The sequence below is a fragment of the Rhinopithecus roxellana genome, chromosome 8 (genome assembly GCF_007565055.1).
Source record: "Rhinopithecus roxellana isolate Shanxi Qingling chromosome 8, ASM756505v1, whole genome shotgun sequence".
Taxonomy (NCBI): domain Eukaryota; kingdom Metazoa; phylum Chordata; class Mammalia; order Primates; family Cercopithecidae; genus Rhinopithecus; species Rhinopithecus roxellana.
In genome coordinates, this window is record NC_044556.1 from 118332866 (window position 1) to 118404954 (window position 72089).

General features: G+C 43.6%; 1 long non-coding RNA gene and 1 pseudogene across 1 annotated transcript; both read right to left on the reverse strand.

Annotated features, from left to right (window-relative positions):
* Positions 1-24553: 24553 nt before the first annotated feature.
* LOC104668963 lies at positions 24554-49250 on the reverse strand. Its single transcript, XR_748918.2, has 4 exons — positions 49184-49250; positions 48726-48800; positions 39153-39295; positions 24554-26718 (listed from the first exon to the last, which is right to left on the reverse strand). It is a non-coding gene; the product is annotated as an uncharacterized LOC104668963 (long non-coding RNA).
* Positions 49251-68665: 19415 nt separating this feature from the next.
* LOC104668986 overlaps positions 68666-72089 on the reverse strand; it is a 9427-nt pseudogene continuing 6003 nt past the window's right edge.

A 72089-nucleotide genomic window follows, 5' to 3' on the forward strand; every position in this document is an offset into this window, starting at 1 on the left:
ACAGACTCAGATGATGCTGCACTCACAAATTCTTGGTAGGGAGAACTTCTTGAACCTAAGCAGGGCTTGTCCTAGAGTCCAGACATGACAGAATGAGAGAAGGGTCTGCTGGGGCTCTTTCAGCATGAGGACGTGCTTCTCAACCTCCTCTTGTTCATGGTCTACATAGAGAATGATCGTCATGGTATGCCACACTGAGGTGAACTGAGGGGCTGCTGTCTGCATAGGGGGCTTGACTCTGCGGCTCTTGACCTTCAGTGCCAGCCCAGCAACCCTGGAGACTTCAGGGGAACGATATCTCCTGGCACACCAGTGGCCTATCTGCAGCATGCTGGTTGGAAACTCTGGTTTTGAGGAACCTCCTTGTCTTCCTCAGGGGAGAGAGAACTGAGCTACACAAACTTTTTTTGAAGAAGGCAGGCAGACCCCGAGGTCAGGAGATCCAGACCATTTTGGCCAACATGGTGAAACTACGTCTCTACTAAAATTACAAAAGGTAGCTGGGTGTGGTGGCGTGTGCCTGTAATCTCAGCGACTCAGGAGGCCAAGGCAGGAGAATTACTTGAACCAGGGAGTCGGAGATTGCAGTGAGCTGAGATTGCGCCACTGCACTCCAGCCTGGCGACAGAGCAAGACACCATCTCAAAAAAAAGAAAAATGACTTGGAGTCAGAGATAAAGGACAGTATTGAGTACAGCATTCATTCTGCAGGACTCTCTCTAACCCAGGCCACTGCATGTTAAACAATGTTTATTGGGTGCCAGCAGATGCCACACTGTGTGCAGTGAACAGAGTGTTCCACTGAATATTGAAGAAGAGGAAACTGTCATCTGAAATCTCTGAGACGGCCCAACCCAAAGGTGGGAGGGCTTCTGCTGCGTTGTTGGTCAGGACATTGGGGCCCTGGCTGTGGTAGGATGGGAGGCATTGGCACATCTGTAGCTCTGGCACCAGGAGCAGCTTCTCAGGGCTGGCACTGCAGATTCAGAGGAAACAACAGGAGGCCATGGCCTTGGCCATGCTGGAGGTTTTTCTCCCATGGTGTCCGTGGAGACTTTGTGCTTTGGCATCACCTTTGAGTTTCAGAGACCTCAGGCATTGCAGCAGGGAAGAAGAAAAATGGCTGATGCCTTGTGGTGGCTGAGAGGACCCTTTGGTGAGCACATGGAGGCATATCTTGGGGATTTCCCCAGTAGATATGTTGACTTAGGAGGGAGGTTGGGATTCTGTAATGATGAGTAAGGGCAGTGTTAAGTAATGCTAAAGAATGAATGTTTGTGCCCTCCTTGTCCCCAAATTCAGATGCTAAAGCCCCAATTCTCAATATGATGGTATTTGGAAATGGGGCTTTTGAGAAGGAACTATGGTTAGATAATGTTATGAGGGTGGGGCCCTGGTCTGATGGGATTAGTGGCGTTATAAGCAGAGACATCAGAGAGCTCGTTCTCTCTGTCTCCACTCACAGGCACTGGGGAAAGGCCATGTGACCACACAGTGAAAAGGTGGCTGCCTACAAGCTGAGAGATGAGGCCTCAGAATGAAACCTACCTGGCTAGTGCCTTGATCTTGGATTTCCTTGCCTCCAGAACAGAAAATAAATTTCTGTTGTTTAAGTCGTGGTCTACGGAATTTTGCTATGGTAGGTAGCTCGAGAGGACTAATACTAATACCATTAATACTAATAATGGCCAAACCTTGCCATCACTCTTATTTTAACTCCCAGGATGTGCAGCCCAGAGAAACATCTATACATGCTTGAAAGCAAAGCCCATTCTCTAGCAACAGGTATTCTTTAAGCCACAGCACTTATGGTGGGCAATGGGTGTGGGCAGAGAAGACCCTCATGGTACCTCAGCCGGACTCTCTGCTGGGTTCTTACAGATTGTGCCACTTTTCACAACAGCCTACAGAGTGGGTATCATTATCTCCACTTTACAGATGAGGAAAGTGAGATTAAGAGAGTAATTTCCTAGTAAGGATGGTATCCAGATTTGGATGCCTGTCATTTGATTTACACTCCACTTCCCATTCTCTTGAGCAGAGCTTAAGCTAGGGAGTAGAGAAGCTAGTATTGTATCCAAGAGCTATCTAAATTTGAATTTCATATTCTTTTCACTCTATCACTCTAATTCTCTATACTCTGGGAAAACAGTTTGTTTTTCAACTATTTTAAGTCTCTATTTCATTCTTAAAAGAATCATATTTTACTCTTAAAAATACATAGTTAAATGTTACTGGAAAGTAAGACCTACATTTTCAAGAATTGAGACAAAATGTCTCAATTGTCCTAAAACACTTGCTTCTCTAATGAAAATTTGGTTTGGATAATTTTTTTTTAGACAGGGTCTTGCTCTCTCACCCAGGCTGGAGTACAGTAGTGTGATCTTGTCTCACTGCAACCTCCAACTTCTTGGCTTAAACGAGCCTCCCACCTATGACCTCCTGAGTAGCTACAGGTGTGCACCACCATACCCAGCTGATTTTAATATTTTTTTTTGTGGAGGGTTTTGCCATGTTGGCCAGGCTGGTCTTGAACTCCTGAGCTGAAGCAATCAGCCCACCTTGGCCTTCCAAAGTGTTGAGATTACAGGCGTGAGCCCTGCCTGGTTTGGATGATTTTTACATGAAAGAAAGGGTCTGGTCAAAACACTGAGATAAGTGGATTGCACTCCCTATTACTTCACTTCTGTCCAAGAAGCTTCCATTTCTTGAGGGCTAGAGAAGGCAAGTTTGGGGAAGCTAGAGGGGGAACTGAAAAACAAGTGACTATATTAAATGCATTTATTGGGCCTAATAGCTGGTGAATTTGGTTGAAATTGAATGTAAAATAGAACAATTGTGAGTAAGAGGTTAAATGAAGCCATTTGAAGGGTGTTTTGGGGAGACTATCTTCATCATGATCATTATAAACACTGACAGTTACACAGCACGCTAAGTACTTTCCATATATTATTGTATTTAATCTTCACAATGGCTCTAAAAGTAGGTACTGTTAATATCCCCATTTAACAAGTGAGGAAACTGAGACTTAGAGATATTGTCACTGTCTGGTTAACTGTGAAAGATAAGGGATTTTGGTATTGCTGAGTGTTGCCTACATGAGTAGGGGGAATCGTGGTGTTGTGCCATTTGGGGGCGGTTTGGTTTTGATTCACTAAGCAGGAAGATGTTAGTGAAGTTTAGGGGCAGAAGGTGATGTGTTTAGAGCAGTGTTTAAGGACAATTAGCCAGCTCTATCCACAATGTATTGAAGCAGGAAGATTGGTGCTCTGAAGACCAGCTAGGAAGGTATTATGTGGTTCAGAGGAGAGGAGATGAGTATTTGAATTGAGTGGTGGCAGGAGGTCTGGGAATGAGGGGCTAGATGCCAGAGGCTGTCAAGGGAAGAGGGCACAGTCTCTGAATGAATACCAAAGTGGAAGATAGATGAAGGACTCAAAAGCTGATTTCAGGATTTCAGAGTTGAGCAATGAAGGAACTATGAGGCCTTCAGCAGAAGTGGAAAGTGATCAGGTGGAGCTTGTTTGGTTGGAAGAAGAGGAGTCGAGTAGGTGCCTTGAGCTTTAGTAGAGAATCTCTTGGTGGACCTATAGAGCAGACTGGCAAGAGGTCAGTTTTAGGGGCAGAGATTTGGGCAATGCCTGCAAAGTGGTGATAGTTGTAATCTTGGAAGTGTGTGCTTCCAGGCTGGGCTCCTAAAGCCATGGGGTTCAACCTTGAACCATCCCTTGGGGCTTGGCTTGCTCATCCCATCCCTCTATCTCAGGCCTGTCAGCTAGTCAGGTTGAAACCTAGTATGGGATAGAAAATAGCATCCTTCCTCAAGACGCTTTTCTGATATCTTTTACAAGTTTGTCAAAATAACTACACAAATCTAAAATGATTATGAGAAAATGGTGCCCCCTGGAGTTGTGCAATATGCACAACAAGCACTAGCCTAGTCATCCTGCATTAGCTCTTATGGTCCAGATATTTTGGCCTCCACATTCACCCCTCCTTCCAACTTTTCTGGCTGGGTTTGGCACACTGGCTTTGGACTGGGTACTTCTCAACCAAATCAATATCACTGGGTTCTCCACTATTATGTGCCTCAGGTATCAGGCTCTGCAGCTGCTTCAGTGTTTTCTAGGTCTCCCAGCCTCTCACTCTGTCCAATGTCATGAGACAGTAAAGATTGAGATAGTAGAAAGATAGTCAATATCAGGACTTTAGGGATAACCACTATTATATGTGGAAGAGACAAAGGGACAAGAACGCAGAAGTTGAATGACTCAGAGCCCCAGTGTTTGGAATCACAGTTCAGTACTTGTTCTATTGGCCTAGAGGCTTCCTCCATTTTACAAGTCCCAGGCAACAGTGCTTGATCTTAAAAGCAGCCTTAAATATCATAAAATGCAAAGGCTATATGTGTGTGGATTTATTTATTTATTCTCTAATAACTATTGTATCACTTAACTGATGTCAAACTAAATTGCAATTTCTCAACTGAGTACTGTCCCCCAGGTCAGTTCTCTTTTTGCCATTCTATACTCAGATGTCTCTTTTGTATGCAAGTACAGATTTTTCTCTGCTTGATTGGTAGACATCTAGAGACCAAGTGCTGCATCTGATTAATTTATTTTTTATAACAGCATGATGAAGCAGGCAGATAAGTGCTAATAAGGGGTATTGGTGATTACATCATCTTCCTGGGAAGAGGTCTAGATGGCTTCAAACACAGCTATTTGTTAACTTGTAGGTCAATGATATGGATAGTAGCCAATAGGGTGATGGGAGGATAATGAGTGGAGGGAGGTGGAAAGTTCTGTCTCAGGGAAAGCCATATTATCCACTCCTTTATATAGAAAAGTATTGGGAACACAATAGTTAATTTAATATTGATATGTGCTAACATACATATTATGGCAAATTTCCAAAATTTTCTTTCTGTTAAATCTAACTTTGATTCGTTACAACATATCAGGAACACCAAAGACACCTTGAAAGCTAATCAAATTGGCAAGTAGTAGAGCTTTGTAAAAGCAAAAAGTTGAGGCTACCTTGATTGCTGTTTTGGTAAAATAATAGTGGTTGTGCTGGATGGGAAGAAGCCGGTATTCTGAGGATTTAGGAAACGGATTAATAGCGTTCCTCCTTCACTTGCTAAGTTTAATGCAATGCTGTCACAGCAAATCAGCTGCTTTTGACTGTCTACCTGAAAGTAATTGAGTAACAATTTGATGATTAAGGCAGATGGTGTAGTGAAACATCCTATGTTATGTTTTCTTATAGGTGATATTCTAAGCATTCAGTTGGTCAGTTTCTGAGATTTTCTTTCTATCTTAGTTTTTTAAAAGTCAGAAAATGACTTTTCACATTCAGTTAGGGTATATAACAATGTTAACCTAAGGTTATGAGCTGAGTAGGTAGTTAATAAACATGCTTTTAAGTTGTAATGCTTTGAAATAGCATACTAAAGGGTTGCAAGGGAAAACTGGAACATCAGTGTGAGTTATTTTATGGTCATTTGTAGGTCTGTTTGTGACCCTGGCTCTTCCACACTAGTTTCTCTATCACCTTTAGTATATTACTCTTTGGCACAGGTTGTCTAATCACATTTCATTTTTGCATCAAAAATCCCTTGGTTTAGTGATTCTTAATCATGTTTATTTTGGAATGTCATGGACCTGAATTCTTTGAGAAGTTCTTGAAAACCATATACCTTTCCCAGAGAAATGGGCTGCATATAATTTCAGGAGGTTCAAGGTAGGGAAAACAAGCTAGAAATCCCAACTTATTTCATCTTGAGAACTTAAATTGCCAACCATATTCTTCTCCTTCTTTCCTTTCCTGAACCCCTTCATTTGCCCCTTCCTAAACCAGCAACTGCACAGAGTGGCGAGTAAGGACCTAGCTGATAGTTGGAGATCAATCTGGAGTAAAACAGATATCCACTGACTCTGTGTCAAGAATACTGTGCTAATGAAGGCGAGATACTAAATTTGAACCAAGCCCACTTCAATCGTGAATTCATATAACAAATAGCACTTGAGCACCCACTATATTCCTGGCTCTGAAACAGGTCTGAAAATGAACAGTGACTAAGATGTGACCCCCAAGGGGTTCAAGTCCAGTGGTGTAGATCAGCTTAGAAACAATTAGTAAAATACCAGGTGTTGGTTCCTTTACAAGGTCAGATAGCATCTTGAATCCTAACCAAGTGACCTCACAGATGCATAGTTTCTAATAAAAAAGGCTGACACAATTTCACAGGAAATACACCTAAAAAATGCATGTTTTATTAACCACAAGCACCTCTGTACAAATTTCTCTAGACATTTCCAGTGTTGGAATACTTCTGTTGCATAGGTTCCTGGAAATGGACTTGCTAGATCAAAAGGCTGGAATATTTAAATTTTTAATAGAGAGAACCAAATTGCCTTTCAGAAAAGGTTGTGTCAATTTCCTATAAAATTCCTGTCATTTATGAATGATAATTCTTGTTCAGTGATTAATTTTGCAAGAAATATTGATATTTCCTTACATGGGCCTCTGTGTAAGTTTTCTTTCACTTCTTTAAAGTCTTACTCATCTTCGTCTTCTTTTTTTGTTTGTTTGTTTTTTGCGATGGAGTTTCGCCCTATCACCCAGACTGGAGTGCAGTGGTGCAATCTTGGCTCACTGAAACCTCCGCCTCCTGGTTCAAACGATTCTCCTGCCTCAGCCTCCTGAATAGCTGGGATTACAGGTGCCCACCACCACGCCCAGCTAATTTTTGCATTGTTAGTAGAGACAGGGTTACACCATGTTGGCCAGTCTGGTCTCGAACTCCTAACCTCGTGATCCCCCCACCTCGGCCTCCCAAAATGCTGGGATTGTCTTGTCTTCTATGGGAGAATCCTGTCATAAGAATGACCTAATCCTCTGTTGCATCTCTGATGGATTGTTTTTGGAATCTCACTGGTCCTTGTCCTTGTCGCCTTCCCCCAAATGCTCACCTCCCAGTTTCTCTCCCATGGGCTGCTCTGGGCCTGGTCTCCATTGCTGCTGGCCTGCTTTGTCCCTATTCTCGTCGGCAGCAGCACATCAGGGCCTCTAGGAGTGAAATTTATTGTGCCCTTCTCTAGACCTTTGAAACAAAGAGCATTCCTGACTTTTCCCTTGCAGGAAGGGAAAGTGGATTTAGCTAAGCATGGATAAGATTCTGGGTTGAGGAGGAGAAAAGGGATAAGGAGGGAAGAGAGAGACAATGTATTTTTCATTTAGCAGTGGCATCAAGCTTTTCAATTTTATTTTGGTCATTAGAGATTTTTTTCTTTGCATGTGACTTTTTGTTGATGCTGGCTTGAAAGTGAGAACTCTGTGGCCTGGCCTTCAAGAATCATAAAGGTCAAGGCTACCACCAGCCCACTGCCCTTGTGCCAGGCATATAAAGTGCTACCATAGGTGCAAGGTTAGACACAAATGGCACCTCTGCATACATTTTTTTTTTTTTTTTTTTTTTTTGAGACGGAGTCTCGCTCTGTCGCCCGGGCTGGAGTGCAGTGGCCGGATCTCAGCTGACTGCAAGCTCCGCCTCCCGGGTTTAGGCCATTCTCCCGCCTCAGCCTCCCGAGTAGCTGGGACTACAGGTGCCCGCCACCTTGCCCGGCTAGTTTTTTGTATTTTTTAGTAGAGACGGGGTTTCACCATGTTAGCCAGGATAGTATTGATCTCCTGACCTCGTGATCCACCCGTCTCGGCCTCCCAAAGTGCTGGGATTACAGGTGCATACATTTTAAAAGGCATCAGGTGGAGGCAGTCCTGAGCCTTTTCTTCAGGCGAACTCAACTTGGAGCCAGATGCCTGGTTTGGTAAGAAAAGGGCAGGTTGTACTTCAGCCCCCACTTACATTCTTGGCTACATGTCTTCGTGCAGTAGCCTATGCAACTGCGCACAGCAGTCCTCACGGTAGTTTCCATACTTAGCTGCTGCTCTAAAAGCCTCTGTGTCAGTGGCTTGTAGTGTGCTCAGGGAGACACATACATGACCTGAGGACTGAGCAGAGGCCTCAGCCTCAACAAATTCGTCTTCCTTCAAACTTCCCCGCCTCGACTGACTGCCCTGGCTGCCTCTTGCCTAATATCTCTCCCATGTCCTGGAAACAGCCATATTGAGGTGTATGTCTTGTTTTAGTTAGAGCAAGTTTTGTGTTCAGCTTTGGTTGGTGCCCCAGCTGTGCTGGCACCTCTGAACCCAAGGCTTAACCTTGCTGGTGATAAGGCTGTGTAAGTTAATGCTAGCTGCCATAACAGAGACACTCCGAAATCCCAGCTGTCTACCACAAGAGAATTTTGTTTCTAACTCACAAAGCAATTCAATGGCTGTGTTCAATGGACAGTTGGCCCTCTGTATCATGGGTTCTGTATTTGTGGATTCAACCAACCATAGGTCAAAAATACTTGGAAAAAAAAAAAAAACGAAGAAGAATACAGTATAATAACTATTTATACAGCATTTACATTGTATTAGGTATTATAAGTAACCTAGAGATGATTTAACCTGTATAGGAGGATGTGCATAGGTTACACACAAATACTGTATCATTTTATAAAAGGAACTTGAGGATCCCTGGATTTTGGTACCTGTGGGGATCCTGGAAGCAACCCTTCTTGGATACTGAGGGACACCTGCAGTGATTTAGGGATCCAGGCTCCTTCTATCTCCCTGCTTTGCCATCTTAGCCTGAAGCAACAAGAGAGAGAAAAGGTGGAGATGGCCTCATTTTGATTTGAGAATGACCCATATCACTTCTGCTCACAGCCTATTGGTAGGAACTGGTCACATGGGGCCTGGGTACAGAGACTGCTGGGAGGAGTGCTTCTCCAAAACAGTTTTACAGCATGGAAGGGGATGGCTAAACTTTGGTGGCAGAAGGCTGTCTCCGCCACAGGGGCTGAGCTGAGAATGGCATCAGGATCTCTAGCTTCCTCTTCTCTGCCCAGTGGTTACCCTTTTCTTCTGTGGGGAGAAATCCTTATACTTATTGAGTGATGGGCTTTGCCCAGAGATTATGTTAATTGAGGCTTCAAGTAGGAAGGGAGGGGGGAGGAGAAAGAGGTTTTAACCTTTCTTGATCAGATTTGCCTCTGTTCCTGCTCCACAGAGCACAAACCCCTTCCCAGTCTCCCGCTACTATCCATTTTCTCATTCTCCGGATCCCAAAGCAGAGTCACAGATACATTCGCCTGGGGATCATTCGGGACCCCTCCCTGGTTCCCTGTCCTGTTTTTTCTTTTTCTTTTTTTTCTGATTTTGCCTTTTCATAAAGGCAGCTTCCTCCCTTCCTGTGTTTGCTGAGGTGGGTGGGAGTGGGAGGGCAGCTCTTGGAGTTCTGGAGAAGCTCTGGGAATCAACCAAGTCTGACATAGGCCAGTGAAGCCCGCGGGAGGCTGCGGAGGTGTCCTAGCTCAGTGACGTCAGGCGCGGCTGGCGTTGCCTCGGCAACCTCACCTGATCCGAATGCCGTGGGCGCGCACGCTGACTTCTGGGCTCACTGCTTTAGTGACGAGGAGCTAAAAATGAATCGCACTATCCCCAAAAAGCAACTTAATCATCAGGAGATACTCTCCAGTACTCATGCAACCCGTAGGTGGAGACTGATCAAGGGAGTGGATGATGTTGGAATAACCTGAAGGACACGTGGGAGACCAGGAATTCTTTCTTTTCACATAAAATCTTTATGTTCTTCCAGTTTCCTTTTTTGCCAAAAGGAAACTGCTAGTTTGCCCTGTAACAGAGATCTTCAGTTCCACCTGTTTCCCATGTAAAGTCTCATTGAATTACGTGGCCCATTACCAGTGAGGGTTCTGGAAATATCACAGAGGTGGGCACCATTAGATGCCAACATGGTAGAGAAGGGGAAATGCCCCCACTCAAAGCCCACAGATCCTCAGCTACCCACGTTCAACAAATGTGTCCTTTTTCCTCTCATGCTTGTTTCTTGAGCCGCTGAGCTGTTCCAATGTGCCAATTTGAATTATATGCAAGAAGCAGATCACAAGAACTAGTGGTTGAGACAGAATTGCTATAGTGGCCAAACACCTAGGCATTTGCCTGACACTGACCCCCTGGCTCTACCACTTCCTGGCTGTGTGATCTTGACCCAATTAATTAACATCACTGAGCTTCAGTCTTGTTGTAAAATGATAGAAATATCTACTCCATGGAGTTTTAAGGAATAAGTGACATAATGCATGTAAAGTGCTTTCACAGGTACTCAAATAAATGATGGTTATTTCTCCTCTTTATAATACTTCTTAAAATGCTTCTCGTCTGGGGCTGACATTTGCACACACTAAACCTTTGCACACATTAGAAAAAGTGCCTCAGCTGGCAGAAAAATTCAACAAAGGTCCTTCCTCCTCCAGCCTAATGCAGGCCTGTACAGGGTCCACATCAGCATGGAGCAGCCCTGGCTCTGAACTCCTACGTCTCTAGTTTCTCTGTAATCTTCCTGGAAGGCAGCTTGGAAGACTTAAGTCTAATAGAAACATTTAAAAGGTTCAAAATACATAAGGGATGGGGAAGATGACAGTTCTACATAGATTTAACCATCAGAAATCAGGTGTCAATTCAGCATTGGTGGTTTCCGCTCTCCTCTCACCACAGGCCTGCCTACTGCCAATGGCTACCCTGTCTGTTACAAGCTGCAGGCAGCATCAACAACTTGTTTTTCTTTTTCTTCCTTCTTATTATTGTATTTTAAGGTTGGCTTGCTGTGAGCTGGCACTGGATAAGGTGTGACCTTGTTACAGGTGGTATAGAATTTAGGAGAATTTGATGCCGGCTCTGAAAGCCCTTGCTCAAAGCTGACTCCTTGGGACTGTTTTCTCCATTGGAGTGTGGCTATGGTAAGTATTAGAGCCATTCACTCAATATGCATTTGCAGAGCAATATCATACACCACAGCCTGGGCTGGACTCTGGGATCTGACAGGTTGGACATAGTCCCTGTTCTCAGGGGACTTGTATTCTAATGTGGGAGAGGAAAGAAAGAAAAGTGGTCACCTGGTCTTGTATATGTATGTACACCTGGGAATCCTTGATTGAATGCTTGGATTTTATATAAGAATAACATCCAGTTAACATCTGGATCATTGTAACTTTCTCCAGAGAAAATTTATTTCTGCTTCTGGCAGGCTGTTAAACTAGGGGCACATCACCTTAATCCTGTTTGGGATTGAAATGATTCACAGCTGTGTTTCAGTTGCGTGAGAATTTTTCTATTTCTGAGTCACTTTTACTTCAAAGATGTGTCTGCTGAATAATGGCTCCCCGAAGACATCCATATCCTAATTAATGCCCAGAATCTGTGAATATGTTAGGATATGCAGCCAAGGAAGAATTAAAGTTGCAGATGGAGTTAAAGTTGCTAATCAGCTGGCCTTAAAATAGAGAATACCCTAGATTTCCTGGGTGGCTCCAACATAATCACACAGGCCCTTAAAAGTGGAAGAGGGAGGCGGAGGAGGAGGTCAGAGTGATGGACTGTGATGAGAACTCCATCTGGGCTTGTTGACTTTGAAGATGGAGGAAGACGGTCACCAGCTGAGGAATGCAAGCAGCTTCTGTAAATTGGAAAAGGCAAGGAAATAGATTCTCCCCTAAAGCCTCCAGAGGGAATGCTGCCACCTTGATTGGAGCCCAGTGAGATTCTCCTCAGACTTCTAACCTACAGAGCTATAGGTTAGCACTATACCTTTGTGTGGTTTTAAGCCATTACATTTGTGGTAATTGCTGCAATAGGACACTAGTATAAGGGGGTCCCTGCTGAAAATCTTCAGTGTTTCCAAGAGCATCCTCTTGGTTGGTCCTGAACAGCACATTTTGTTTCCGTATCTCTGTGAGGCTGCTAAAATCTTTCCCTTTTACCCAATGGTTTCTGCTTGCTGCTTACAAATCAGCAACTCCCTGGAGTGCAAGAGCTGTCCAGAATTCAGAATCGCTTCTCTGCATTTCCTTTCTTTTAGGAATCAGTTCCCTCAGGTTTGGGCTGCCTTGGTAACCCTGAACTCAAATATATGTCTCTCCAACCATGTGGCACCTACCAGCTTCTCAGTGTGTATGTAGCCTTCTGCTGCTTATGAATCAGCAGATATATATGCAATAAATAAATGTGAGCTCTTTGTTGCCATTATCATTAATTGAGTTTGGGAAATCCTGGCTCAGCCTAATGGCTTTGGGTGAGTCATTGCCCTTCTCTGGGCTTCTTTTCCTTCATCTATATAATGAGGGTTTCAGATTAGATTATCTCCAGGTTCTCTTTCAGCTCTTGCTATCTGCAATTCAGGAGTGACCTCTGTGTGCGGGAGAGCGATTTTGTGAGGGTCTGAGAGGTGGAGTCCCTGTGGAGAAAAGGGAACTCTTGTACACTGTTAGTGGGAATGTAGATTAGTACAGTTGTTATGGAAAACAGTGTGAAGGTGTCAAAAGAAATTACGAATAGGAACTACCATACAACCTGGCAATCCCTCTGCTGGGCATACACCCAAGAAAAATGAAATCACCTTGTAAAGATATCTGCACTTTCATGTTCATCGAAGAATTATTCATAATAGCCAAGATATGGACACAACCTAAGTGTCTGCTGATGGATGAATAGATAAAGACACTGTGGTACATTTTTACAATGGAGTGCTATTCAGTCTTTAAAAAAGAATGAGATCTTGCCTGTTGCTACAACATGGATGAGCTTGCAGGACATTATGCTAAATGAAATGAGTCAGATACAGGAAGAAAAATATTGCATGATCTCACTTATATGTGAAATCTAAAAAAATTTCTAATATACAAAGATAGAGAAAAAACAGTGGTTACTGGGAGTGGGATGGGGGAAGAATCAGTGAAGTGTAGGTCAGAGGATACAAAGTAGCAGATATTTAGGATGAACAAGTCTAAAGAGATAATGTACAACACGAGGACTATAGGCAATAAAATTTTATTGTAAATAGGATACACGCTAAATGAGTAGATTTTAGCTGGCTCTCCCCAAAATAGGTAACTGAGATGGTGAAAATGTTAATTTGCTTCACTATAGTAACTTTTTTTACTATCTATATGTATTCCATAACATCATGTTATGTATCTTTTTTTTTTTTTTTGAGATGGAGTCCCGCTTTGTCGCCCAGGCTGGAGTGTGGTGGTGCAATCTCGGCTCACTGCAGCCTTTGCCTCCTGGGTTCAAGCAGTTCTCCTGCCTCAGCCTCCTAAGTAGCTGAGATTACAGGCGCCCACCACCACACTCAGCTAATTTTTCTATTTTTTAGTAGAGACAGAGTTTTGCCATGCTGGCCAGGCTGGTCTCGAACTCCTGACCTCAGGTGATCTGCTTGCCTTGGCCTCCCAAACTGTTGGGATTACAGGCGTAAGCCATAGTGCCCAGCACTGTTATATATCTTAAATATACAAAATGAGTGTTTTTCTTCCTGGGCCTTTTTACACAATGAAATTTTCTTAAAAGTGAAGAAAAGGGTGAGGTCCTTGCCCAGAAAGTGATTCCAGTATCCTTATTATATTGATGAAATCGGCCTATTTATGCAGAAAAAAATATTAGAGAACCAAATAGCATATCATCAAATGATGAAACAATACAGTGCAGGCAGAGAGCAAGATTTCAATTTAGATAGAATGAAATGACACAGCCAAATATTATGAGCTCTTGTCTCTAGAAAAATAGCAACCGTAAGCCTTAATACTTTCACATCAGCACAGTTTGGTTAATTAATCCATGATTAATCAGGAAAGTTAATTGAATTCACAGAATTTAATGAACTAACATCATGATGGATTTATGATCCCAATGGAGTTGCAAGCTATCTAACATTGATTATTTGCACAAACTGTGATTTTGACCTGACAACTGACATTCTTGTAAGCAGTGTGGCAGTTAAATGGATGGCAGTGGGTTCCAGATTAAATAGGATGGCATTAGGTGGTATTTTTGCAGGATCTGCAGTTCAGTTTGCTTTCTGGGAAGGGAGTCAAGAAAAATGCAATAAAAGTCCTTGATTATATAAGTATTAGACCAAAACAAGGACTCCTCAGAGAGTTCTAACTCTTATCATCTTTGCCTCCTCAGTGCCCTAGGGCGTTGCTTGGCACATAGTAGATAATTAGCTAACTAACTGAATGAATGCATGCATGCGTGAATAAATAAATGATTTCTCCATCCATCTCTTAAATACATATTCAATAAATTACCCTGTTCCAGGACCTAAGGTAGGTACTGTATCTAAAAGGTGACAAATAAACCCAAGTCCCTGCCCTGGGAGAGTGCCCAGCCTCATCAGGGTAGCTGTCTCCCAACAAGTAATTGCATACAATTTGATGTAGTATCAGGTCAGTGACTAGAATGGGAAGGACAGAGAGAAGGATCTGAGGGAGGCTTTCACAGAGGAAGTCACACTTGATCTAGATCTTCATGCATGAATAGATGTTTGCTAGAAAGAGAACTGGGTAAACTGTGGTCCACAGAGAAGGATGGCATTACTGTTAAAGATGGAGGTGCAGAAGCAGAGAGCCTTTGAGGAATGCTGAGTGGCTTTGTACAGCAAGAACGTGGGAAGAAGCAGAGAGTGGAATCAGAAGGAGGATTGGAGCAAATTTGAAAAAGGAGCTGAGAATGCCAGTTTAGGGAGCCTTGACTTTATTTGGACCTAAAAGGGAGTCTTTGAAAGATTTTCAGTATGTGAGTGATATGGTCAGATTCATGTTGTAGGAAGGAATTCTTGTAAGTGGACTCAGGTGGGTTGGAGGAGAGAGAGACTCGTGGCAGACTGGTTAATAGTTGGTATAGACAGGCACAGTAAGACAGCAGCAGGTTGGGTGGGGAGGATAGGTGGCCATGGTGGGAAGAAGATAGAAGGGCAGAAGCTCTGGTCAAGTTAATTTCTCTGAGCATCCTTTAATCTGTAAAATGGGAAAAAATAATTCCTGACTCGTAGGGTTGAGATTTTGATGAGAAATTGCATGCAAAACTCTAAGTATATATTACCTGGCTTGTAATAAGCACTTAGTAGATAACAGCTGTTTATGATTCACCTGGAGAGCAATTATAAGAGCCCCAGTTAAGGTAGTAGCTATAGGGATGGAGCTCAGGGATGAAAATGAGAGATATTTAGGAGGTTAACTAGAATGCTGAGTCATGTTGCTGCCCCTGGAGCTGAAGACAGTTTTATGCTGACATTTGCTGCTGCACAGTTGGCTCTGCTGGCTTCATTATAAACTTCCCATGAGGCCCTGAGTCGTTTGACCTTGGGCCATCCTGGGTTGTCAGGTAGAGGCCACAAAACCAAGTCAGCCTCCAGCAAGAGAGGCCCCACTCTGGTTGATAGCAGCTGCACCTGAGCATCATTTCTCCTGTCCTGGCAGGAGCCCAAGGCATGTCTTGCCTATGTGCTGTGATGCATGGTGATCAGCTTCACTCCTGAGCAGCAGAGCCACATGGGCCCTCGACATGGAGTGGCAGATGTGATCTGCATTGGGAAGGAGGCTCAGGTGCAGATAGCGGCTTCTGTGAGCCCCAAGTAGGTACTACTCACAAGGAGAGGCTTGAGGGGTGCCAGGAAGAACCTCTGCCCACGACTTTTCTCTTGGTCTGAAGCCCTGCTGTTAGGAACCTAATCGTTTGTATGTAAATGCTCTTTGTCTTCCACTGAATGCAAATACCCCAAGGAAAGGTAGTATATTCATTAAGGGAAAGGATAATAATGGTACCAGAAATAATAATATTGTGACATCAAATATTTATGGAGAACTGTTCAGTATCACTAAACACTGTGATGAGAACCTTCTATTCATTGCCTCATTTAATTGTTCTGACAGTCCTATGAGGTGAATATTATTACACATGCAGAAATGAGAACTGTGAGAAGTTAAGAAACTTGATTAAAAACACACAGCATGCATCATTTGTCATGGGAAGTCAGGGAACCTGAATGGAGGGACCGGCTGAAGCCACGGCAGAAGAATATAAATTGTGAAGATTTCATGGACATTTATTAGTTCCCCAAATTAATACTTTTATAATTTCTTATGCCTGTCTTTACTGCAATCTCTGAACAAAAATTGTGAAGATTTCATGGACATTTATCACTTCCCCAATCAATACTCTCATAATTTCCTATGCCTGTCTTTACTTAAATCTCTTAATCCCATCGTCTTTGTAAACTGAGGATATATGTCGCCTCAGGACCCTGTGATGATTGCGTTATCTGCGCAAATTGTTTGTAAAGCATGTGTGTTTGAACAATATGAAATCTGAGCACCTTGAAAGGAACAGGATAACAGCGATTTTCAGGGAACAAGGGAGAAAGCTAATAAGAGAAATATCGCTGAATTCTTTTTCTCAGCAAGGAGGAACTGCCCTGGGAAAGAATGTACTCCCATGGGGAGGCCTCTAAAATGGCCACTTTGGGAGTGTCTGCCTTATGCAGTTGCAGGTAAGGGATGAAATATGCCCTGGTTTCCTGCAGGGCCCCTAGGCTTGTTAGGATTGGGAAATTCCAGCCTGGTGAAATTCTAGTCAGACTAGTTCTCTACTCTTGAACTCTGTTTCCTGTTAAGATGTTTATCAATGACAGTGTGTACCCAGCAGGACATGGACCTTCCATCAGTAATTCTAGTTTCGCCCTGGCCTTGTGATCTCACTCTGCCTCTCTGCCCTTGTGATATTTTATTGCCTTTGAAGCATGTGATCTCTGTGACCCACTCCCTATTCGTACACCCCTCTCCTTTTGAAACCCCTAATAAAAACTTGCTGGTTTTGCAGCTCAAGGGGCATCACAGAACCTGCCGATATGTGATGTCTCCCTTGGCGGCCCAGTTGTAAAATTTCTCTCTTGTACTCTTTCTCTTTATTTCTCAGACCAGCTGACACTTAGGGAAAATAGAAAATAGCCTATGTTGAAATATTGGGGGCTGGTTCCCCCAATAATCATTGAGAGCACTGTGGTAGAGAGACTGAGAACTAGGGCGAGAGTGAGAGCGAGAGCTGAAGAGACGTAGATGTTGGGTATGGGATGCTGAGTAGGTGTCCCTGCAGGGGAGAAAAAAGTAAGAATGGAAGGTAAAGGAGTAGCTAAATTCTGGCCAGGACCAGTCCTTCTTACTTCATAACCATTAAATTTATAGATTTGCTTCTCCCCATGCAATCAGTGCTGTCTTAGTTTGGAGGCACAGAGATGATCACAGAGCTCCTAAGATGGGTTGAGTTAAAGACTTTAGAGAGGACTAGCTTGACTGCCTAAGAGATTCAACTTTCTCTAAATCTGCCCAACCACAGCCAGAGAGAACAAAAATCCCTCAAGAGCCAGGGCTGGGGATTAATAGTGTTTGCACTCCCTATGCAAGGCACAAGGCATGGCACTCAGTAGGTGCTCAATAGATGTTGACCTTAAAACATTACCTAAGAAGTCCCACTGGAACTCAGGTTTGCTCACCTCAGAGCCCTGCATACTCCTCTGATTGCTCTCTCTGTTTCCAGTGATAAAGGAATCAGAGCTTCTTTACTTATGCATTCAGGAGGGACCACATGAGGATCAAATGGAACTGAACTGCATTGTTAATGATCACTCATCTGAACTATTTAAAATTTTAATCTTAAATTCTAAGTTTTCAATCAGAAGTGGGCAGAGAAGACACTGATGGACAAGGCAACTGGCCTGTTCTTCAGGGTCATGGTGACACATATATCTCAGACACAGGGTCGGAATGGCTTGATGGTCTCCAAGAGGTATAGCATCCCAGCAGTAACTGTATATAAACTGTAAAAACATGGGAAGCTCCAAAATGACACTGGAGAGAGCACTGGAAGTTAGAAGATTCTGGTTTTGCCACTAGTTGTGTGACCTTGGATATCATGTTCCCTTTTTGGGCCTCAATTTGCTCATTTGTAAAATTGGGATATTGGATTTGATGAGTAGTTTTCAAACTGCATTGACATTTGGAGTTTTGATAGTTTTGCAATCTATTCCAACTCAAACCTGTAACATTTGGCTTCTGCCCTCCCTATTGCACTGAAATGGAGTCACCAATGCTCTGCAAAACAAAGAACACTTGTGTGAGTCGCTGGCATTCTTCTGTGAATCATTTTCGTTTGCAGTACAGGAAGAAGGAGGACAGAGAGGAAGGACGGCAGGAGGGAAGGAAGGAAGGAGGAGAGAAGGAAGGAAGGAGGCGAAGGAAGAAAAATCAGAATCGACAGGGCGGAGGGGACGGGAGGGCGGGAGGGAGGGAGGGAGGAGGGAGGGAGGAGGAGGATGGAGGGGAGGAGGGAGGGAGGGAGGGGGAGCGGGGGGGAGGGAGGAGGGCGGGAGGGTGGGCGCGAGGGGAGGAGAAGAAGGGAGTGAGGATTGAGGAGGAGGGTGAGGAGGAGCGAGGAAGGACGGCCGGACAGGAGGGAGGATATCTAAGTTAAGCAGCGATCCGTTGAACGGAGGAGCTTCTTTCTCCTCCTTACGGTCAACGCTTTATTCTTCTTTCTTTCTTTCTTTCCTTGTATGTCGTGCTTTCTTTCTTTCTTTCTTTCTTCTTTCGTTCTTTACTTTACTTTCTGCGCTTTCTTCTTCTTCCTACTCCTACATTCCCCTTCCTCTCTTTCTTCCTCTTCTTCCTTGTTCCTCCTCCTTCCTTCCTTCCTTCCTTCCTTCCTTCCTTCCTTTTTTTCGTCTTTTTCTTTTTTTTTTTTTGGCAAGGTCTTGCTCTGTCACCCAGGCTGGAGTGCAGTGGCATAATCACAGCTTACTGTAGCTTTGAACTCCTGGACTCCAGTGATGTGATCCTCCCACCTCAGCCTCCAGAGTATCTCAGACCACAGGTGTGCACCACCACATCTGGCTAATTTTAAAAATTATCTCTAGAGATGGGGGTCTCCCTATGTTACCCAGGATAGTCTTGAACTCCTGGGCCCAAGTCATCCTCCCACCTCTGCCTTCCAAACTGCTGGCATTGCAGGCAAGAGTCACTGTGCCTGGCACTGTGTAGACCGTTTTCTTCTAGCGGTTCTCCTTCCTTTTGACTTCTGAGGTATCGCTATCTTCTGGTTCCTTCCTAGCCCTACCTCCTTCATGGAATCCTCTTCTTTTGCCCACTTAAACTTCGGTGTTTCTCTTCTTATGTCATACCCTAATGGTGAAGGACCTTATTTAAAGCCAATTTCAGCTTTCATGGATGAGTACCAATTATTTTCAGCCTTCTCTCTGGTGTTCTACAGAGCTATCTCTCTACTAGATAGTTCTACTAGGATGCACCTAGGCATTTCAAGTTCAGTATGCTAAATTCCTGGCAAAACATGCAACTTCTGCTGTATTTCTTATTCCCTTAAATGGTATCACAGGTCCCTTAGCTGTTCATTTCAAGGATGACTCCTTTCAGTCACTTGTGCATCTTCTCTTACTCAGCAAACCAGTCACCATCTTCCGTAGCCTCCTTAAACTCTCCCATATCCATTGACACGTCTCTGTCCTCACTGATGTTGCCTCGGATTAGTCCTTCATTGTTTCTTGCCTGGGTTACTATATGTAGTTACCATATAGTAACCCAGGTTACCATTCTTCCTGCCATCAGTATTTTCCACCCTCCAATACATCTTCTGTACTGCAGACTGAGTCATTTTTCTCAAATTCAGTTTCCAAACTGATATGTCACTCTCCTCCAGTGGATTTTTCTCGATGTGCTCCTTGGTAAAGTATTTCAAGGTCTGGCTTTTGCTTACCTTGCTAGCATCATTTCTCTTTACTAGGCCACATACATTCTTTGATCCAATAGTACTACCCAGCCAAGGCCTGAGCTTCTAAAAAATTTTTTTGCTTCCTTTTTGTCCGAACTTGCTTTCCTGTCTTTGAACTTTCCCAGATCATCTTGAGGCCACTATCTTTGAAGTCCTAATATTTTAATGGTAACAAACTTAGGCCATTTATATTTAATAAAATTTATAGTTCCATTAGGAAAATACCCATATAAATTAATCACATAAATGAATGGGAACACACACACAAAAATACATGGGATAATGAGTTTTATGTTACAAAAATGTGATGTATACTCAACTTTCTAAGCACAATTATAAAGTAGGGAAAAGTGTATAGCTTTAAGGAAGTAAACAAATTTATTAATAGATTTTCATATTGAAAAATTAAAGTAATTTGAGAATAGTTTGCTCCTCCTTTAGGAGGAGCAAATGGTTGCCACTGGCAGCCATTCTTGCACTGTTACAGACTGGACAGTGATGTATCTGATTAGAACAAGAGTGTAATGGAGAGTGTTTTCCAAATTGTGGGTCAGGTGTAAATAATTAAAGGAGACGTTGTCAGGCTTATTATTTGTGTCTAGCTTAATTTTCTTCAGATATATGTTCATATGCAAGGCTGCATTAAGATCAGACTTAATTTTCACTTAATCCATCAAAAAATTTTTTCTTAAGCTTAATCAAGCAATGGTACAATGATTGAAAGAAGCAAACTGTTCATATACTTCAACATGGCTTCATGTATCATTATTACAATTGATGTTGTGACTTATTTCTGAAAAAATATTAAATAGCTATCATCCTGGTCTCATAATTGAGGGAATGGGTGGTTTAAAAAAATCTAAAAGGGATCTGACTTGGTTTGTAAATAATTTTGACCCATAACATAATGAGGGGGTAAGCTATAAACCATGCATAAATACATGGAATACATTTTGGCAAAAACAAAATTAAGATGAACATTGTCATTATGAATCTCTTAAGTGGACGAAGAGAAAGTCATTAAAGATTCCACATAGTTTTCTCTCCCTGGTTGCTTAGTGTTAGCACTCAATCAGATTCATTGAAAAAAGTAGTCCTATGCTGAAATAAGAGTGTTGAAAGAATGTGTGGATGTATTTTAGTGCTGATACCCAGTTACTATTTTAGGTCTATCATTACGATAACGTTTAGCAGTTGTTATGTGTTCTTAAGCAAATCCCCTAACTTCTTTGAGCCTCAGTGTGTTCACCTGTAAAAGGAGAACAATACTAGCAATCACACCCACATCACAGGCCTACTGGAGGCATAATGAGTTTATATATGGAAAACTCCTACCGTAGTGCCTGTAACTTGGTAGGTCCCCATTCAATCCAGCTTCCACAAATGCAAACAGGCAGACACATGTGCACAACACATGGGCTCAGGCACAGAAGGACAAGTACGACTTTCATGTAGGCGTGAAGATCGTCCCATGGGTCATAGAGAAATGAAGACAAACTAAAAAAAAAATGGCTCAGGCAGGCGAGTGGACTATTTCATAGAAACCACTTGAGGCAAAATTCTTCATTTTTGGTGATCATTACTATGCTCATTTTATATGCTTGTTGGTTGCTAGTCAGCCATGACATCACATAAGATTTTCTAAAAAGGAGTAGATTAAAATTTATAATCCTGTTTCTTCCAATTACTCATCCCCACTTAGCCTGCAGGAATAGCTGATAAGGATCTTTCGTAAAGTGGTTTCTCAGAATCATGTTCATAAAGCTATAATTTAAAGCCTTTTCATTCTATGGAATGTGATCCAATGTTATTTCTTTGTGGAGTGGAAAGGGGTAGGTGGAGAGTGGGTGGAGACTGAGGGGATCAGGGCAAGGAGAGTGAGAGTAAAATTAGGCATAAATATTTGTCACCATCTTTTAAATTAAGTATAAGATTTGGACTCTTTCTTAGATATACAAGTTGTCTTTGAAATCTTGGAACATTTTCCTCTTATTGAAGGTTCTGGGAAAAGGTTCCTGAGGTTCCCCAGGGCAGGATCTGCCTACAATTAGCTGACAAGGTGGATCAGTGATTTGCCAGCTTCAGGCTTCCCAAGGACTGCTCTGAGAAGTGGCGGGGGCCCGGAGCCAACTTAGGGTGTGGTTCAAGGCATGGGGCTATTCATACTGGGAGCACCCGGGATGCTCTTTTCTAGAGAGCATCTGGGCAACAGTGGTGGTGGCAGCTGAGCACCAGCGTGCAAGTCCTAGCTCTGACAAGTGAATGATTTCAGGGTAGTCACTTAACCTTTTTGTTTCTGATTTTCTATGTCTGAAATGTGCAGATGATGATATCTGTCCTGCTTATCAGAAAACATTGTTTTGAAGAGCAAATTGTATAATGTATATGAAAATACCTGGAAAACAAGAAAGCTTAATACAAATACAAACCATTCCAGGCTAAAATGGAGATTCTGCGCTGCTTGAAGGAGGAAAGTGTGTTGGAAATGCTACCAACAGGGCTATCCTGGTAAGTGGAGGGGTGTGGCAAACAGAGAGACAATATGGAGTGGTGGCTTTTAACCACCTGAGGTCAAATCCTGATGCTACCACATACAGCATGCACATCAGGAGCTTGTTATTTAACCTCTCTTAGTCTCGGTTTCATCATCTGTATAATGGGAATTATCAAATATTTACTACCTGGGTTGCTGTGAAAATGAAATGAGAAAATACATGTAATGTGCTTGCCATGTTGTAAGCTCTTAGTGAATATTAGCAACATATAAATAGATATAACAGCTCTTCTAACTTTGCACTATGGGCTGACTTCATGTATGTGACACTTGTTTTTTTTTTTTTTTTTTTTTTACACAAGACCTTTCCCAAGTTCTCTATGCCCTACACAGGGGAGGTAAAATGAGAGAAATCACAAAAATTGTGACAATTTCCAGATTAGACATAGTGTAGGTGTTGTCATGTCTGCAGTGTAGAAGTCACCTTGGAAAGAATTTGGTCATATTTCTTAAACATTTTTTAGAGTTGTCTTAGAGATGATCCAAGAACATTTTTTTCATTCATTCAACAAACTTACTGAGCACTCAGTGTGTGTAGGATGAGCTAGGCTAGGAGATAAGGATGCAGTGGTGAGTAGGATAAATAAAATTCCTCTGCTAAAGAAGCATATGCTCTAGTAGGGAAGACACAGAAAAGTACATATTTAGTATGTAGTATGTAGCAACTAGAGTTAGGAGGAAAAGTAAGATAGGGGAAAGGGATAGCATTGTCTTTGGGAGGACCAAGGGTGGAGACAGTAGCCACTCTCCCCTGTTCAGAACCCAGGAGCACATAGTGCAGGTCACAGCTCAAAGGGCATTGCACTTGGCTGTCCTCTGTGGCCTTTTTTTTTTTTTTTAATACAAGCATCTGTTTTTGTTTTAAGACATGAAATGAGGGAATGACCATATATCCTCTCTGTCTCTAATTGAAGACAGTGAATTTGGGCAGTTAAGATCCTAGGATCATAACTGTGATAAGGCAGAGGTGACGATCTCCTCCTGCCTGGACTCCTGTCCTGGCCCATCACTACCCATAGGGTAGGGGTGTGTGTGTGTGTGTATGTGTGTGTGTCTGTGTGTGTGTGGTCTGGGGTGGGGTGGGAAGGTGGATGGCTTGGTATACATAAGGTCTTTTTCAGAACACTTGAAATGTAGACCTTGTCTGATAAGACTTCTGTGACTCAGGTATATTATCTTCATAGCTCACAGTTTCATGGGACATTTGTGCAGATGAAATTGATCAGCAGCGGGAGGAAAATAGTCGTTGCCTAGGAAACCAGCTGATGACTCATCCAGGCTTTGAAGCAGCCAAAGCCATGAGACTGCAGTAATTTTCCAGATGCTTAACCCGCCTTCCTCTTTCTCTTCTCTCTCATTGTTTCCCACTCTCCATCCTTCATTTCTTTCTCCACGCCCACTACCCTGGATGCTGCTCACTAGAGCCTGAGCTCTCTGGAGCAGGTATTGAGACCTCATCCCACCACTGCATATGTGACTTGATCTGCTGCTGCTCCTCATTCTAGCAACCAGGGGATGGATGGCCAGGCTGCAAAAGTCTTGTTGCTACAGAGCTCCAAGATGCTGCTTGTTGCCTTTAAGCATAAAAAGCTTCAGTGAGTGTAGCACCTTTTCTCCTAATCGAATCTAACCTAAGCTTACCCGTTTGTCTTAGAGATCTGCAGTGCATTTCTTTGGGGAGAGGCAGTTAAATCTTGGGCCTCCCCAAGCAAAGTTGTGAAAATGGTATTTAAAGGTGACAAGGCCCTTTTTGACAGCAGCTCTCTCTGCTGGGTCTCCTCATCCTCTTGGCCCACCTTTCCTCACTCATAATCTGGGGTCTGATTTTCCAGGCTCTTCTTAATTATCCACCGTAATCCCCTCTAAAATGCAAAGTGGTAGAAGTTTAAACCATTCTGCTTTCCAAAGGCATTTTCATTTTAACAAAGAGCTTTCAAAGGCAAATTATTGAAGACCCCAAAGAAAAAATATTTTTAATTAGCTTTTCAAATACCGATTTAGGCAGGGGGGCTTTGGTGGTGGGCTGTGTCTGGTAAGAAGGTTTTCCCCTGTACATCATATGTGCAGTACCTTCTTTGCTGCTGATACTGATTTTAAAGACATTCATATTGGATACTTGTTGGTGCCTCAATTCTGTATCCCACTCCCCCATACATGTGTATTCAATTCACACGTGTACACACACACACACACACACACCCTTGAGCAGCAGGAGCAACTGATGGGGAAACAACAAACCCCAAGAGATAAAGGTTGGTTCACTCGCTTTTACTTATTGGATGTGTGTCAAGCATCTACTCAATGCAGAACATGGTAGCCATCACTGGGATTGGGATATCCACCTCAAAATGGCTTACAGTCAGAACAGATTAAAGGCAAGCAGACACACACTTCTGTGGGAATGAGTAATATGGTTTGGGGAGAGGGTGCTGGTTATGACTGCCTCTCAGAGTGTGCCCTCTGGGTCCCTTTACTATTCTTGGTCTTAATTAATTCAGTTGGCTCAGGCCTATGAGAGCTTCCTCACTGGTGCTCCACTGGTCCCACCACAGTGTCACTCCACCTTGAGGTGACCAACCTGCGCAACCACCAGAGTCACAGACAGATGCTCATTCCCTTCATCCTTTCCTGAAGACAGCTCTCCTGGTTGCAGGGACCTTCACAGTCTGAAAAGAAGCTGAACACATATCCTTCTGGTCTCTCTGTGCATTTACACATACAGAAACACACACGACTTCTGAGATAGGTGAGTCCTTAAAGGGTACACACTCCAGCCATCTGTCTAGTGCCGGCATCGCTTTGAAAGCATCTCCAATGGTCGTCATTGTCATCTCACTGCACTTGAATGCCCCAGAATGAGCAGCTGCTTCTCACAAGAAAACTCCTTTGTTTTTGGACAAGTTTTAATGTGAATTTATTTGTGCACTTATTGAACAATTCCTTTACTCAACAAAAATGAATTGACATGCCTATGGTTTTTAGACACTGGAGGTGCAATGGTGAGCAAAACCATCATTGCCAACATGGCTTGTGGTCCTCAGGGGAGGCAAAATTAACTGAACAATCAGGCAGGACTATATCAGCGATGGGGAAGAGTCCTGGGAGGCAGCAGTGCCTGGGTTGGAGCGATGAGGCTATAGGGTAGGGAACTCTGGGCCAGCGAAGATGGGAGGCAGGGGTCAGGGAAGTCCAGAAATGGCTTTCTTGGGAAAGTGATGCAGGGGCCAAAGAATGGAGTTAGCTGGGCAGGGCGGGGCTGGGTGGGAGGAAGAGCATTCCAGGCAGAAGGAATAGATTGTTAAGAGATTATCTTGAAGTGGCAGGAACCACAGTAGGTTTGAGAAAGGGAAAGGAGGCCAGTGTGGCTGGAGAGTCCAGAAATGGGCAGCAAACATGGCTTCCAGGACACTGTGGTAGAAGCCCCAGCTGACTCGCAGTGCAGTTCAGATGAGGGAGTAATAATGGTTTCTTCCTTTTTCTCTCCTTCTTCCTCTGCTCCATGTCGCCCTCCTCCTCTGTCTTCTTCTTCTTCTTCTTCTTCTTCTTCTTTTTTTTTTTTGGGAGCTAGTGCTCTATAACTAATTTGGTCTTTCTCAGAAACTCCATCTGCTGAGAAGCAAAAATTTGTTTCAAAGCTTAGTGTGAAGTAAAAATATAAATACAGACAGTCCCTGAGTTACGGTGGCTTGACTTAATGATTTTTTTGACATAACGATGGTGTGAAACTGTCACAAATTCTATGTAATGTACAGTATTCAATAAATTATGTGAGCTATTCAACGCTCTATTACAAAATAGGCTTTGTGTTAGGTGATTTTGCTCAAATGTAGGCTGAGGGAAGTGTCTTGATCACGTTTTAAGGTATGCTAGTCTAAGCTACAATGTTCAGTGGGTTAGGTTGTAGTAAATGCATTTTCGACTTACGAGATATTTTCAACTTATGACGCATTTATCAGGATGTAATCCCACTGTAAGTTGAGGAGCATCTGTAACCTTTTGTGAGTAAACATTTTCAGATGCAGCAACCCTGACCTGTAACTCTTCAAGATGGTTTTGAAGAGTGGAGTGGATTTTGGCTGACTTGGTACTTGTAACAATAATGACAAAAGAGACCTTGGAACTTTGCAGTGACTTGGACTGTCTTCTACTTTTTTCAGTCTCTTCAGAAGTGTCCTTGTCTTCCTGGCCTCCAATTGCTCTGCTGATGTTGGTGGCTGTGGCCTGCTACTTGTGCATCTTGTAGCCGGGTTCTTTTTCCTTTTCTCTGTCAAATTGGTCAGAGCCCAGCATCTGCCCCCAGGATGATCTGATCTTGTCTCTGCTCTTGCTGTATTTTTGTCATGTTCTCAAATGGCTTTGTCCACATTTCCACCTGAAGCTTGTGGAGTAAAGTCTTCTGATTTCTGCCCCTATAAGTCCTGGTGCAGTGGGATAATTGAAGAATCAGAGAGACCGAGGGTCGAGGAGGATATATATTATTTATTATTTAGGTGCATCTACACAGTCAGATTAACATCCAAAAACACCCTGAACGAAGAGTCCGGTTACCTTTTAAGCATTTTGTGGGGTGGAGGGAGATCTGTGCGGGGGAAGACAGCGAGAAACAAAGACAGTTAATTATTCAATTGAGGCATGCATTACATTATTTCTTACTTTTCAAGGAAAAACACATTTTATGACTTGAGTTTATCTGCCTAGTGACCTTGCATCTGCACAGCTAGGGAAACAGGGTCTTCACAATGCCTGGGAAAGGGAGAGATAAGGCTCACTAGCCACAGAAAAACAGGCAGTTAATTTTAAAGGACTCCAGCTCTTTCTCTTCCACAAGGGGAATTGGGTTTTCTTACACACAACTGAGTTTTTGCTTACACATTCTTTAATTCTTTTAATTCGTGTTTCACTTGTAGGCTGTGGGCTCTCAGCTAGGAGCTCACTGTATAAGGGAATGTGTGCAGGATGAGAAGTATGGATTAGATGTTTTGTTTTCTACCATAGAACAGCAAGCGGAACCCTATGTGTTCTGTGGGGAACCCAGGATCTCGGCAGCCAGACTTGATTCTGGATTAATCTAAAAGAGAGGATAAAGGAATTCAGGAAAGCTTTTCTTGCATGACTACTGGCTTGCTGCAAAATTCCATTTCAAAGTAAAAAATCAGAATATGAACTCTTCCTCCCAGCTTCTTTGCATTTTTCCTTTACAGTTTTAATCTTTCCCAGAGCAGATGGATGGCTCTGGCCATCTAGGGGATACATTTACTTTTTTGGGTTGGCAATAAGAGAAAAGTGTGTGGGGTGTGTCTATGTTTCAAAATAGGATTTCTGTTACTACACTATTTTAAGGATTTTGGGTGCTTTTTCCTAGGATCACTGGGAAGTCACTGAATCATTTTTAGCAAGGGAGTGACAGATTCAGATTTGCATTTTTATAAAGACCTTGCTGTCTACTGTAGAGAGTAGATTGGCTGGGGCAAGCTACATGCAGGCAGATCAGTCGGCAGTTAGTGGGTGGCGGCAAAGAGATAAACAGAGACAGAATTGAGGGATGTCTAGATGGTCAGACAATAGGATATGGAGACGGATCAGATACAGGGTTGAAGGAGAAATAGGTATCAAGAAAGAACCTCAGTTTCTGCTTTATATGACTGGAGGAATTTGGGGACCATTTACTGAGAAAGGGAATAGAAGGAGACCCAGATTTAGAGAGTGGAGAAAAATGATGTCCAGTAGGACATTTTGCCTTTAAAGTATCTCAGAGAAATGCAAATGGAGATGATCAGTAAGTGGTGGGATGTTTGAGACTGAAGCCCAGGGCAGAGTCATTTATGTGTAAATGTCTTAGTCTGTTTGAGTGGCTTAACAAGATACCACAAACTGGGTAGTTTATAAACAACAGAAATTTATTTATCACAGTTCTGGTGGCTGGAAATCCAAGATCAAAGTGTCAGCAGATTTGGTGTCTGGTGAGGGCCCACTTTCTAGTTCACAGATGGCTCCTGCTAGCTGTGTCCTCATGTGGTAGAAGAGGCAAAGCAGCTATCTGGGGCCTCTTTTATAGGGGTACTAATCCCATTCATGGGGGGTTCCACCCTCATGACCTAATCACCTCTCAAAAGCTCTACCTCCAAATACATCACATTAGTGACTCACTTTCAACACATAGGTTTGGGGGCACATACATGTCAGACCATAGCTGTAAGTGAACATATGTGCAGTGGAAGCAAACAACCCAGGGAGGGAGCATGGAAGAAGAGAAGTGGGTGTTGGACGACGAAAGAAAGCACAGCGGTTTGGTGGTAGATAAAGGGGACTTATATTAAATGTATACAAAGAATTTATAGGAAGAGAAGCTGTTCTTGTTAAAGAAGGGAAAGCCTTGAGCAGTTTTAAGTATACAATCCTATGCCAGTGGCAAAGTGAAGAGGAGAGAGTGGATGGATTTAGAGCACAGCTTCCCTGTCTCCTTTCTCAGATAGGGAAAAAGAAACTTCCTCTATGACATAAAGGAGGGAGCAAGGGTTCACCTAAGGAGGATAAATTTGTAGTGGGGAGACCAGGACTTGAAGGCATTATCACCTGATGATCTCCGTTTTTGTTGTCATGTAGGATACAAGATCCCCCAGAGAGTGGATTGGCTTTTAAGGATGGGGTTTTGGTTGGGGCTTTAAGGATGTGGTAAAGGTGTTGCTGTGAGGTAATGGGAGACAGGTGAACTGGGTTAAATAGGGTAGATGATAGTATTTTGTTTTGTCATCTCCAGCCTTAACTTGATGTGTTTTCCCCGCTCTGGCGTTTTCTCCTCTGACTCTTCCCACCCACTGGTTCTCAGGATCTACTGCCTTCTCCATTGGATTCTTCCCCCATCCCACCCCCAATTACTATCCTCAGAGTGAGAAAATGATGCACACGTTGAGTTAACACATCAAAGAATCACTCCATAAAGGTCAGCCGTTTGTTATTTGAATAAAACTTTAAAAACAAAACAAAACACCATTTCCCTTAATTCTCTGTAGCAAATTGGAATCTTCCTTCCTCTTTACTTCCCTTCTTTCTTTTCCCCAGACTAGGTGTGCTAAGATTCCCTATGAGTTGCCCTTCTGCTAAAAGATTAAGAGAGGAGAACAAGTTCATGAGCATGGCAAAGCTGGCGGAAACAGGGAGATCCAACTAAGACCACTGTAAGCTTTGCTACCATTAGAGGAAGAAAAGTTAACTGTATGAAACGAACAAATATTTGAAAAACACAGTAATTTCAAAACATCTAAAAGCAATTATTTTGTTTTGGTCTGCATGGAAAATATTAGAATATAAAACAGATTAAAAAATGAAGATGGAGGCGGGGCGCGGTGGCTCAAGCCTGTAATCCCAGCACTTTGGGAGGCCGAGACGGGCGGATCACGAGGTCAGGAGATCGAGACCATCCTGGCGAACACGGTGAAACCCCGTCTCTACTAAAAAAAATACAAAAAAACTAGCCCGGCGAGGTGGCGGGCGCCTGTAGTCCCAGCTACTCGGGAGGCTGAGGCGGGAGAATGGCGTAAACCCGGGAGGCGGAGCTTGCAGTGAGCTGAGATCCGGCCACTGCACTCCAGCCTGGGCAACAGAGCGAGACTCCGTCTCAAAAAAAAAAAAAAAAAGAAGATGGCTAATGCTACTGCTACTAATGACAACTTTATAAGAACACATGAAAAGCAGTATGTATGACTGCCCTTCAAAACCATTAAACAGTATGTATGACTGCCCTTCAAAACCATAATATATTCTCAATATATGAACAATAAAAATATACATAAAGATATAATCAACATATTGGACAATAAAACATGAAGATATAATCAATATATTGAGAATATATTACCTATTTATTGGAGTGTAGCAAGATAGCATTAGCTACAGAGTATAATTCTTCCTTTTAGAATTGTGATTGAAGTTCAAAGCTGAGCACAGGAGGTGCAAAGAACATATATTCTACGTTCAGAAGACCATTGTGAGTTGCTGAGGCCAGTCTTCAGAGGACTGTACATAAAGAGGACTGAAGAGAGAGGAAAAGCCTATCTTTTATAGGAATGCAGTGTTTGTGTTAAGGGATGATTCTTCTTCCTCCTCTTCGCCTCCTCCCCCTGTGGATGTTGCAAGAAAGCTACCTATAACATTACAAATGGTTAAGGCAGCCCTTCTTGTAAGTTTCAAAACCATGGGGGCATCTGATTGTTGGTGGCTATTGGGGTATGGAGAAAGTCAAACAAAGAAAGTGAGAGAGAGAATATAAATAAGGAGCTAGAATACATTTCCCCTGTTTGGTGTGATAAGAATGCTGTTGTTAAAATTAGATTTGGCTGCAGGTGATAGAAAACTAAAGTAACAGTATGACTTAAGTTGGATACTTATCTTGCTTTCTCATATAAACAAAATCCATGGATCTGGGCAATCTAAAGGACTTCCAGTTCTGGTAATAATAGACGAGGCAATTTGGGCCAGTCACCCTGCCAAAGGCAACAAAATGCTGGGAAAAAACCTCTCCTTAAAATCATCAAAGAGCTAGCAAGATAGTGAGACATACCACGCTATGACCCAGAGAAATGAGTAACACCAGGCCACTTTTGTCCTGGGGGTACTTTTTAGTTCAAAGGAGACCAGAGAGACTGATTTGTACTTTCTTGTGGCTCCTGAAGAAGAGAGAAAAAGTGGTAATTAGTGGACCCTGGTGAATCACCTCTGCTTTATGCTGTAGTCCCAAGGGGGTGTACTTTAAGAGTGTAGATAAACCAGAAATTTATTTCCTTGTGCAAGAGTCCAGTTTCTTTGTGTCATATGATGTTCCACAAATCCAAAGGCCTTCAACCTATATTAAAGTGGTCTTCTACTGCTAATGTCTCTATTGCTTGGTAGAAGCCAACAAAAATGCCCTAAGAAATAACAGTATGTTAGGTCTCAAATTATTTCAGCAAATAATTTTCTTTCAAATAAAGTATGTACTACACCATCAAAGATAATGCAGCACATGAGGAAATAAAACATGATGAATAAAAATCAACAGAAAAAAAGACAGTTTAGGTACAAAAGTGATACAGATATTGGAATTATCAGACAGAGACTATAGAACAACTGTTTGCTCTCTTCAAGAAAATAAATACTTGAAAATTTTAGCAAAACTCAGAAATTCTAAAAAGTGACAGAATAGAGTTAAAAAGAGTATCAAATAGAAATCCTAGAACTAAAAATCACAATAAGTAAAGAACTCGGATGGAATTAACAGAAAATTAGATATAGTTGAAAAGAGAATTAATAAATTGAATATTATTAGAAGAATCTATCCAGTGTGGAGAGCCAAAAGGATAAAAAGACTGAAGAGAGGGTAAGAGACAGGGAGAGTACAGTGAGAAGGTAGGACAATCATCTAACTGATTCTTAGAAAGAGGGAAAGGAAATAGTGCATCTGTCAAATTTTTCTAATGGGGCACAGGTGATATTTGAAGTGATAATGACAGAATTTTTCAAAACAGATTAAAGACATTACTCCATACTTTTAAGAAGTCTAATGTGTTCCAAACAGAATATATTTAAAAAGGATCCATGCTTAAACATATCATAGGAAGAAATATTAATACCAAGAAAATACCTTGGATTACCTCGAAAGTAGGAATAGTTTGGCCAACAGCTAACTTCTCAATAGGAGCAATGGGATTCCAAATACAGAGCACTCAATATTCTAAAAGCAGAAAACACTAAGTTAAAGCTCCATGTCTAAGGAGAATAAAGACATTTCCAGACAAAACAAAACTGGGAGAATGTGTCATCAGCAGAACAACAGAGAAGGAAATACTAAAGGATAAAGAAGAAGGAAAATGATGCCAAATGAGAGAATTTAAGATGAATGAGAATGTTAATATGCAGATAAATGGAAATAAATAATGCTGTATAAAGCAATCATCATCGTCATCATTATGCCCTTTGGAATTTAAAAAAAATCTACAGAATTAAATATAGGACAACAGTTGCACACAACAGGGGTGGAGCAGGGATCAGAGAATGGAGTTAAAATGTTCTAAGGTCTTTACATTGTCTAGGAGGAGTGAGGATATTATCATCAGACTTTGTTAAGTCATAAATGCATATTATAATTTCAAGGATAATTATTGAAATAATTCAAAAAAGTGTATAATTATGAACTAGTGAAGGGGAAGAAGTAAATGATTAACATATAATCAATTCAAATACAGCAAGAAAGAAGAGAAAAAATGTAGAATAGGCATGTAGTAAATAACCAACTTAAGTGCTAACATGTCAAATTATGTTACGTGTAAGTGGAGTAAATACCCTAACCAAAATGATCTAACTGTATTAGAAAGAAAGGATATACTCTTTACAAGAGACCAGCTAAAAGACTGCAAGTAGAATGTTAGAAAAAGATATACCATACAAACTAAAACCAAAACCAAAAGTCAAAGTACCTATTTTAAAATCAGATAAAACAGACTTTAAGAGAAAAAAAAGCATTATTAGAAATAAACAATCTCCAGATAATGACAAAGGACAATTCCTCAGGATATAAGTCACTTCTAAATTTCTTTACTCCAAGTAACATAATCCCAAAATACATAAAGTAAAAATTAACAAAACTTCAGGAATAAGTAGAGAAACTGACGACCATAGTGGATGATTTCACTACACTTCTGTCAGTAATGAATAGAGCAATCAGACAAAAATCAGTAAGAATTTAAAAGAGTTGAACAACACATTGAACAAACCTGAGAATGTTTCGGGAACTGTTCTAGGTATTGGGGAAAGAGCAGTAGATAAAACAAAAATCTTGGCTCTCATAAGGAAAGCTATGAAGAAACATCAAACTGAGAAGGTAATACAGAGTACTAGGGGTTGAAGAGTGGTTTGCAAATTTTAGTGGGGTGGTCAAGGAACATCAGACTGAGAAGCTGACATTTGGGCAAAAACCTCAAGGTGATGGGAGGAAGAGCATTCCAGGAAGAGTGAATAGCAAGGATACTCCTAATACCACATCCCAACTCTCTCCCATTCCCCAGGGATGATCTCAAATATGAGGAAAGAAAGGATTGCGTGAGAAAGGGAGTGGCAAAGTGGAGGGAACTTGACCTTGGAAAAAGAAATCTAGAGGCAGAAATAAAATTTTGAACTTTATCTCAAAAAAATTCTAGCCCTGTTCTTGGCTCAGAGGAAGAATAAAGTTGTAATGATGAATTTTTATTTTACAGTAATTTATCCATTTTTATTCTGTAGTCATTTATGCATTAAATAAAATTTCAAACCACACACAGAAATCTCTAATCTCACCACCTTCGCAGAATTATTTTCATTAATTAGTTTTTCTTCTTGTCTTATCTATATGGATGCCTTTTTTTGACTCATAAAAAACTTTTACTGAGACCAGATATGAGTCACAGAGTTAGGTGACTCATTGCCCACAATTTATTTGAGCCAGAATCTGAAGGTGAAAGGGAGATGATTTCCACGGACACCCTGTGAAGAAGGGTTCTGGGGAATTCAACTGCACGAGTTGCTTGATAGCTCCTGAGGGCATGATGGGTAATACAGGATTAGAGCAGTTGAGCCAGCAGTCAGGGTCCTCAAAATAGGAAGGGCTGGGGCAAAAGCAGCACAAATGAGCCTAGTTTCTATTCTGTACACATGGGCAAAAGGGCAGCAAACAGCAGCATAAAAGGGAAGGAGGCCCAAATTAAAAAACAAAAAACACAACACTTTATCAATAAGAAATCAATTTTCATCAATCCACCCTGAGAGAAGCCATGGAAAAATTCAACCTTCTCAGCAGAACCTTACTCTTAAATTTCTAATGAATGTATATGCTTCCCTGCAGATGTGGGTTGATTCTGAATTTAGAATTATTTTGGAAAGTGATGGAGTCCCAAAACAGGAGGCTCAGGTGGATGGGCACTTTCCTGTCTTCAGAGTTGTGCTTTGCTGCTTTCCCCAGAAATTCCAGACTCCTTGGAAATCAAGCAGATGGGTTTCCTCTGTACTGCTGCTATTGACTTGTTAGACCATACAGTATGGCTTCAGCTGCTGCTTCTCCCTGGCTGGCTTTTACCCCAACTTTCTAGTGCCCTGTTGTATTTTTCTGTTTTTAAGCTCTTAGCCAGAGTGGTGTTGAGTTTCATTCTTAGATGAAAGAAATGCCAGGAACTGTTGACTCCATGTTTTGCAATTTCTTATTCCTCGCATACTGGGGTAGATCACTGGGTCTTGTTGATAGGAAATCCCATTGTCAGGTTGCTGGGAGCATTGCAAAGCAGACTGAAGGAACTCCTTGATGGGTAGGTGAGGAAGCTGTGAAGGCACCTCCTGATCCAGGCCATGCAACGTGAGGCTAAGGAGGCAGGTACTTCAATGGTGGGATCCTGGCAACCTGGTGCTGTCCAGGGCACTTCCTGTGCTAAGCTGTTAGTCTGGGCCCTCTAACAAGCCAATGCCAAGATGGGATTAGGTGTGTGAGATTTTTATTAAAGGACCATGAGAGGAAATGGGGAGGAGGCTGGGAGCTGTTGGGAGAGCTGCGAGACTGAAATGCAAATCTGACCCCAACTGAAGGAGAGAGGAAGGAGAAGTTGGGTGGAAGCATTTCAGACTTCTGTGTAGCCTAGCGAATGTTCAAGAAGGCATTTGACAGTCCTGGCACCTCAGAGTGCCATGTCTTACAGGAGTGGGTCAGCTGTAGCATCCTTGCTGCTCTCACCTACGACCAGGAGCCTCTGGGGAAGCGTGGCCTCCATACAAACACCGCAATGGGTTTCAGAGAGCAATGCATTTCACAGAGCAGGAGCTGGCACTATTGTCCATTATGCTCCAGGGTTGGAAGGGCTGGTGGTGGTGGCGGGGGTGGGTGGCAGAGTGAGTGCAGTGGTGGTGAGGATGGTGGTGGTGGTGGGGTATAGGGGCAGGTGGGTGGTAGGGGTGGTGGGGCATGGGGGTGAGAGTGAGGGTGGTGGCTGGGAGTGGTGGTGGAAGGAGTGAAGTGGTGGTAGGGATGGAGGTAGGGAGCTGGTGGGGGGTGGTGGTGGTTGGGTGGTGGTGGGGTGGTGGTGGTAGGGGTGTGATGGTGGTGGTAGGGATGGGGGTGGGGGTTTGGTGAGGGTTGGTAGGTTTGGTGGTGGGGGTGGTGGGAGGGTGGTTGGGGGGTGGTGAGGGTAGGGGATGATGGTGGTGGTGGGATGGTAGTAGGGGATGGTGGGGATGGGGGGTAGGGGGATGATGGGGGTTGATGGGAATGGTGTGGGGGTGGTCCCACACCCCCAACCACTCCCCCACCCACATCACAATGGTGTGATGGGAATGTGGGGTGGTGGTGGGAGAGTGAGGGTGGGGGGTGATGGTGGGGATGATGGTGGGGGCTGGTGGTGGGTGGTGGTGGGTGGGTGATGGTGGTGGTGATGGTGGTGGTAGTGAGGGGGTGTGGTGGTGGTGGTGATGGTGGTAGGGTGCTGGTGGTGGTGGTGAGGATGGTGGTGATGGGTGATGGTGGTGGTGGTGGTGGAGAGTGGTGGGTGTGGTGGTGGGTGGTGGGGTGGTGGTAGGGGTGGTGGTGGGATGGTGAGGGTGGGGGCTCACATGGTGGTGGTGGGGCTGGTGGTGGGGGGTAGTGGGAGGGTGATGGTGGTGGTGATGGTGGTGGTGGGATTGTGGTGGTGTTGGGGATGGGGGTAGAGAGCTGGTGGTGGTAGGGGAGGATGGTGGTGGGTGGTGGTGGGAGGGTAATGGTGGGGGCTGATGTGGTGGGGGCTGGTGGTTGAGGGTGGTGGGGGTGGTGATAGTGGTGGTGGTGGGGGGAGGTGTGATGGTGGTGGGGATGAGGGTAAGGAGCTGGTGGTGGAGGTGGGGGTGTGCTGGTGGGGAGTGGTTGGGGGTGTGGTGGTGGGGATGGGGGTAGGGAGCTGGTGGTGGTGGTGAGGATGGTGGTGAGGTTGGTGGTGTGAGGGTGGGGTTGGTGGTGGTGGTAGTGGTGGGGGCTGGTGGTGGGGAGTGGTGGGGGTGGTGATGATGGGTGGTGGTGGGGGTTGGTGGTGGTGGGGAGTGGTGGGGGCTGATGGTGGTGGTGGGGAGTGGTGGGTGTGGTGGTGTGTGGTAGTGGTGGTGCTGGTGGTGGGGGTGATGGTGGTGTTCATAGTTGGGGGTGGTGGTAGGGGGGTGATGGTGGTGGGGAGTGGTGGGTTGGTGGTGTGTGGTAGTGGTGGAGTGGTGTGCTGGTGGGGGTGATGGTGGTGTCATAGTTGGGGTGGTGGTAGGGGGTGATGGTAGTGGTGGCAGGTGGTGGTGGTTGGGGTGTGGTGGGGGTGGGGGGTGGTGAGGGGTGATGATGGTGGTGGGGAGTGGTGGGGAGTGGTGGGTGTGGTGGTGTGTGTGGTAGTGGTGGTGGTGGTGGTGGTGGTGATGGTGGTGGTCATCATTGGGTGAATGGTGGTGGTGGTGGGTGGTGGTGGGTGGTGGTGGGGTGGTGGTGGGGGGTGTGGTGGTGGGGGGTGGTAGTGGTGGGGTGGTGGTTGTGGAGTGGTGGTGGGAGGTGCTGGTGGGGGTTTGGAGGTTTGCAAGGTACATGCCCATGGCTGCTATATAAAGTGCTAGAACTGTCTTACTAGACCGCAGATAGTTGTGAATACTTACCTCAGTAGGTGCTAATTGTGAAGTGAAACCAATTATATTCACATGGGAAAAAAAAAGTATCTCTCTAGTAGACGTGACCTCAAAGGAAGGAAGCAAAGGGAGTTGAGCCTTTTATTTGGGCTGTGAACAGCGCCCTTCACCATTAGACTCCTTCTTCTCCACGCTTCATTCTTTGCAGCCTCCTTCTAAGACACTAACTAGCAATTCCAAATATTTCATCTTCACTCACAGGTTATACTCCTTTATACCACCTCCAAAGGCTAGCTGATGTATTTTTCCCTTGGGAGTGAGGTAGGACAGAAAGGAAAAAACCATGTATGTGGGCTGCTGCCTGCAAAAGTCTTTCCAGATCTCTGGTGAGTGACAGCCCAGGGTGGCATTTGGTGTACCAGCAAGGCCATGCAACCCTCAGTCAAGAAACTCAAGTTCTAGTCATTTGTTTTTGTCCATCAGTTACTTCATGATCCAAGCAGATTGTCTCCTTCTCTGGAACTTTAATATCCTCAGCTGCAGAACGAGACAGCAGGCAACTTTTTTCAAAGGATTGGTATTCTATAATGTCTATATTTTATTTTATTTTAAAATTAATTAATTATTTATTTCAGAGCCGGTGTCTCACTCTGTCTCCTGGCTGGAGTGCAGTGGCATGATCATAGCTGACTGCAGCCTTGAACTCCTGGGCTCAAGTGTTCCTCCACCCTCGGCCTCCGGTGTAGTCCTGTATTTTAAAATGGCAGGTGTGTACGAGAGAGGCAGTGGGCTGGAAATCAAATGTCCTCAAGTTTTACCAAACACTTCTTTCTGCCATTTTTCTCCTTCAATTATTGCATTTCTACAGTCATGAATTATCATTGTTTACTTACATGTCTGCCTTTAAACTGTGAATTTCTGGAGGGCGGGATCCATCTCTCTCCCATCTATGTTTCCAGAGCCGCTTACACAATGCCTTCTACACAGCGAGTGTGCCACGAATGCTGGCGGGATTGACTGAAGAAACAGTGATGCGGCCGGGTGTGGTGGCTCACGTTTGTCATCCTAGCACTTTGGGAGGCCGAGGCGGGTGGATCACGAGGTCAGGAGATCGAGACCATCCGGGCTAACACAGTGAAACCCCGTCTCTACTAAAAATACAAAAAATTAGCCAGGCGTGGTGGCGGGCGCCTGTAGTCCCAGCCACTTGGGAGGCTGAGGCAGGAGAATGGCGTGAACTTGGGAGGTGGAGCTTGCAGTGAGCCGAGATCGTACCACTGCACTCCAGCCTGGGCGACAGAGTAAGACTCTGTCTCAGAAAAAAAAAAAAACAAAAAAAACAAACCAAAAACCAAAAACAAAAAACAGTGATGCAGTGGCTAGATGTGGTTAGCACTGTGAGAAACTGTGAGCTTGACATGCCTGGGTTCAAATCCTAGTTTTGCCACTTGCTAGTTGTGAGCCTTGGACAAATTACTTTTTGAGCCTCCATTTCCTAATTTTAAAATGGCTGTAATAGTTCTTACCTGGCAAGGTGATTGTGAAAATTAAGTGAGATAATTCATGTCGTGTGCTTCTCAGAACATGACATATGCTGTTTTAAAGACTTTGTCATTTTGGTCCTGTGACCATCATGCTAAAGGCTAGAAGTGAAGGTTGGGGAGATTAGTAATTTGATTGTTAATCCATAACAAAATATTTCAGGATATTTTGGTCTGCATTTTGCAGGAAATATCTTAATTCTAGCCTGCATTTTATCATCTACCACAGACCTAAGTAGTCTTTTAATTGGCAGTAGCATTACTGTCTCTGGCTGTGAAAAATAGGCAGTTCTCCAAAGACCTTTCCATGTGTGTGCTGAAAGGTGCAATGCAGAGTTTTGCTGCAGTGAGTCTGCAGGCACTGTCTTGCTGAGGAAGCATCTTAGACTTCCTGAAGCTGGCTTCATGAAGGTGCTGTTTTGCATAATAATACATTTGGCCTAGAAAGGGCTTCAGGAACATCACTGTCTTTTATACTGTGAACCCGATTATATTAATAAACTCCCAAAGAGCAAGTCAATCATTTTTCTCCTTGGGCCTCTTCAGTGCCATTTAGAAAAGTATCTTGTCAGTGGAGCAGTGGTACCTGTACCTCCCTGTGATCTATATGGACTGGGGCAAGGTGCAAATCAAATGCCCCCTTCCTTTTGTCTGTAGAAGAAGACAAGCAAGAGAATGTATTCAGATTTACTAACCTGGGACTTTCTGACTGGAGACTGATTATCACTTAATGTTCAAGTTTAAATGGGTCAACAAAAAAATGTATCTCCATCCTCAGAACGTCATTCCAGTTGAGTTTGATTTTATTTATTTATGTGCTTGTAACTAAAAGTTTCCTCTGGAAGGAATAAAATTATAGGAAATTAAACAAAATTATTAACACTTTCTCTGTCTTCTTAATGTCACAGTTAAATATTGCTCCCACTAATTGTAATAGTAGTTATCCTTTATTGAATAATTAGTATATGTTAACTATTGTGCTAAGTGCTTTACATGTTTAATCTCTTTTTCATTTTAAAACAATTTGCAAGGAAAGAAGTGTTTATCCCTATTTTGCTGTAAAGGAAACTGAGACTCCACAAATAACACGTCTGTACCTAATTTCATTTCAATGTCCTTCATTTAATACTCTGCTTATCTGACCCTGCAACTCTGCTTATCTGACCCTGCAACTCTGCATTCTGAGCCCTCGTGTCTACGTTTGTCAGTCCCTCACTGTTGTTCCAAATGCAGTCTCAGCCATGACCCTAGTATCTGAGTATCTGAGCATGGGCTGGCTGCAGTCCATCACTATTTGTTGTTCTGGGACCTTTTTGCTTTTTTTGCTTATATTCTAGGCAGATGAGGATATCGGGTCACCACCAGAAAGGAGGTATGGTACTGTGTTATTTTGTAAAACTGGTGGTAAATATATGGCATTTGATAAATCTTGAGATGGTATAGGCTCAAAGTAAAAGTGGGTTTTAGAAAGTATTTAGGCAGGCCGGACACGGTGGCTCACATCTGTAATCCCAGCACTTTGGGATGCTGTGGCGGGGGGAATGGATCACTTGAGGTCAGGAGTTCAAGACCAGCCTAGCCAATGTGGTGAAACCCTGTCTCTACTAAAAACAAAACAAAACAAAAATTAGCTGGATGTGGTGGTGGGCGCCTGAGGAGAAGGCAGCAATATTCAAATGATTTGATCATAGGAAGTAGGGCAGTGCTTCGCAGTTAACCCAGTGAATTCAACAGTCTATCTCTGACACCAGCAGGTTGTTTCTTGCTAGAGCTTAATGATTTTCTCTGTTCTTAACATCCTAACTTCCCATTAAAATGGTCTCTTAAGAGACCTGTGCATCCAATGCCCTCATTTTACAGATAAGAAAACTGGGCCGGGTGCAGTGGCTCATGCCTGTAATCCCAGCATTTTGGGAGGCCAAGGTGGGGATCACGAGGTCAGGAGTTCGAGATGAACTGGGTGACATGTCGAGAGACTCTGTCTCAAAAAAGATAAAGAAAAGAAAGTATTTAGGTAAATGTATACAAGAGGTTTTACTATGAATATGGAGACTAAGATTCCAATGGCTATCACCTCTTCTTTTGTTCTGCTTCTCTTGGGAACATATGTTCCTCAAGTCCCAGCTGGCATCTTCATCAGTTCTACTGGACAATGTATGGTGCCACCCATCCCATCATTCTGGTGCTCATTTCCACTAAGTGCGGATGGGGGGTTAGTGAGGGAGAGCGAACAGGTGCCTGGTATCTGCAAACCTGGTTTCTCTTCTCAACTGTACCACCCACCAGCTATGAGACTTTGAGGGAAGTCAATTAATCTCTCTGGGCTTCAGTTTTCTTTTTTTTGAGACAGAGTCTCGCTCTGTTGCCCAGACTGGAGTGCAGTGGTGCGATCTTGGCTCACTGCAACCTCTGCCTCCCAGGTTCAAGTGATTCTCCTGTCTCAGCCTCCTGAATAGCTGGGATTACAGGTGTGCATCACCACACCTGGCTAAATTTTGAATTTTTAGTAGAGACGGGGTTTCACCATGTTGGTCAGGCTGGTCTCGAACTCCTGACCTCGTGATCCGCCTGCCTCAGCCTCCTAAAGTGCTGAGATTACAGGCATGAGCCACGCACCCGGCGCAGTTTTCTTATCTGTAAAATGAGGGCATTGGATCCACAGGTCTCTTAACAGACCATTTTAATGGGAAGTTAGGATATTGAGAACAGAGAAAACCATTAAGCTCTAGCAGAAACATCCTACTGATGTCAGAGATAGACTGTTGAATTCATTGGGCATAGCTGAGAAGCGCTGTCCTATTTCCTATGCTCAAATCATTTGAATATTGCTACCTTCCCCTCAGATGTTGAAAGCATGTCTTCCTTTTTCAGATGAGAGATCTGAGGCTAATTTTGGCCATTGGTTGGCCATGGACTCTTATTTATTGCTGATTACTTAATTTGCAGGGCAAATGCAATGTCAGTGAATGGCAGATGAGTGGCAGCTGATGTGATGGTAGCCAGGAATAATTGCCAGTAAATGGAGAGGGCTGCCCTACTTTGCTTTACTAAAGTTAGCAGGCGCCTGCAGAGACTCGTATGGCTCCTAATGATTTTTGTTAAGTTTGGAGAACAGTTGGACTGCAGATTAATTTCACCATGTTTCTTCCTGACATTTCTCATTTAAAAGGTGTTAAAATTCTAAAATGAACAAAAATAAAAAGTGTCTTCTTTACTCAAGGGGAAAATTGCCTCTTTGCAGAAATGCTTTCTAAGGAATATTGACTTCTTGATTTGACTGAGACATTTGTCTGTCATGAGCTTCCTCACTGACGCTACTTACCTTTCTTCTTCCAAGCACTTGTTTCTATGCACGTTTATTCTTTCTTCTCTTCCGTCTGAGATAAAAAGATAGTTTTCTTCCTTTCTACGTACCAACTCTTCCACCTGTACTCTGGAATTATCTTTTTGATTTCAAAAGTAATACATACTTATTGCAGAAAATTTGGAAATTGTGGAGATGTAAAAGAAGAAAATAATATCACTCATAATCCCACCACTAGAGACAGTTGCTGTTAACGTTTTGAGGTCTTTCTGATTTTTTTCTAAGCGCACTTTTTAAAATAATAAAATTGGGATTCTATTGTACACTAATTTGAATGGCACTTAAAAATTAATATGCAAAGAGCATTTTCCATGCTACTAACCACTTTTCGAGAACCTTGTTTTAATGACTGTATGGAATTTTATTGTGGGATTGTATGCTACTTTGCTAAATTATTCCTTTCACCTGACATTAAGGCTTGTCCCTACATTTTTGATCCTGTCCTTTCTTAGCTCCCCTGAGAGTGCACCCTTCCATCATGCCTCTTCCTTCATCACCGTGGCGTTGTCTATTGATGCTTTTCTTGCATCTTCAGGCACACAGGTGCATCTCTACTCTCATCTCTAATCTGCTGTGTCATTTTGGATGTTTCCCATTTCGGTCTCTGGTTTTTTCATTGTATCACAGTCTATGAACTGCATGTTTTGTCTCCTACAAATTCATATGTCGATATCCTAACCTCCAATGCGTTGGTGTTTGGAGATGAGGCTTCTTGGAGGTCATTAGGCCAAGAGGGTGGAGCTCTTATGGATGGAATTAGTGCCCTTATAAGAAGAGGCATGAAGGAGCTTACTTCTCTCTTCCACTGTTTGCCATGTAAGGATACAATGAGAAGGCAGCCATCTGCAAATCAGGAAGAGGGCCCTCACCAGAACCTGACCATGTTGACACCCTGATCTCAGACTTCCCAGCCTCCAGAATGGTGAGAAATAAATGTCTGTTGTGTAACCCACCCACTCTATGGTACTTTGTTATAGTAGCTAGGACAGACTGAGACACACAGATAATCTAGGCATGGCTCTGGGTGTGTCACTGCACCCAGTGAAGATCAGCCCCCAACCTAGCTTCCCAGGCTCATTTGCCCTCCACATGCACCCCTTGATCTAATCTAATTGTATTGCACGTGTACACCCAGACATCCTGCTCATGACCTCCTTTCTGGCCATTATGCATAAGCATGATACATATTCATCGAAACCACTGATAAAAATGTCAAACCTCAGGCCTGTGGCTCAACATTAGGGACTTACAAGATGAAGTCAATCTACTTATCAATACTCTTGAAGCAAAGATGATTTAGCCAATTGTTTATATAGAGAACGGTTGAACATTGCAGCCTGTGTTTCTCCATCCTGCCTCCTGGGATATTATTAGTGGTCCATTTGAAACTTTGGAGTAGGTCAGACATGCTGCACTTCCAGATTTCCCTAATCATCACATCCACCTTCTAGAGCAAAAAGGGAGGTGACATTGTCAGATTCTGATCTTCATGAGGTCATGTTGGTTCCTGGAGATCACTGCTGCCTCTTCTAAAGGTTCAGAAGATTCCTTATTAAGCCACTCCAAATATGTGAATTGTTTTTGCTCCCTTTATGAAAAGTTGAAACTATCTGTGTTGATTGTTTGCTGATATCCATAAGGTGACAGACGGAGAGTGCAGTCCATGTGCCTGGGGTGGACTTGAAATGGGTCCATGGTCTTTGTAGGCATTTGCTGTGGGGAGGACTTAGCTCTCCTGCTTTCCCTCTGCTCCATGACCCTGAACTAAGGCCCACTGCCCCTTCTAATGCTGCAGCCACCAGCTGCACATAGTAGGGTGGTAGGCAGAGTAACACTCCTGAAAGAAGTACATGTTCTAATCCCTGGAACATGTGAACAGGTTGTCTCACAGGGCAAAAGGGCTTTGCACATATGATTATATTAAATATTTGAGATGAGGAGATTATCCTGGATTCTCTGGGTGGGGACAATGCAATTACATAGGTCCTTAAAAGGGTTAAAAAAAGATTTGAGGATGGAGGAAGGAACCATGAGTCAAGGATGCAGGCAGCATCTGGAAGCTGGAAAAGGAAAGGGAGCAGATTCTCCATAGAGCCTTCAGAAGGAACATAGCCCTGCTGACACCTTGATTTTAGCCCCGTGAAATCCATTTCAGACTGCTGATCTCCATAACTGTGAAATAATAAATCTGTGTCATTTTAAGCCACCAGATTTGTGGTGATTTATTATCACAGCAATAGGAAACTAATACAGTAGGTAACCAATAGGCATTTTAAATTCTTGAGATTTGCAAAAGGCCTTAATATCTGTCTACTGTGATCCCTATCCTGAATTCCCCTTTTATGACTTCTGTCAAAGGGGAAGTCTGTGGTGTGTACGTTGGGATTGGAAAGAAGAGTACAGCCAAAGGAAAATGGGAGATAAGAAAGCATATGTAAATATGCTTTATTTTAGAGACATAATACATGTAACAATTCACCCATTTAAAGTATAGAGTTCAGTAGATTTTAACATATTCAAAGAGTTGTGCAACCACCACCACAATTGATTTGGGAACATTTCATCATTCCAAAAGGAGATCTTCTACCCATTAGCAGCCAGTCTCTAATCCCTCTCACCCCCAATTCCGGGCAACCACGAATCTATTTTCTGTCTCCATAGATTGATCTATTCTAGACATTTTACATACATGGAATCATACTGTATGTGGCATTTTATACCAGGCTTCTTTCACTTAGTACAATATTTTCAGGGTTCATCCATGTTGCAGCACGCATCAGAACTTCATTCCTTTCTATTGCTGAGTCATATTCCATTGCATGGATAGGACCACATTTTGTTCAACAGTTCATCAGTTGATGGACATTTGGGTTGTTCACACTTTTGGCTTTTATGAATGATGCTGCTATGAATAATTGTATGCAAATTTTTGTGTGGCTATACACTTTCATTTCTCTTGGCTGTATACCTAGGAGTGGAATATCTAGGTCATCTGGTGACTTTACGTTTAAACCTTTGAGGAGCCGCTTGTCTGTTTTCCAAAGGAGCTGCACCATTTTCTAATACCTTCTCACAAGCAATACATGAGAAACCATCATCAATAGGAATTTTGCTGGCCTCTGAAAATTATGTAAAGGACACAAAATGCAAAACGTGGATAAGAAAGAGTGACCTGGATGTTTTCAGAAGTAAAACAGCATGAAAAGAAACTTGGGTGACCAGTTGGCCTGGAAACTCTTGAATGATACCTGATTTTTTTTTTTTTTTTTCTGAGAAACAGTTCATATTGGCTAAAATCTATTGGCAAATGGCTGCAATAAATTCTTTTGAAGATTTTAGTCTGTTTGGTTTCTTTGCATTTCATTTGATTAGCTTTTGAGAAATTCTGATGACTAATGCCTCAGAAGAGCTTCTTGAACCACAACACAGTGGGGCAAGACTAAGTGCCCCATGTGAATAAACACATGCTATTATTCTTAGTTAAAAATAACATCATTTCAAGGTGAAGAGCATTATGCATTTTGGAGTTTTTATTAGTTTGTTAGGGTTCACAAAATAAAGTACCACAGATAAGGTGGCTTAAACAACAGAAATGTATTCTCTCATAATTCTGAAGGCTGAAAGCTGAATCAAGGTATTGGCAGGTGTAGTTTCCTTGGAGGCCTCTCTTCTTGGCTTATAGGTGGCCATCTTCACCAACTATGGGTATGTCTTCACATGGTCTTCCCTCTATGTGTATCTGCATTGTAATCTGCTTTTGTAAGGCTATCAGTCATGAGGGCCCACCTTGATAACTTCATTTACCTTAGTTACCTCTTTTTTTTTTCTTTCTGAGACAGAGTCTCACTCTGTCACCCAGGCTGCAGTGCAGTGGCACCATCTCGGCTCACTGCAACCTCCTCCTCCTGGGTTCAAGTGATTCTCTTGTGTTGGCCTCCTGAGTAGCTGGGATTGCAGGTGTGTGATGCCATGCCTGGCTAATTTTTGTATTTTTAGTAGAGACGGGGTTTCACCATGTTGGTCATGCTAGTCTCGAACCCCTAACCTTGTGATCTGCCTGCCTCGGCCTCCCAAAGTGCCTACCTTCGTTACCTCTTTAAAGACCTTATCGCCATATACTGGGGGTTAGGACTTCAACATAGGAATTTTGGGGGGATACAATTCAGCCCAAGACAAAGTTCAGTATCATAAAATCATACTTACTGTACCAAAGGGGTCCGGGCTAGTGGAGAAAACAGATTTTAAAAATATATATTATTTTTACTGTGTGTCTTTAGGTAAAAGCATAAGCCTCAGGTCCTTATTAAACATGGAAAGATGTTTATTCTTGGTGCAAGAATGAAGGGTACTGTGCAACTTAGAGCAGACTCGAGAAAAGGTTAAGTGGATGCATTCTTAATTGTTCTTCTACCTTCCCCTACGTTTCCTCCTCACTCATCACAGTTAGGTATCAATATCTTCTTGCTGTAACTCTTCCATTAAAACCTGTTCTACCTGCAACTTAGGCATGCTATAATACGAAAGTCTGACAACCACTTCAGGAGTTTTTTTCTGCTTTATGTTTTATTTTTCCAGAGACCCAAGCCTTAAGCCAAAGGAATCACACCTTAAAGGAATTTCAGAGATCAGTTAGGGGATGAAGAAAGTATTTCCTGAAATCCTTTTCTGTACCCTGGATATCACCCCACCCAGATAATTGCTTACTCACCCTTTTACAATGTCAGCCTTGATGAGAACTCAGAAGAAAGATGTACTTAATTAAAAATAAAACCCAACTCCAGAGAAAGATATCTTGTAGAAAAATTTTCTAGCCCTAATGTTACCCACCTGTGTTGCTAATGATGGTATACTTTTTAATGTGAGTCAACATGTGCTGGCTCCTGTTTTCAGTGTTCCTAGATTTTTATCTGCCTGCCTTATTTTCGGAGGAACTGGCCTAACATCTCGTGAGTGTTGATACTATTAGAAATGGCCAGTATTTGGGTTGGTTGGGAGGTGGGGTGGGCCGGGGAGGTTGGCTTTCCTGTTGGTCTCTAGCCTGCAGAACTGTTGTTGTCAATCATGTAGAATGAAAACTGCAACTTTAATGGTGCTCATTACATCATTCACTGTCTGAAGAGCATGCACACTGTCACACAAGAAATGATAGCCAAGGATGGAGGTCTGAATATATTTGAGCTTCATGATTTCAGTGTCTGGAGTGATGACTAGATATCTTTGTGCCACTTTCCTTTCTAGTGGCCGAAAAGGTATCTGATTCAACAGAAAAGTCCTTCAAAGTCTATACAAAAGAATTTGTCTCACAGCTTCTTGATTATGTAAAGGCCTCTTTAGCTTTGAAACGAGAAAATAATCAGAATCTTCCTATTACATTCTGGGAAACATACTTAGAGACATAACAGTTCAGGAGGAAAAAAAGACAAAATGCCTTCCTGTCTCACCAAAATTAAATTAAATAAGTGGAGCCTGGCAAAGGGCAGGCTTTATGCAGAAATGATTTCCCCCTAGATCTAGAGATGACCTGATAGCCAAAGGTTGAGATTCATTTGATTAAAGTGTAAACTTCCATCTTTTGTGTTATGAGTCTCTTTGAGGTTTATAATCCTCATTTATAAAACGGGATTAATATTTTTACTTGTGTTACAACAAAATAAGATAATACAAGGTTTGTAACGCACGTAGCACATAAATGTCAGATTACTTTTCCTTGCCTTGGTAGCACAACTCTCTAAAAAACCCACTTATTATGAACATGTTGACTTTTTTGAAAAGTAGAAAGAGAATAGTAAGATGAACACAATTTAAGATGAACACACCTAGATTTAACAATTGTTAACATTTTACCATATATACTTAATTTCTTTTTAGTTATTTTCTGAAGAATCTGAAGTAAATTACAGACATAACTTTATTTTAACTTGAAATATTTAATATGTGCCTTTAAAAAGGAACATATCCCCCTATAACTACAGTACCACTTTAATCTAACAAAATTAATACTAATTTCTCAACATCAGCTGACACTTAGTCTATATTGAAAATTTTCAGTGGTTTCCAAATGTCTTTCAAAGCTGATTTATTCAAGTAAGATCCTGATATAAGCCTCTCATCAGGGAACTGTATTTTATCTCATTGCTGCTCACTAAGGGGGCCAACCTTGTTCCGTTGTTTACTAGTCAGCAGATCTGAAATTCCTCCGTAAGTCAGGCTAGGAACACACTTTAAGCTAACCCAATATGCAAACTTGAAAAGATAAATTGTTCACCGCAGCAATGACTCATACGTTTTCAGGGACTGGTTGAAGACTTGAAGTTGTGGTCTTCCTTTTGGTACATCTCAGCGTGCATTCACAGGTGCTGGAATGATAGGAAGACGATTAGTGACGGTGGGTTTGGGGGGAGGCAAACGGGATGAAAAACTCATTTACATGGGGAATCTAAAATAATCAAATTTACAGAAGAAAAAAATAAAGTGGAAGTAGGAAGGGAAACTAAAATTGGGGGATCCCAGTGGAGGAGGTGGCTTTGCATGAGGATGGAATGAACTCATCAATACCCCACATAGGTTTAACTCACCACCTATCATGGCTCAGTGGAAAGGCACAGATCTGGGTCCAGATCCCAGCTCCACTCTTCTAGCTGCATGACCTTGGGAAAATTACTATACATTTCATACTTTAGTTTTGCTTTTTCTTCTATGCTGTGCTAATACTTTTGTCCACTTTTCATAGATGATGAAGAGATTATAGCAAGTGAACACAGAGTTCTAGGTATATAGTAACCACACACAAAAAGCATCTATCTATCTATCTATCTATCTATCTATCTATCTATCTATCTATCAATCATCTATCTTTATGATGATGATGATGATGATGATGATGATGATGATGATGATACTTTACCTCCTATGGTGTTCGGTGCTTCCAACTCCATTGATGAATGCATCCCATACACAATTGTGCTCAAAATGTCATGACCTAAAGTGAAATAAATACAGGAGACATAGAAACTTATCATAGGATAGGAATTTTCTGTCATATTTCAAGCAAAGCAGTTCTCCTGTGATCCCTGTCCATCTCCTAACCCTCTTCGTCCATGTGGAGGTACTGTAGCTCAAGGTCACAAGGCTATCCATGGCTGAAGCCTCTCTCTAACTCCCAGATACCAAAACCTTGCAAAGCTCTGCCTCCTGCTGGCCTTACTTCCCAAGGTCAGTCCTGGATCTATCCCACTGGCCAGAGGGTCTTATAAGCACCCTCAGCTCAGCTCTAAAGAGAAAACTCTCTCCCAACTTCCTTGGTGGCCAAATCATCCTTTTCTAAAGCAGATTTATTCCTATAGAATTTAGAAAGCAAAATACTTTTGTTTTCCCAGGAGAGAGGTTTTGACAATAGTGTTTGGCAGGTACTTGTCATTGCTCAAGGGTTGCTAGGAGACAAATGAAGGCTGGCTCAAGATAGTTGCAAAGCATGGTAGTCTACTCTCTAGAACCGCAGTCTTGATTTCAAATTTTAGCTTGCATCTGAATCACCTGGCGATAGTTAAGATTCAGGTTCCTGGGTCTCTAGGTCTTGGATAGCTTGTGTTTCTAATAAACACTCTAATATAGGTGACCCAGGGATCAGGATCACACTTGGAGAAACATGGAAGCAAGTCAACTTGCCTAAAAGTGAGTCTGTGGAATTACCTCTCTGGGAATTGGTTTTCAGTGAATTGATTAAGGGCTGGGAAACATTTTCCTAAAGAAAATAGCGTCTTTTCAGCATGATTTCAGGAATATAGATCTCTACAGTCATTTATCAGTGCGGGAGTGGTGTTCTGGTTTCTTTGCCTTTATTATCAAAAGCTTCTGTAGCTTGTTATCATTGATCTGATCATTGACCAGGTAGCCAGGAGACGAAAGGAGGAGCTTTCTAGGCCATGGAACATCAAGTGAAAGGCCTGTGATGGGAAACACATGAAGAGCTGAAGGATCTGCAAGGTATTCAGCAGGTAAATTAATATGATCTGGTGCTAGTTTGGCTATGGAAAATAGCATGGAAAAGATGATGTCCATGATGGGTTCTGGTTTCTGCTTATCCACCTGGTTGGTATCATTCAGGAAGTTAGGAAACACTAGTAGAAGAGTCTTGTCTTTTTTTATTGTTTCTTTGTCTGGAGGATTGGGAGATGGAAATGAGAATTTGGTTCTGGACTTGGTTAATTTGAGATGCCTTTGAGATATCTAACGGAGATGATAAGTAGGCAGCTGGGCTGATGGGCATGGGGCTGGGAGGCATATGGGTTCAACACAGAAAACTGTGGGTCATGTGAGAATTGGTGGTTATGGAAGCTGTGGGTATGGGTGAAAATTTCCAGGGATAATGTAGAGGGAGAATCATTGAGTTCTAATGATTGACCCTGAGGAATCTTAACAAGTAAAGGACAGGGAGAGGGGAAGGAGCCAGCAAAAGGAAGCCTGAGGGAAGCTAATTTTTCTCAAGTGAAAAGTTTAGGCATTAAAAGTCAACTGGAGGGGCCGGGCACAGTGGCTTATGCCTATAATGCCAGTACTTTGGGAGGGAGAGGTGGGAGGATTGCTTGAGGCGGGGAGTTTGAGACCAGTCTGGGCAACACAGCGAGACCTCATCTCTATTAAAAAAAATTAACTGGAGGAAACCAATTGTTAGAAGGAGGTTGAATGTACTAGAGAGAGAAAGATTCCATATGAGATGTACGTAGGAAGGCAGGAAGGATGGGACCTACAGCCCTGGGTTCCAAAGAGGTTATGGTGACACTATCACAAATATTTTGCTGAATATCTGTCAGGACGCAGGTATTCTGAGAGTGTCACAGGGTTTTTGGTCTCTGAAGGGCTAGTGTGCTTTGACTTTGGCTTCCACATTGACTCCTCTGCCTGGGGAAGAGAAGTCTCTACGTACATGCAAGAGTTGTACATTTTTATAGAGACTCAGAACCGAGAAGGGTTTCTGTGTGGGAAAGTTTATCTCCAACATTCCCTTCAAGCAGGCTGGTCATGTAGTGTCTATAGTGCTCTGTGCCCTGACTTGGCTTCAAAAGGAATGGCTTGGAGAGACCAATACTTGTTCATTCTTTTCTATTTTCCTCAACCGAATTATGCAGTCATACAGGATTCCTATTATAAATTCCATGAATCAGCTCTTCCTAATGAAAGATTTTTGCATTTTGGGGCAATTTTTGTGGAAATATTTTGCAAAAAGTGAAGTGACAGCTGCCTCTTGTCAGACATCCTGATTCCAGCTGCACTAGCAATTTGGGTTCCAGAAAGTTCTCAGACAGGAAGGAATCATGCTATAGACGGAAAACAACCCATACATTTAATTCCACTGGAACTGCATTTAGATCCTGTGGTCATGCTAGAGAAAGTTTGTAATTCTGGAATGGTTGCTGAGAAAGACTGTTTCCAGATTTTTACTCATCTGTTTGTACTTTCTTGGTGATGATAATCAGTTTAATGAATGTCAACTGAGCACTTTGTCAAGTCCCTGGGTGGGAGACAGATGAACAAGGTATGGTCCATGTTACCAGAGTGCTGGGGATAGATGGATTCACAGACACAAAGTCATCATCTCTACAATATAGAGGAAACAAAATGAAATGAAACAGTAACACAAAAGCAGAGAAGGTGAGGCAGGTGATTGTGTGTGTGTGTGTGTGTGTGTGTGTGTGTATTTAAGGGTGAGACTGGCAGAGCTAGGACAAAGGCTGGAACTGGAAAATGCCCATAGAGCAGATGACAATGAAGTTGGATCTTGAAACGTGGTGGGAGTTTGACAGACAGAGATGGAGGGTGAAGTGGGGAAGCCAAAGGCAAACACAAGGTCTGTTTGGTTATGTTTGCTGAGCAGAGCTGTTACCTTGGACCTCTCTAGTCCACATACCTTTGATGAATTCCCACCACTTGCAAAATAAAGCCCAACCCTACAGCCAGTTTGGAGTAGCGAATGTCTGGCTGTGCAGTTGGTCTTCATTTTGCAGGTAGTGGAGAGTTATTGAAGGAGTGTGGCCTGGAGAGGTCCAAGGTAACAGCTCTGCTTAGCAAGGTCACCAAGGGGAGAAGCAGAGGAGTGAGTTGTGGGGCACAGAGGCCTGTTGGGGGGCTGTGGCAAAATCCTAGGTGAGAATCCATGAACAAGAATGAGAATAGGAACAATGGGACTGAAAAAAAAAAAAGATGGCAGCTGTGAGGAAAGGACACAGAAAGGAAAGGGGAAAGTCAACAATGAATTGGAATCAACAGACATATTTACTCAGTAAATACAGTTAATATTTCTCCCCTATCCCCAATATTTCCTCTCTTCCTCTTCTTTAGTTATGGAAATAACTAAAGGTTTTAGCTAGGTACATGTTTACTCTGGATAAAGACTACATTTTTTTCCAGCCTTCTTGTATCAAGGGGTCTCTAGGTATCAAGTTTTGGCTAACAGGATGCAATGGGACTGTTTCTGCATGCTCTCTGATCCTTCTCCCCCCATCCCCATTTCAATTATTGGATTTGGCTGGGATGGTTGGAGCCCCATCCAGTCATTAACAAGGGCTCTGCAGGACTGGTCAGCAAGAGGGAAGGAGTCTTCGTCCCTGACACCATGGACTAGCCTGGCAAGCAACCCAGACTTTTATGGGAAGAAGTAATAACTATGGTCTTAGTTAAGCTACTGTTATTTTGGGTTCTTAGTCACTCACAGGTGAACCTAATTTGAGCTGATAATTGGTGACTGATTTTGGCTTCTGCTGACAAACGCAGAGACTAAAGGTAGGAGTCTGGGCCTCAGCAGAGGGGATGTTGGAAGGAACATCCCATTCAGGAGAGCAGACCAGGTTCTGAGTACAAGGCAGTAGGCTAATGCTAAGAAGAAAGATGATTAGGAAGAACCTCTGCCCCATGTGCTGTCTTTTGGCCCTGGTAGAATTTGTCACACACTAGAGTCCTTAGTTAGCAATGTCTTAGGAAGTGAAGGGAGATGCCAGTGTCCAGGCTTGGCTTTACAGAGGACGAGCAGCTTGAGCAGCCAGGAGAAGCTGTTACGAGTTGGTCAGGGATAAAGAGCAGAGAGGTGGTATCTGGAAGAGGCATAAGAGACATCTTGGACAACATAAGCACTTCTGGGCATCCTTAGATGTGTTTGGGAGGGTACTGATAATTTTGTCTTGAACAATGGGGAGCTTCCAAATATCGAAGGGGACAACTCGCATTTGGCCTTGTGTTAAAGGTTGGTCTAGGTGACCTCTAAAGCTATTTTCAAGTCTGAGAATCTATGATTCCATAAAACAATTAAATCACTAGCTTGATTTCCTAGTAGACATCATTCTTGTTTCCTCTCAACTGACTCTAGGCCAGAATCTTTTCTGGCAAGAGTAGTGTGCTCAGATGGTGTGCATGTATTGGCCGGTGGGTGGGGCTAGGATAGTAACATTGTGATTGGGTTTTCAGTCCACTAAGGTCCGGCTAGTGCTGACCCTGAAATGGAATCAGACTTGAGAAACACCTGGGAGGAGGGTCAGGAAGCGGATGGAAATGGAAGTCCTGGAAAGGAACCCTGGGGTGAGTGCCAGGCCATACGATAACTATTTTTAGAAGGTGTAATGATAAAAAAACAAGTTTTTGAGCAGGAAGCATTCCAGGACTGGATCTGGGGACTGGGATCCCAGGAGAAGGGAAGCCAAAGGGACAGGTAAGGTTCAGTCTGATGTGGCTGATGGCAGAGAGGGTGGCTTCCCTTGAGGAAGTCTCTGTTTGTTTATTTTTGAATGTGCAGAAATGCTGAATGAGAGATATCTGATTTAAACTAGGGAATTGGAACTAGTTGCAGAAACTCCATTTATGTGTCAACTAGTACCAGGGGGCACTGTGGAATGTGCAATGATGTGCTTTTCGCTTAATCTGTGCATGTAGTGTGTCTGTAGACACTGTAGAGTATGCTTTCTTATGGAGAACTGGGTAGGCAGCTGGGCAGGAAGTTCCTGATTCTGGAAGCAAAGCTTCTGAAAGAGAAATGCCTGCTGCCCTGGGTGGCAGTTCTGGAAAGTTAGCCAACTGTTGGCAAAATCAGGAGGGAGATTTCATCATGAGGACTAGATCTGGGTATATTTTATCTCCAAATTAATTAATTAATTTATTCTTTTGTCATCTTATACCATCTATATATTTATATCATTCATATACATCTTATATTTATTTTATTTACCATCATAGAGCACTCAATCCTATATACTGCTTGGCACAAAATTGAGTCTCTATCTATCTATCTATCTATCTATCTATCTATCTATCTATCTATCTATCTATCTATCATCTATCTGTTTTTGGAGGGAGCTTAGTTGGTCACTTTTTTTTTTTTTTTTTTTTGAGACAGAGTCTCACTATGTTGCCAGGCTGGAGTGCAGTGGCGCGATCTTGGCTCACTGCAAGCTCCGCCTCCTGGGTTCATGCCATTCTCCTGCCTCAGCCATCCAAGTAGCTGGGATTACAGGCATGCGCCACCATACCCAGCTAATTTTTGTATTTTTAGTAGAGACAGGGTTTCACCATGTTGGCCAGGATGGTCTCGATCTCCTGACCTCATGATCCACCCACCTCGGCCTCCCAAAGCGCTGGGATTATAGGCGTGAGCCACCACGCCTGGCCTAGTTGATCACCTTTTAAAGATTGTGAGAGGCATTTTATATTCTGCTCCAGATTGGCTTGGATGATCTGTAAGGACATCATCTATCAATCGATCACCTCTCCCCCCCATCATCTATGTCTAAAATTTTTTTTTTTTTCAGAAATAATCCCTTCAGCAAATGCTTATCTGTTGCCTCCTCAGGATATTAACCCTTTGGGACAACTTACCCAGAAAAACATTTCCACCCATATCTTACTCAGTAAACAGAGGGTTATGTTCTACGGATAGAACACTGTGAGCCCAGGCAGCTCTGCAATTGCAAAGAAAAAAGCCCTAGTCCAGAATTATTTTTGGAATGCAAGAGAGGCCAAATACATTGCTGTACCATATCAGAAAAATGAAAAGTGAAGAGGGAGGGACACTATGGAAAAGGCACTGAGCGTAAGAATGAATTGCGGGGAACCAAATCAGCATACAAACAGTACGAGGCAGCCCCACTGGAATCCTTCATGCTGATAGGTCCCAAGGCACAAGCTGGGCACCTTCTTGAGGAATGAATCATTTCAGCCTGCAGTGGGGGGAGCTGGACAGCCAAGATCTGCCAGAGACAAATGGTTCTCTGCAAGTGAAGAATAAGGGCACTGCAGCCAAGTGTCCCTGGAGCACAGTGTGGCTTTGCAGAGGGGAGAAAAGGGCAGGAGGCAGCACTGAAGGATCCTTTCCCTGGGAAGAGGCACTTCCCCTCATCTGCTCCCCGAGGTCTCTGGGCATCCCTCAGGGGCTCAGAGAACTGGTGTGAACTCAACTCTCTGTATTTGCTTGCAGTAGAGTTGAGGTCTCATGCCTTTTGAACTCACAGGAGGCAGTATGAAGTTGGAAAAGCATTTTTTTTTTTTTTTAAATGAGATCGACTCAGTTTGAATGCTGGCTCTGCCTCTTAGATGTATGATCTTGGACTAGCTACTTAACCCCTGTAAGCCTCAATTTCCTTGTCTGGAACATTGGGATATCTCCTAAGACAGCTATGAAGTCTAAGTGGTAATAAACAATACTTTTGGTGTTTTTGACCTATAGAAGATTCTCAGTAAATGTTAGTCCTCATTCCCTGGGGCCATGTTTTAGACCTGGCACCTGTGGAATTTGTGTGATTTCGTAATTAATGGCTATCCCACCTAAGATGGCACCAGCAATATGCCTAATGTCACTGGACCCAGGTGAAAACTGACCAGCTGAGAATGCTTCACAGACTTCACCAGAGAGGGGACAGAGCCATTCCCATAGGAATCCCTGACCAGACAATACCAGATATTTATAAAATGCCCACCTTGTGCCCTGCACTGTGCTAGGGACAGTGAAGTAAGTATACATAGCTATTTAGAAGAAGATTTCTGCCCTGAAGGCTTTCTAATCTGGATGAGAGAGGAACTCTGACATTTGATAGACTAGAAGCTCTGAAACTCAGAAACAGACATACAACCCCAGACATGGTGTACATTGCAGAGTACAAGAGGGACTATGACATTCTGGCAGAGAAATTTTGTACCTCTTTTAATGCAGCAAAAGATGGCAGTGTTCCTAGGGCTGAAGCATCTCATGCTGAATTAAACAGATTGAGGACTGATAAAAACAAATAAGAGCTAGTATTTCTTTAAGGGTTTTTGTGTGTGTGTGTGTGTGTGTGTGTGGGTCAGACCTTGTACTAGTCACTGTACTTCATTCATCTTTATTGTAACCTGACAAGGATAAGTAATATTAACCACAGTTTAGAGGTGCAGGGCTGTATGCACTGGGAGGCAACCCAGTGTCACACGGGGAGGGACAAGATTTAAACCTAGGTCTTTCTGACCTTAAAACTTGATGTTCCTTTGACTATGATGTGCTGCCTCTCACAGAACTAGGCAGCACATCCCTAAGAACTGCTGAGTAGGCAGCATTTCTCCTAAGAACTTTCAGATATTACTTTGGAGTGAGGACACCCAACCCTGGTAGAAATATAGCAAGTGGCTGATTATAGCATTACAGGCAGAGGGAGGGAGTTACGAAGGCTGAGTTGAAAGCACCCCTGCCAGTCTGCTCCTCTCTGCAGAGTGCAAAAACTCTTTCCCCACCACAGCCAGCTCCGGGTCACTTCCTTGGCTCTGAGGGGCAGAGGCTGCCTGGCAGGTGCTATTACCTCTCTTGGGTCCTCAGAATGAAGTACTTTCCTCAGGGAAGGACTATTGCAGCCAGGTGAGACAGATGGTGAATGGAAAAGGGGAGCACTTTAGTCCCAGGTCCTTGTTCTAATTCTTCCCTTTCCTGGCTGGTCACTGAACCATCCAGGCCTGAAAACTGGGTTAGTTTTACCATCTCCTTCCCAGGGTTTTGAGGGAGTAAGATAAAGTCCTAGGGTGAGAGAGCTCTGTAAAGTGCTGCATCCATGCCAGGTAACATTTGACCACTTGACACATAGCACTGCGATGGGTGATGGGTAGTTTTCTTTTTTTTTTTTTTTTTCTTAAAGTGTAGCTTGTTAAATTCTTACTGAAAATAGACTCCAAACTACATTCTTGGCAGGGTACGAGAGAAAGGCCTGACTGTTGTCTGCTGAAGCCATGAAACTGCTCTCAGGAAGCTGCTGGCTGCCAGGAGAGCCCCAGCTGAGGAGAGCGGCTGAGAGAATAACCTCCTCGGGCCCCGCAGAGGGAGGGAGGCCTGCGGGTTGAAGCCAGCCAATGCTCAGAGCAGCGTGGGCGGCCTGGAGGGTCCACACAGCACTTGGCCACTGCGCGGCAGCGTCATTCCTAGCAGGCCATCTTCTCATTGCACTTGTCTGGCATCGGCAGGGCTGCACAGAAGCCCAAAGACTGAGCCAACTGGGGTGGCAGAGAGGAGCAGTAAGAACAGAATGAAAAAAAAGAAAGAAAAAAAACCCCTCCAGCTAAATGCTATCCTACCATGAAATAACAGAATTTTCCCCCAAACCCTCGGTTCCCCTTTCACCAAGCCCAAGCAAAACCATGGACGAGTCTGATTCTGTAGCCACAGCAGACACACGGTCTGTCAATCTGGAAATGGGGGCTGTTACCTCCAATTCAGCCCTGGGCGCCTGCAGGGTGGGGAGGGAGGCCGTGGACCCGGGTCACTGGGCTGGTCCTGTCCTTGACTCGGGGTGGCGTATCTATCAGGGGTCTGGGTTGGCCCTGCCTTGGTTAGTCCCGCAGAACTGCGGCCTCCTCAGTCTTCCTGCAGATGTTAGGAGCATATTTTATAAAGATTGGATCCTCTTGCTTTGATCTCCTTGGGAAGGAGGATTGGTGACCACAAGTCTGAGGATGCTTCTGCTTTCAGAACTTGAAATCTGAAAGGGTCAGAGGGGTTTTAGAATATTCCACAAGGATTTGCATGGGCTTTGGGCTTCCATTCCAGCAATTAACCAACCTCAGGAAACTGCTTAGGGTCTGGGTCTTTGCAGGAAAATCAGATTCCAGAATATGGAGGGTGAACAATCAGGACTCGGGGCACTACTCGCAATCATGAGCCAGTGGTAGCCAATGCCAGTCAACTATGACACTCTCTGAAACTGAGCCCAGTCTCCTTGGTATTAATCCCAGCACTTTGGGAGGCCAAGGTGGGTGGATCACAAGGTCAGGAGTTTGAGACCAGCCTGGCCAACATGGTAAAACCCTATCTCTACCAAAAACAACAACAAAAAAACTGGGCATGGTGGCGTGTGCCTGTAATCCCAGCTACTCAAGAGGCTGAGGCAGGAGAATCATTTGAACCCGGGAGGCGGAGGTTGCAGTGAGCCGAGATCATGCCATTGCACTCCAGCCTGGGCAACAGGGCGAGACTCTGTCTCAAAAAAAAAAAAAAAAAAAGAAGTCTTTTCAACAGAGTATTCTCTGAAAGTATTACCATTTGTTAGGAGCTGTCACTTGAAATTCATTTATTCATTCAATCATGTGACAAATATTTACTGAACTTTTACTTGATGACAAATACTGCAGTAAGCATTGGAATAAAATTGTGGGTAAAATCAGAGAGTATTCCTGCTCTTCAGAGCATAAAGTTCAGTAGGAGAGATCAAATATATCAACAAATGTAAAATTACAATTGTGACAAGTATGTGTTAAGGGAGAAACATATAGTGCTCATAACCAAAAGATTTCACCTGGCTGGGGAAATCAAGGATGAAAGGGTGGCCGAGCTGAGATCTGAAGGATGAGTAGGAGTTAACCAGGTTAGGTGGAGGGGTGGGTGGAGGAGCTGTGGGTGGAGGAGCACTTCAGGCACAGGGCGAAGCCTGTACACAGCGTGTGGTGGGAGGGAGACTGGAGAGTGTGAGGGCTGAGCACAGATGAGGCTGGAGAGGCAAGTGGAGCCTGTGGTCTGGGCTTTCTGAGCCAAGTTAATGGGGTTTTGCTTTTATCCTGAGAGCAATGGGAGGTCACCAGGAAGGTTTATGTAGTGAAAATGTGTGTTTTGAAAGGACCACTCTGGATAGAGTGAGTGTGCAGAACGAATTGGAGGAATTCATCAGGAATGTGGGTATATCAAAGTACTAGGTGACAATGTTACTTGCATTTCGTATTATGGGTTGTGGTCAAAGGAAATCTGGAAGTCACTGCTCCAAAGACTTCTAAGGAAACTGTTCTACGGTTCTAAATCAATAGGAAGGAACTCAGCACTGAATGGGGAGGGACTAACACCTATCAGACAACACTGAATCATTCACTGCAGTCCTGGGGCCTTGGCCATGGGTGGCTGAAGGTTTTCCAGGACAGTTTCACATTTCTGGGCTCAGAGACAAGTAAGCACCTCAAGCATCTAAGTCAATGCTGGAGCCAGGATTTAAATCACATCTCCCAAGTCCCATGCATGCTACCTGCAAAAAAGGGAAGAAGACAAATTTGCCTTTGTTTTTTTGGAGACAGAGTCTTGCTCTGTCACTAAAACTGGAGTGCAGTGGTGTGATCTTGGCTCCCTGCAGCCTCTGCCTCCTGGGTTCAAGCGATTCTCCTGCCTCAGCCTCCCAAGTAGCTGAGATTACAGGCACGTGCCACCACGCCTGGCTAAGTTTTTTTTTTGTATTTTTAGTAGAGATGGGGTTTCACCATGTTAGCCAGGCTGGTCTTGAACTCCCGGCTTCAAGCTCTCCGCCTGCCTCGGCCTCCCAAAGTGTTGGAATTACAGGTGTGAGCCACTGTGCCCAGCCCAAATTTGCTTTTGAGGGCTCATGACTGCTACACGGGGCCCATCCCTGCGGACATGTTCACTGCCCAAGCTGTCATGGGTTGGCAATGACTGCATCGGGTCCAAGGCTTCTTTTTGTCTCTATGAAGTTCTTTTCATAAGTCTTATTGGACCAATGACGATCTGCCCCATTTCAAGAGATTTCTAGGAATGAAGGCTCCCGAATCCTGTCTTTTCTACATTTCCTGTGTTGGGCAAAGACTTTATTAAGACGCTCCCATACTGCATCCTTGTACCTGTGGATGAAGCTCAGGATCAGGGGCTTCTGAGAATATCAGAGCTCAGACATTTGGGATAATGACTGTGTTCCAGGCACCCTGTATTTAGAAATCTGACAAAGAGCGATGATATGAGCTGTGGAGAGCTGGTTCCTTGGGTTGCCACAGAAACCAAATCGAGCTGAATTTAGCATTACATTACAGGGTACTCACAGAGACGGAGTCAAACATTTGTCTACTACTGCTTTTTTCTTTTCTTTTCAAATTGAACGTTCCTGGCAAGTGGCAAAACACCTGTGAAGCTAAATGGGGGCCGCAGGTTGTGCTGTGCTAAAGGAGTGGGTGTTCTGGAAGCTTGATAAGTGGCAGGGACTTAGCTTTTCACCCAAAGCAGGATTGTTGCCCAAACATCGCCCTCCAGGTCTAGGCTCCTTCTGAGGAAGGAGTACCTTGAGAAGATAGCACAGAGAATTGGACTGAGTCTGGAGCTATGGGTTCTAATACAGTTGTCACTAGCCACGTGTGGCCATTGAACACTTGTATTGTGACTAGTTCACACTGGGATGTGCTGTGAGCATGAAATACGGGCCAGATGTCAAAGACTTTGTATGACAAGAACAATGTAAACTGTCCATTAATTTACAAATATTGATTACATATTGAAATGATAACAGTTGGGATATATTGGGATAAATTTAGTATTGAAATGAATTTAGTATTGAAATGAATTCCTCCTGTTTCTTTTTATTATTCATAATATTATTACTAGAAAATTTAGCATTATATATGTGACTCACATTGTATTCCTATTGGACAGTCCTGGTTCAGACACTGTTGTTGTGACGCTGGATTGATTTTCCATGAACTAAAGAAGTTGTTTAACCTTGTGATACTTCAGATTCTTGATCTGCAAGATGGAGGTATTCATGCCATCTCTAGCTTCTTCATAGATTTGTGTTGGAGATTCGATGCTGATGTGGGCTCTGTAATGCACTTTCCTAATTTCCCCTTTAAGGACGAGGTACTCACTCCCCCAGCTGTCAAAGTGTTGGCTCCTGAGGACTCAGCCGAGTCCCTCTTCAGGCAATTACTGTGGCTGAAGAAAGCCACCCCTCATGAGCTGGGCTCTTTCAGGTGAGTCTCTAAGATGCATTCAGTATCAAGTATAAGCAGAGCTAGAGATCACCAGGAGCTACATGAGCAAGTGGTTCAGAACCCCACATCACCACTATTGTTTCCTCTCCCTCAGCAAGTACCCGTGCCTATGGCTGCAGTGGAGGCTCCCTGATGAACAGCTTAGAGAGGAGAAAAAAGGTCAAGATGGGTCACAGATGGGTTGGCTTTGTATGTGGGTTCCAGTTTGAAAATGGACTGCTGTGAACTAAAGTTCCACTTGGGGGTGTCTCTGAAAGACAGAGATGAGAGGAAATTCTCTCAATAGGCAGAGCTTTGGGAGGTAGACCTAGTCATTCTTCTGTGTGGAAAGAGAAGTGGACTAAAGTACAAATGTCTATCGGCTCATGAGGAGCAGTGAATGACTTGGCTGGTTGTTCAGGGGTCTGGAAAGAAAAAGATCAAATGGTCAGTGTCAGGGGCTGGGGAAGAGCATGGGGATGGGCAATGGGAGTGAGCACAAAGCGCTGGAGTCTATGTATTGCATGTCAATACCACCTGACAGCAGCTACTGTGGAAGAGGCACCAGGTAACCACATAGACAGAATAACTCTGCCAGTTGACATCAGCCAGTCTCAGTCTTCAGCCATTCCAGTGTCTGGGCAATGGGTATGAGGGTAGAAGAGCCATGGTATTAAGGATTCAGGTGACAATGTGGTATACCCTGTAAATCAACCACCACCGTAGGGGGCTGTGCTGCAAAGGGTGGAATTCATGGGTCCTGGAATTGAGGTGTGAATGTGGGAGTGGCCCTGCTTACCATCCCGCCCAGTGAGTCATGGTGGATCCTGTGCTCTCCATCCTCCCAGCAGGAGACTCCATGGGTCTAGAGGTGCTGGTTCCCAGAAGGAGAAGGCTTCCATCGAGGTATATGACAAGGGCCCATTATACTTTAAGCTGTTATTGCCATCTCTCTTCTAGCTCCTTGTACCAAGATATTCAGCAGGCAGGGAAAGGAGTCTCCACACTGACAGGCGCCACTGGCCCTGATATCAGCAAGAAGTAGTGCTGCTGTTATTTAAAGATGGCAGGAGATAATCTGTTTGGCATTCAGGGGCTACATTGGGGTGTCTCTTGGTACTCCCCTGCCAAATTTGAGGTAAATGGACAAGTGTAGCAGCCACAGCCAGAGAAAAATGTGGTGACCAGGGGCTCAGTGTCCTCAGTTATGAGGGCTCGAGTCACCCCACCAGGCATGTAGGCCAGGAGCAGTGTGGGCCAAGGGCGAGAGGACTCTGGAAAGGATAGTAGAGGAGGGGCAGAGTAAGACTCAGTGGCAGCCTTAAGATCAGAGCAGTATAGCAGTTGGTCCTACTAATCTCCCACTGAGAATTTCCCCAGGTGAAGACAGCAGCCAGAATAACAGTGAAGTTGCTCCCAGAAAGGGCACACTTAGGCTGTGAGGCAAGTGAGCTGGTGGTGCAAAGGGTGTGCTGTCCATGATGCTGGGGTGTGCTGCCCAGATTTCCCATACAGAACAGAGCTACTTGTCCCCTGATTGCTGGGAGTATTGATGGATGGCCAATGGCTCCCTTCTGAGTCCGTCTATAAAGATTACTCCTACTGGTTGGTGTGGAATACAAAGGCCCAGTTCCTTTGTCTTGATTCAGGACAACCTTGTAGCACATCCCAGCTCCTGGATTTCCTGTAGGATTCATCTTCTCCTTCTGCCCAGTCTTACTCCTCTCACTCCCTTAAAGATGTTATTTCTGAGAGCACTCCCCAATAAACATAAACATGTAGTAAACATCCTGCATGCAAATCTCTGTCTCAGAATACGTTTCCTCAACCACCCAACCCAAGAATGATGTCCTAGTCACTGCATGGTGCAAAGCATGCTGAACTTGGCCTTGGAAGCTCTAGGTTCTAGTCAGGGCTCTGCCCTTTCATGAGTTGCCTGGCTGGCCCAGGTTCCCCATGTATGAGTTGGGGACAGCAAGGAAGGAGTTTGGACCAGGTGATCGAAGATCCCTTCCAGCTGTGACTTTTCATATGTGTGAAATGGACGGGGAAGGATGAGTTACATGAAGAGCTGGAATGATCTTTGTGAACCCTTCAGATGTCGTCTACATGTACAGAAACTAAGCATCGGAAGGGTGATGTGATTTTTTTTTCATGGCTGCCCTGCTAGAAAGCAGCAGAGCTGAGATTTGGACCCAGACTTCAGGCTGCCACGTTGTCTGGGTATATCCCCTTCACCATCTCTGGATCTCTAACATCACTGATTAGGGGCAAGGCGCAAGAGTGGGTAGGACAGGAGAATTTGAAGGTTGTTTAGAAGGTTCTGATCAGCTAGCTGCTCCCCCTGCATGTCTTTGGGTTCTGTTATCCAGCAGGCAAGGCAAACAGTCACTACACTGGCAGGAGTCATTCACCCTGAAAATGAGGAGGAAATCCTACTATTTACTTACCTTAGATTGCTAGGATGTTATAGCCTTTGTCCTAGGGCAGTGCTTCTCAAACTTCAACATGCAAATGAATCACCTGGGATCTTGTGAAAATATAAATTCTGACTCAGGAGGTCTGAGGTGGGGCCAGAGAGCTTGCATTTCTAACATGCTTCTAGGTATGGATGCGGCTGGTCTGTTGACCACATTTTGAGTAGCCAGGGGCTAGAGTGCAGCTCTCAAACTTTGGGTGCATCAGAACCCCCTGGGAACCTCTTAAAACTACTCATCATCATACATTCAAATTCAGCAGTATAGGATGAGCATCTCTAATTTTAACAAATGCTCTAAGTCTCTAAGTAATTAAGGTAACTGCCAACACTGGACAACCATGGTTCTGTAGCAGTGACCTTCACAGTTGCAGTTCTGTAGCAGTGACCTTCACATTTGTGTTCCTGAATAAGCTGAACAGGTATCACACCACTGCTGCATGAGGAAGGAGACACAACTCTAGCCTGAATCACTGGGGACACAGGTGCTGAAATATACTGAGTGTTCAACACAGGCTAGGCACAGATGACCACAGAAAAATCCCCTGGGACTTGTCAAAATTACCTTAAGAGAGTTATAGTTTTATGAAAACAATCAAAATACAGAAATAAAATGTGTGATTACTTATAAAACGTATTTCCAAAGTAGTTGTAACCTTCATATCAAGGAGCTTTATCTCTATCTCAAGGTTGATGGGCAGTCAATGGGCTACTTGTGAGTTAAATGTGAGGCCATTTCATGGTTTTTGCAACTCTGGCAAAATTGAGACTGAGATTGTAGACTCGGGATGCAGGAGCTGAGGGTCCTGCTTAAAAACACATTGCTTCATTCCCTGAGCTTCATTCTAGGGCTTGTCCAAGATGCCAATCTAATTGACATCAGCATTTTACCATTTAAATGGGCTTTCTTAGCCCATTTAGGGTGTGAATGGGTTCTTCAGTGACATTGGGTGGAGAAAAATAGACCTACCTCCCCTAAGTGTCTCCAGGTGGCTCACCTGCTAGCCTGCTTCTCAGAAAGACCCCCTTTCTCACCTCCCTGCTCACTACCAGCTGCCTGGCGAATGGACGTCCTTAATGCTTGGTGAGGGAGAAGGTTCTGCTGCCTCAGCACAGGGTGGGTTGGGCATGAGAGTGAGTAATGGAATGTCCCTGAGAAATCCACCCTCCCTGCCAAATGTGCGTGCCAACTTACACCTACGGAGAGTCTGGTTGCGTTTGCTTGTTCATCAGAAGAAAATAAGATGAACCCTGAAGGGAGATGCTGTTGGCAGGACAGCCACCATGGCAGGTGTGGGGGCTGGGGAGGGCAGTGCTGCCCTCAGGCAACCGACCTAGGACCTGCTACAGAAAGCCTGTGCTACACGCTGGATATACAACCCCATGCGATTACTGCAAGTTGGGATAGCACAGAAGTGCAAGAGGCCTTCAGCACACGCAGCCTGCAAGGAGAATGGAAGGCAAGGGAGTGGATTAATGGAGCCGAAGTCAGCCAGGACAGCAGCACTGTCTCCCTTCTCTAGTGAGAGAGGTGGCCCAGATGCCTGTGGACGAAGCTCCGTGGATGGGACCTAGAAGCAGAACGGAAGGCCTGGATTTTGCTTTATGGCCATCTTTTTTTGAAGTGAAATGATGAGCTCTCTGGACTCTTCTCTTTTTCTCCCCCACCATCTTTTCAAGGCATCTTTCCTCCTGGTACTCTCTGGCACATCCCCCAAATTATTACTCCTTATACTTTAGCTGAGCCCCTGCTACTTTCCTTGAAGATTTTTGTCCTTTATGTTCTATTCTCTTGTCATCAGGTTTGTTTTATGAAATAAATTACCTAATTAATTAAATGACCATTGACCTTGGACTTAATTTTTGCTATATGCCACACTGGGGATGAAATGACCTCATTTAATCCTCAAACGAGGATTTTCCTATGAGCAAACACTTTGATTCTGACCATTTTACAGATGATCAGGATGAGGCAGATTGGTTATGTGATGCTCTATGGCTATGGAGCCTCCTTTGGTGGAAATCATGGCACTGAGTTTCCTGTCCTGAGGCTGTAAACTTGCAGCTCCACTCTTGAGGTTCTTTTTTGGGGGGTGGGAGAGAGCAAAGATATGTAGGGTTCACAATTGAGTATTTTCTTTTGTTTTAGGAGATAATCATTCAGAAAAATCTCAGGAAACTTTGTCAATTGCAAAAACTGTTGTATTTGTTATCTCATCTATTTGCTGGTAGTGATTAGAAATAAAACTTTTAAAATAGTAAGGGCTGATGCAATTTTTTTGAGGGGTGGTGAACAGGAAAGAAGATACTAAGTGAGAAGCCAGAGAGCTTGTGTCCTTTTCAGTCAGTCTTGGGGAAACAGGACCCCTAAGACAGCAGTAGATGATGACAGCTTTAAAAAGACCAGGAGAGTGGATTTGATTTCCGAGGCCCTCGAGAAGAAATAGGGCATGGGGAGCTAAGTCCCCAGATGCTCAACTAGCAGGAAGTCCTCCAAAAGACTGTGAAGATTAATCAGGTATTGGCCTCCTTTCAAGCGACTTGGGCTCTAATAGGGGAGCTAACATTTGAACATAAACAGCTATACTACAAAAGATAATGTGGAAGAGAGAGAGGACTGTAGCTGCGACCAGCATAGGTGAAATCAGCAAAGCAACAGTGAAGAAAATTCTGTTGCAAAATTTCTACTGCGGGCAAAGAGAAAGAAATCTGAAATGCATAAATTCCATCCAGCCTGTACTTGGCATGTGAGAAGTCTGTCTTGGGTCTAGAACGGTGTCTCTGTGTGACCTTGAGCATGTCTCTTTACATTCAGATGCTCAGCTGAACGACCAGCCTCTAAGACTTCCATCTGTTCTAAGCTGGAGGGGAGAAATGAAACTGTAAGAAAGGAGAAGGATGTGCGCTGCAGGGCTCGTCCAGGGTTTATCCTGGGAGAGTCACTGGTTCACAGTGTGACATGGGGTGTCGGTACGAATTTCACAGGTGCCATTTTCTCCCCTCGCTGTGGAGAGCAGATCTCTAGGCGCTGAGCTGCTTAGAAAGAACATCACTGCGGTTTCCAAAGAAACATGGTCTTGCAGTCCAGAGACAGCAGGTGGCGCTCTTTCTCCTGAAACATTGATGTCTACAGCTTGGCTTGCAGGCTGTGCGGGGGTTGCAAACGGAATAAGATCTCTGCAGTCTGAAGGCAACCAAAGAGACCCGGGCAAAAATGGCTGGTCAGGACTGCCTGCCAAGTATAACTATTCCCTCACTTGAATGCGCCCTAGAGGTGCCAGCTGGGCTTAGGCTGCAGCACCGACCAAGGTGAACACACACAGCCTCTTTCCCACAATTTTACTGTTAAGTTGCTGCATTTGCAAAGGAAAATCTTCATTGTCACAAATGATGACTGTATCTGTCTGGGCTTCAGATTGTGGTAAGGAAGAGTCACTCCATCTCTGTGTGTGATAAGTATACTTATCACTCATTACATGGGAAGGTGAGAGATCCAGGGTCCTCCCTGGCATTTTAGGTGAGACAGCATCCCAGGGAAATGCAAACAACGACAACAACGACAACAACAACAACAACAACAACAACAAAAACGAAGCAGGATCTGGGAGAATGTCTTACCTGGAGGACCCAGCTTTTACCTGGGAGATGTTGCAACGTCTCAGTGAGGAAAAACCTGACATTAGCTCTCCTTTGAATACATTAAAGAAAAGTAAAAACAAAACAGAAACAAACAAATGAACAAAAAACCAAAACAAAACAATTTCATAATGAAGTGAAAAGATCACTGGATTGGAATTCATGAGTCTAGTAAGGCCGCTCACTGGCGGTGAGACTTAGGCAGGTCACTTACCTCTGGTCCTCACTCTCACTTTGATTTTCAGTAGTAATCAGTAACTTACATGGCCTGTATATATATGTGTGTGTGTGTGTGTGTGTGTGTGTGTGTGTGTGAGAGAGAGAGAGAGAGAGAGAGAGAGAGAGAGAGAGAGAGAGAGAGAGAGATGGAGAGAGAGAGAGATGGAGAGAGAGAGAGATGGAGAGAGAGAGAGAAAGTGAAGAGAGAGAGAGAGAAGAGAGGCAGGCTATCAAATAGAATAGCTCTTAGGGGGAAATTTGTATAAGGCAAAACAGAAACATACATTATTGGGGACTGAGGAAACCCTTTCACTTTAATTTCCATTTCAATCATTGAAGCTCATAGTGACTATGCCCAGTGAAAAAGCCATGCCATTTTCCTCTTCTGGGAACTGAGATAGATCCCTCAGAAGTATCACAATCTATCTATCTATCTCTATAAATGTACCCATGATCTCCATTCAGTTGCTAGAACAGCTGTGTGCCTTCCATCAAAGACTCTCTTCTGGCTTCTAAGGTGGGGGGCAACTTCAAAGACCAGGTTCCAATGCGGAGAGAGAGGGAGCTCTTCCTTTGCTCCTGGGGCACTGGAAACATGTGGTAGAGGTGAGGAGGGAGGAATCATGGTGGGGGACAGGTGGCGGTGTTCCAGGGACATGGGAGGAAACTGCAGTATTGCACTCCTACTTGATGGGTTTGGCCATTCATCAGCCACGAATTGAGAACCTCCTATGTACAGGCTAGGCACATAGCTGTCAACATGAATTGAGAACCTCCTATGTACAGGCTAGGCACATAGCTGTCAACATGAATTGAGAACCTCCTATGTACAGGCTAGGCACATAGCTGTCAACATGAATTGAGAACCTCCTATGTGCAGGCTAGGCACATAGCTGTCAACATGAATTGAGAACCTCCTATGTGCAGGCTAGGCACGGGGGATGCCTTTGGAACCCCACACAGTCTTTGCTCTCAAGGAGTGCACTGTCTCATCAAGAGAAAATAGATAGAGTCTGTTTTCCCTTCAGCCCAAACAAGCACATTTAGGCCCTAAGGGGCTCACATAAGTGCCCTGCTCAGAGAACTCTCCTTCCCAATCTTCCTATATCCTTGCTCAAGGTTTGGCTAGGCACAGTCAGTAATAAAAATGATGCTTTTCAGACCAGTGGACGCAGCTTTCCATGTGCTTTGGCCAGTATGCAGATGGCTGCCAGACTGCACTATTGAGGATCCTGTTTGGCAGGAACGTGCTCTGATTCCTTAACTGTAGGCTTTGGGGACCAGAAGTGGCCAGGGCCTTAAAGGCAGCTGAAGTGAAGCAGCTCTTCTGCACACTCATCAGCATCAGGCTTCAAGCTGCAGTGAGGCATGGACCCAAGATAACTGCAGTGCACAGGTGGGATGCGGCAGTATCCTTGGGAACACCCGTGGCTGCTGCAGGACACACTGAGCACAGTGGGCCGCGGTTGGGTCTGAGCTGCCAGCCGCAGGGTGAGCTGCTGACTCACTGCTGCAGCCATGAGACCTGTAGCCACTGGAACAGCACGGGGAATTCTTTCTTACTTTAAAGGAGTATGTGATGGAGAGGAGGGCAATGGGATAATGAGTCAAAATGTGAGCCTAAATAGCAGCTGTAACTATTGTCATAGAATTCTTGGGCAGAAATGTTTTTAATCAGGCTTGGAAGGATGCCATATTGGGGAAGTTATTCAATCAGTCGGTCAGCATGTATTAAACACCCATTGTGTGCCTAGCATTTATTGTGTGCTTAGATTATAAGGGGAAAATGAGGAGTGCAAGATGTTCCTTGCCCCACTTGGGGATTATAAGACTGGCACTTAGAAAGCTTTATTCTGTGCCAGACACAGTATTTGATGTGCGCTAGTTTATGTAATCTCACAGTAACACTGTAAAATATCACAGGTATTTTAATTTATTCTACTGTCAGTTGGGAAGTTAGGATTTGAACTATGTCAGTTCAAAGTCAGAGCTCTTTACCACCATGCAAGTCTGTTGTTTGAGAAGTGCACACAACTGGAGAACAATGCAGGATGATTCATGGTTACGTGCTAAATCATATTTACAATACAAGCATTTATGATGAGTCCAGAATAAATTCCTATCAGTCTGCAACCCTGAGTCAGCTGAAGTGTGTAGATATGCTTATGTTTAAGCAAATATTGAGCCTGCAGAGGGAGTTTTTGAGAAGATGGAGGGTCAGAATGAGCACTCATAAGGTTGGTGAGGGGCAGCTGTGGGTACCATCAAAGGGGCAACATCAGATGACCTGCTGTGAGTCTCAGGCCACTGTGTGCCTAGAATGGCCCTAATTGTTGGGGAAAACACAGAACGATAATTACATATATTTTTGCTCTTTGAGAATTTAGTCTGGTTGGATTTAGCTGATCAATTAATCAACTTAGGAACTATTAGCAAAACAAGAGGAGAATGAGGTTCATAAGGGGTTGAAGAGGGTCCATGACCATCCCATTCAGTCTTTTGTGGGTCAACATTTGTGTTAGCAAGGAGTCCATGGGCGTTTTACCAGATGATATTGACAAAGACTCAAAAGCTCTTAAATGTTCCTATAGAGATACTGGCTAAACGTCCGTGGCAGAGCTGACCAGAACTACCTAAGCCCTCTGGTTTCAAGGATAAGAGATAATCCTAGGCAGCTGTCAGAGAAAAATGTCTCATGAAACTGATGAAACGCCTTTGTCTTTTGGCTGGTAGAGCTGATTTTTCCAGGGACACAAATGTGCCAGCTCTCTGACCCAAAGCCCAATGTCTCATACACTTCTCGGGCACTCATTTGGGCTCAAGGATTCAGGTTACAGTATCTCCTTTAATCTCTTTCTGTAGTATTTAGCTAAGGTGGTGACTGATGCAATTGACCTGATCCTACTTCTGCTTTGCCCATAGTTATTAATTTTTTTTGATCCCTATCAGGGACTCTATAAACTTTAGCTGACTGGTTGAGTTCTGGTGGGGGTTTTAGAAGCTTAAAAATTGTGAGGAAGATGAAGAAACGAATAAGATCGGGTAAAGATATTTTCCTGGACAAAATCCTTTGGCAGAATGCCAGAAAAGTAACAGATGAGTTCAGAAGACTTCACGGGTAGAATCTGAGACCCAGACCAGATCAGGGTCCCAGTAACCACGGAGAAAGCAGTTTCCACAACAGTCAAGCAGAAGGAAACTTGTCACTTCATACCTGAAAGAAGTTGCTCTGGCACTGTTTTATGGGAATGGAATAATTAAGAAAGTGGGCGTGGTTGGTTATGGGCAAGGAAGAATATAGATCAAGCAAAAAAATTTGAGTTGAGGCAGGGATAACCAGAGAAGACTGATAACCATGTTGACTAGTCCCAAGCTAAAGAGAACACTGAGGCTTAAATTATAATGATCAAGTTATGTTTCTTCTTTTGAAAGATCTCTATTCAGAGAAAATAAAGTTGTTTTTGAACTGGGAGTACCTGGCTCTACCTGTTCTGTACTGCAAGAGACCCTGCGAAGTGGATTATCACAGAAGAATCAAGGGGAGAAGCCAGGGCCCAATAACCTGTTATTTCAAAACAAAACCACTGCCTTTGCGTGGTGGTGAGGTAGGATTCTTTCCGTGTGGTTAGACTCACTGAGTAGCTTTCTCTTTGGGGCTCTCCTAGGCCTATTTCCTGGTGCAACCAGTGACCGAGTGAGACCCATATTCCGTGATAGCTAAGAATTGGCTCTGGGCATGGGCTGGAAATAGAGATACTTAGAAAACTGTTAATTTCTCAGCTGGGGGCGGTGGCACATGCCTGTAATACCAGCATTTTGGGAAGCCGAGGCAGGCGGATCGCTTGAGGTCAGGAGCTCGAGACCAGCCTGGCCAACATGGTGAAACCCCGTCTCTACTAAAAATACAGAAACTAGCCAGGTGTGGTGGTGCATGCCTGTAATCCAGCTACATGGGAGGCTGAGGCAGGAGAACTGCTTGAACCCGGGAGGCAGAGGTTGCAGTGAGCTGAGATCACACCACTACACTCCAGCCTGGGCGACAGAGTGAGAGTCTGTCTCAAAAAAAAAAAAAAAAAAAAAAAAGTTGTCAATGCAGGGTTGTGTCTCACTCATCTCTTTATCCTCGGCATCTAAAAAAATTCCCTACACATCATAGTAAGCCAGTTATATATATTGATTGAGCCATTTTAAATGATTTGTGCTTTGGGATTGGCTATGTGGAAGATAAAAGATCTAAAAGACAGTGTCCTGTTTCTGTTGCCTCAGAAGTATTTCTCAGATAATAAAATATTGGCAGATTTCTGATGACTCTCAAGAAAGCCTGGAAATAGAGCTAAAAAACATGGAGGATAATAAGTTATTCCAGGAATAGAAGAAAAGAAAGCCCCTTCAAGAGAATTTATTGAGGTTTTGGTTTCTCTAAGGATAGTGTGGTATGAGGAGGCAAACTGTTGGAGCAATGTTTGCAGGAAATGTTTTCTCAACATATGAGGTGTTTGTCAGGTGGACGAGGACAGTGTGTGCAGGACGGATATGGTACAACAAAGTCCAGCCAGGGAACTTCCTGGGGTGACTATTGATGGGGTGGGTGGGAGTTGGTGTAGCTGGAGCACAGATGAAAGGTGGAGATGAGACAAAAAGGGCTACAGCTGCATGATTCCATTTTCTTTCTAGAAAGACAACCCTGGTGGGGTGGCTCACACCTGTAATCCCAGCACTTTG